The 72,089-nt window shown below is 37.4% G+C and overlaps 2 protein-coding genes, 1 long non-coding RNA gene and 1 other non-coding gene across 4 annotated transcripts; 3 read left to right on the top strand and 1 right to left on the bottom strand.

Annotated features, from left to right (window-relative positions):
- Positions 1-36,836: 36,836 nt before the first annotated feature.
- Positions 36,837-41,887, bottom strand: LOC131658960 (uncharacterized). Its single transcript, XM_058928208.1, has 2 exons — positions 41,752-41,887; positions 36,837-37,603 (listed from the first exon to the last, which is right to left on the bottom strand). The coding sequence occupies exons 1-2, from the start codon at positions 41,885-41,887 to the stop codon at positions 36,837-36,839; spliced, it is 903 nt and encodes a 300-aa protein (XP_058784191.1).
- On the top strand, positions 38,358-38,464 carry LOC131593803 (small nucleolar RNA R71). Its single transcript, XR_009281183.1, has one exon. It is a non-coding gene; the product is annotated as a small nucleolar RNA R71 (small nucleolar RNA).
- A 13,487-nt stretch (positions 41,888-55,374) lies between the features above and the next one.
- On the top strand, positions 55,375-56,054 carry LOC131656650 (uncharacterized). Its single transcript, XR_009300226.1, has 2 exons — positions 55,375-55,738; positions 55,838-56,054. It is a non-coding gene; the product is annotated as an uncharacterized LOC131656650 (long non-coding RNA).
- Positions 56,055-61,282: 5,228 nt separating this feature from the next.
- LOC131658959 (uncharacterized) lies at positions 61,283-63,970 on the top strand. Its single transcript, XM_058928207.1, has 2 exons — positions 61,283-62,900; positions 63,738-63,970. Exons 1-2 carry the CDS (start codon positions 61,283-61,285, stop codon positions 63,968-63,970), a joined length of 1,851 nt encoding a protein of 616 aa, XP_058784190.1.
- Positions 63,971-72,089: the final 8,119 nt, after the last annotated feature.

Raw genomic sequence — 72,089 nt, 5'->3', positions numbered from 1 at the left:
AGGCTAGAGCAAATAAAAGCTACAAGAAAGAAAGAGTACCATATATTAAAGCCGAAGATGTCGAAATTGAAACTTTTGATGACTCAAATGGCGTTGATGAAGTCGAAATAGATTTGGCTGAATTAAAAGAGGCACCCCAACATTCTTGTAAACTACTCACTCCTTCGAATGGAAAAAACTCTATCGAAGTAGACAAGAATGACAAATTCTCTAAGAAAACATATACGTTTGACGTCACCAAGTGTGATGAAATTTTTGATCTATTAGTAAAAGATGGCCAGATGATAGTACCTCCTAATTCTAAGATTCCTCTGTTAGAACAACGAAAGAAAAGAGGTTTATGTAAATATCATGGTTTTTTGGGCCATAAAAACTCACAATGTTTTCTTTTCAGGGATCTAATTCAAAATGCTATCAAGGAAGGTCGTTTAAAGTTTGCTGACAAGGGAAGAAACAACATGAAAATCCATGTTGATCCTCTCAATGTCGCTGACACCAACTATGCTCAACCGGTTGATATCAACATGGTGGACGTGATTGAGGTTGAATCCAAGGAGTGGGAGAAAGTTTCGACAGGAAAACAGGTTACTTAAAGCCTAAGTAACAATGTGATCTTCAATACTGAAGTTGAAGGTTAGTTCGAATCAAAGACTACTGAAGGTCTTTCGGAGAAAACATGTGAGGCTACTAAGGACCTTAGGGAGAAGCTCCAAAAAATAAGGATTTCAGAAACTTCAATAAATCAAAAAAATATTATGATAAAAACTTAATACATACAAAAATTGAGATATAGATCAAAATTCAAAATAATTATAATTAAATATATTATTGATTAATATATAATTTTATTTTTTATGTATATTTTTAAATAATCATAATTGTATTTATATTTTATATTTGGACCCATTTTTAAAATTAGAACGGGGCCTATACTTTGATTGGGTCGTCCCTGAGTCCAAATAGCTTTTAATTGCATTTTTTAAAACAATATATTATATATTATGGAGAACTAAAGGTTCTCCAACCTGTTTATACCGAGATAAAGTGAAAGTCCGGCAAAAAAATTACAAACGGTTACAACTACGATAAATTAAACAAATGCTCTTTGCTAAAATCGTAAAAGGAATAATTAGGATGAATAATAATGTCTCCACAAAAAGTCCACTTCCACACCATAATTTTGATATTCCAAACCACATCATCAAGATTTCAATCTTCCTCCCGAAAACAAGCTCCACTCCTAACCAACAAAATGCACCATACCGACAGGGCCGGTCCCGACCTTTTAGAAGCCTTGGACAAATAAAAAAAATGGGCTCTATCTTCCTCGCTTCTAACTTCTTCGCTTCCACCTATTTAGATATATAAAATGAGTGTCAATCTATAAAACTCGACAAATATTCATCCTCCTCTATTTCCAATTTACCTATCCAAAACCCAATCTCGCTCATAATTGCATATATTTACATTTTTGTCAAATATCTTGAAAAAACACATTTAATATGTTGTTTAAAAATTTTTGCTGTCAAAGGTTCTGCAATAAACCTCTCGGATGTAGAAACTACTCCCTCCGGTCTCAATTATAAGCAAACATTTAATTTTTAGATTCATTCAGTAATCAATGTATTTAGTCTAATAATAGACTAAATACATTGATTGTTGAATAAATCTAAAAATTAAATTTTTGCTTATAAATGAGACCAGAGGGAGTACAATGAAATTGTATCCAAAGAAGGCTGTATCTAAAGAAAATGTAAAAAACGGTATGCTTTCTATGAACTATATTTTATGCACTTCTCCATTATTATTTAATGTTTCGAAATTCCTAAACTTTTAAAAGTATGCATGTTTATTTTGAAAATCTAATTGAATGCATTTACTTTTTATATTATATATGTAGTTATTTTACAATTTTATTTTCTTTTAAAACAACTTTTAGTTGGTTGTAGGATCAGTTACAATTAGTTGTAACCACTTGTTTAAGTTCCAGCTAAGGTAAAGTCTAGTCTATTTTTCAAAATTTATTTTTTCTTAGATTTTTTGAGAATTTTGATTAGTGAAAATAACAAAGTTAGATCTTGGTTTATCTAATGACACTCAATCTTACTTAATAAAGACATGACAATATTGCAGAGGAAGATGGTGATTGCAATATAAATATGGATTTATGCTACACTGTTGAAGAAATTGAACGCCAATACAAAATACGACCTTCTCTTTATCATACTTATATCCACAATCTAAAGTTTGTTAGATATAAGTTTGTTTTCACAACTCGATCATTAAGTTCTTTTTTTCTTAATTAATTAGCACATTTAGAGAAAATAAAGGATATTAAGAAGAAGCACGTATTTGGTGGTCGACTCTTGGAAGAATTAATAAAAAGCCCTACAGATTCATACATAGGTGTGTTTACGGTGATTTCCGGTAAACAACCACTAGTCTTCCAAACTATAATAAATATGATTTGGTTATTCGCAGGATCGACTAGATTGATCCTAGGACATAGTCAAACGAATGGCTTATTGATGTGATTTGGTTCATACCTGTTTGTTTTGATTTTAAGAAATTGGTGTTTAATATATTCAAATGACTGATCATTCGAGATGATGTTGGTTATATATGTTAGTGTAATCTTCGATACATAAATCGTAACAAGAAAATATGTAAATTGCGAAAATGTAAATTGCAAGAAATGTAACATGCGAGAATGTAAGTTACAGGAATATAAATTACAGGAAAGTAAAGTGCAGGAAAGTAAATGACTTCGAAAGTAAAAGTTTAAACAAAGAAAGTAAAGAAATCGAAAAGATGCTTAGTAAAGTAAATACACATGTATTCAAATTGGTTGTGTCATACGTACATTTCTCAGCGAACTCTTTCTCTTAACACTTGATACTTGAGCAATATGTGAGTGATTTGTACAAAATGAACACACGGAATCCTATCATTAAGACCCCTATTTATACTAAATTCGACCCTAACGGTCATACAATAATCTAATGCCACGTTATCTACGAGAACTCTGGGGACGCCATCTGTCTGTGTGCAGTTATATAAACCGTTTCGCAATTCAAACCTTCCCGCTCAAATCCTTTTTCGACATGTGGCCATATAGTTACATTCGAAAAAGTTACGAAAATACACTAAGCTTCAGTACTCTATGTATTTTTCGCGGAATGCCTAAGTCTTGGCAAAGGTGTCTTTCGTATCAGCTTCAATATTCTCTTCCTTCGTTTCAACTTAAACACATTTTCGAAGCACGGCCATCAGTAGCCATTTAAATCTTCAAAGATGGACATCAGTAACCATCATTCTTCGAATTTAAGACTTTCGAAGATCAAAATTCTAAACGAAATTCCCAGCTAACAGGGTGATGGGGTTGATTCCAGATATGACATAGAATTTGATAACAAAATGGTAGATGAGTCACGAAAAGCAAAGTTTATCGAGGATGCACGAGAAGAAGGTAAATAATAATAAGTACAAAAAACTTAATGAAGATATGATACGATTATAATGTAAGGAATTAAATAATTATTATTTGTTAATTTGTAGGCGATGCCTCAATGCAAGAGATAAAAGAATATAAAATATTGAAACATTTGTTACTTGAAGTAACGAAGACTAATGAAAAAAATCCTTAGATAAGGAAAGTGATGTAAAGAATACAGCATTTTTGATTGCAACAAAATATGGAATAGTTGAGATGATGTCACTACTTGAATCAAAGATAAAAAGCGTGATCATTGAGACTAACACTAACAATGACAATGATATGAAGCTGAAGAGGTCCAATAGAATTAAAAGGCAATCTGTTTGGTTGAAAGATTTTATGCTAGAATAAATAAATATTAGTAGTATTATTTAGTTATTATGTTATTATATTATGGTTAGTAAGTCCAATAGTAGTGGCCCATGGCCCAATATAGGAGGAAACCCTACTATATAAGTGTATGTTGCCTCTTTATGAAATCAAGAAGAAAAGTTGTTTTATTTTATTGTCTTTTAATGTACTCTTAGATCTAGGGTTTCCTACATTTATCTATCATTGGTGCTTTCATTGATCCTTCTCAATCCTCTCATGGCACCACCTAAACCCCCAAACCCTTCTTCCAAAGAGATTTTGGAGGAAGCTATCCAAATTTCTACCTTAAACCTAAACAATGCTATGGCTGAAAATCAAGAACACTTAGATGTGAGATTTGCTAACTTTTCAGCATTTATAGCACATCAAATAGAGGAGATCCATACAAGGATGAATGCTGAAAGGGAAGATGAAGATTTAAAATATGAAGCTCTAATGGCTGCCATTCAAAAGGCTGGATTGCAAAAGGAGAAACAACCTAGTGTACCTACTGCTGCTGCACAATCTTCACCTCTTTCAGGTACTGCACAAAATTCCTCCACCATTGTATTTGGTACTCCCCCTTTTACACAAACCCTCACACCAGCACACTCACCCCTTAGACCACCTACCAGCCACGTCAGCCCTACCCACACCCCTGCTGTCGTAGTGACGTCATCCCCCCAAATCATGACGTCAGCACCCTACATCATGACGTCAGCAATCCCATCACACTCTCTTCACACATATACACCATATATTAACGCACAGACTACCTACATACCACCCCATACACTCCCCCAACCTTTCCCACACCCAGAATTTTACCCACAACACAACCACATTCCCAATTTACCCCCTCTTCGATCCCCTAAATTAGAATTGCCTCTATTTGATGGAACCAATCCGTTAGAATGGCTGTTCCAAGCGGATCAGTATTTTGGGTTTTATAATTTGCCACCAGAAAATCGTTTGTCTCTTGTTTCATTTTATATGAAAGGGGATGCATTAGGTTGGTTTAAGTGGATGCATCAGAATCACTTGCTAACTACTTGGGGAGCTTTCACAAGGGATTTGGAACTAAGGTTTGGCCCATCTACCTTTGAAAACCATCAGGCAGAATTATTTAAATTAAAACAAATTGGTTCGGTTATGGATTACCAAACTAAATTTGAACAGTTGGGTAACAAGGTGGTGGGACTGCCACCAGAAGCTATATTAAATTGTTTTATTTCTGGACTACAGCAAGATATCCAGAATGAGTTAGCCATTCATAAACCCACTTCAATTTCCCAAGCCATTGGACTTGCTAAGCTAATCGAATCCAAGTTAAAAGAATCCAAACCCAAGTTTTCCAAACCATTTCAAACTACCTACCAAAAACAACAGTTTTTAACATCCAACCCACAAACTCCGAAAATCCCTAATCCTACCCCACCAACTACCCTTAACCCACCAAAACAGCCCCTAGCCCATCAACCCAAGATACCCATCCTCAAGTTAACTCAAGCCCAACTCCAAGAGCGACGTGCTCAAGGTCATGGTTTTAATTGCGATGAAAATTTTTTCACCGGCCACAAATGCACAACTAGCAGATTTTTTATTTTAGTGGCTGATGATGAAATTCAACCTGAATTTCAAAAGGTGGCAGAACAATCTGAAGAACATAGTGAAACTGACTTAGTGGACACTTACTTTCAACTCTCTACCCAGGCAGCAACAAGCCAATTTTCCCCACAAACACTCAAATTCAAAGGTTCCATAGCAGGTCTGCCGGTAATGGTACTTGTGGATACAGGCAGCACCCACAACATCATGCAGCCCAGAATCGCTCGCCACTTAAATCTCAACACAACTCCTATCAACCAATTTTCAGTCATGGTGGGAAATGGATCTCATTTGCAATGTGAAGGTGTTTGTGATAATGTGGAAATCATGCTCCAAAATAAACCTTTCCACCTTCCATTTTACTTACTACCTATTGAAGGGGCAGATATTGTGCTAGGTATGGCTTGGCTTAGAACTCTAGGCCCAATTCAAGCTGACTTTTCTATTCCTTCCTTGACCTTTCAACATCTCACAAAACCTATCACCTTGACCGGTGACCCTAATACCTACCCTACCCATACATCTTTTCATCAATTAAAACAACTCATTCACACTGACGCAGTTGCTTCTTTCCACCTTTTACTTATGGAACCAACACATACCAAACCACATTTTCAAAAACCAGACCCCAATAAACTTGAGATACTTCCCCCACAAATTACCCAACTTTTAACAACTTTCCAAACCATTTTCCAACAACCGAAAGGCTTACCCCCTCAACGAACCCATGACCACCACATTAACCTCTTACCAAACATTTCCCCCATCAATGTGAAACCATACCGTTATCCCCATTCCAAAAAAGATGCTATGACCACCTTAATCCAACAAATGCTTGAGGAAGGAACTATTATTCCTAGTACTAGCCCTTTCTCATCCCCCGTGTTACTTGTAAAAAAAAAAGACGGGTCGTGGCGCTTTTGCGTAGATTACCGTGCCTTAAACGCAGTTACAATTAAAGACAGATTTCCCATTCCCACTATTGATGAACTTCTAGACGAGTTAGGATCAGCCACTATTTTCACTAAGATAGATTTATGTTCAGGTTACCATCAGATCAGAGTTGCATCAAAAGACACATATAAAACAGCTTTTCGTACCTTTGACGGACACTATAAATTCCTAGTTATGCCCTTTGGGTTGACTAATGGACCTTCTACTTTCCAATCAGCAATGAATGATTTATTAAGGCCTTACCTAAGGCGTTTTGTTGTAGTTTTTTTTTGATGATATTTTAATTTACAGTTCCAATTTTAGTGAGCATATTGAACATTTGCAGGTCGTGTTCCAGTTACTGAAGGACCACCAGTTTTTTGTGAAATTATCTAAGTGTGTTTTTGCGGCTAAACAAGTTAATTTCCTAGGGCATATAATTTCAGCGAGTGGTGTTGAACCTGATTTGGAGAAAGTCAAAGCTATTCTAGACTGGCCAGTGCCACGTTCTCTCTCGACACTACGTGGATTCCTCGGTCTCACCGGATTTTATCGTCGTTTCATTCAAAATTACGCCACTCTCGCCGCTCCTCTCACCGACTTGTTGCGTTCCACTAAATTTTCATGGAGTACAGAGGCTGAAGTAGCCTTTACAAATCTGAAACGAAAAATGACCGACATGCCGGTCTTAGCTCTGCCTAACTTTACAAAACAATTCAACATTGATACAGATGCCTCTGGGGTTGCTATTGGCGCGGTGTTGTCGCAGGAGGGTCACCCCATTGCTTTCTTCAGTAAAAAAATGTGTCCTCGAATGCAAGCGGCGTCTGTGTATGTTCGCGAGATGTTTGCCATCATAGAATCTGTAAAGAAATGGCGTCAGTACCTCATAGGCCATAAATTCCACATCTATACAGATCAGAAAAGTCTAAAGGATTTACTATTACAGAGAATCCAAACACCAGAACAAGAGAGATGGACAGCAAAGTTACAAGGTTTTGATTTTGAGATATCGTACAAACCTGGTCGAACAAATATGGTGGCAGATGCACTCAGCAGAAAGTACGAAAAGGAAGGCTCAGTGTTGCTTGCTTTCTCTTCCCCGTTTCCAGATCTCTTCACAACTCTCAAAAGGTTCTACAAGTATGACATAGGGGGTCAGAATCTCCTCAAACTTGCATCTCAGACCAACACAAATTATTCAATATCACAAGAACTGCTATATTACAAGAACAGGGTGTACATACCAGATTTGGAGGACCTGCGTTTGAGTATCTTGAAGGAATATCACACTACACCGGAAGGAGGACACTCTGGGGTCAAAGCCACATTAGCACGCATTGGATCGTCTTTCTGTTGGCCAGGGATGTACCTCGCAGTCAAGAATTTGGTTAAGCACTGCTCAAACTGTCAACACAACAAATATGATACACAGAAAAAAAAGGGACTCCTACAGCCACTACCGGTTCCAGAAAGAGTGTGGGAAGACATAACTATGGATTTCATAACAAACTTACCATGTTCTGCTGGTCATACAGTGATCTGGGTCCTTTGTGATCGTCTCAGTAAATTTGTCCACTTTATTCCACTTCCTACACATTTTGCTGCTAAGGATCTGGCCGCTCGATTTTCAGTAGAAGTTTTTCGCCTTCATGGAATACCCAGATCCATCGTGTCTGATCGAGATCCAATCTTCCTGAGCAAGTTTTGGAAGCATTTCTTTAAACTCCAAGGCACACACCTGAAATATAGCACTTCTTATCACCCAGAAACGGATGGTCAAATGGAAGTGGTAAATCGGTCCTTAGAAACATACCTTTGTTGTCTAGCTGGTGATCATCCTCACAAGTGGCACAAGTTTTTGCATCTTGCTGAATACTGGTACAATACTTCATTTCATACGGCGATTCAGATGTCTCCTTTCAAAGCACTGTATGGCCGCGACCCCCCAAAGCTTTTGGACTATGTGACTGGAGCAACTCCCGACACAACTGTGAACCAAACCTTGCAGCAACAACAGACAGTTCTCATGGAGTTAAAAAAACACCTTAAAAGAAGTAGAATCAGTATGGAAAAACAGGCAAACAAAAAACGACGACCATTTACCTTCCAAGAAGGAGATCTGGTTCTGTTAAAACTCCAACCATACCGTCAAACTACAGTTGCACAGCGCCTCAGTCAGAAATTATCAAAAAAGTATTATGGTCCTTACAAAGTAGTCAAACGAGTGGGAACTGTAGACTACCTCTTAGATCTGCCTTCTTCGTCTCGCATCCACCCTGTTGTCCACGTCTCGTTGTTGAAACCTTATCATGGCGAAGACATGAAGCCGGACTTCAAACAGAGCCGTCCGAACGAAACTAGTGTTATCGCTCCTTCCGTTTCTGAGACCGCCTTTGTACCTGTTGAACAAATCCATGCGGTCAGATTACAAGATCCAAAACAGAGTAAACAGAGCACAACAAACGTCACAAAAAGGAATCGCTTACCGCTTATCGATGGAGGGTCTGTGCAACCAACAGCCACCGGCGGCGCCACGGCATGGAAGAAAGGCCGGTTGGCATCGGAGAAGTACAGTAGCGAAGAGAGAGTGGTTTGTGAGAAAGAAAGAAATGTGGAGAATCTAAGTGCAGCATCTAACTTATGTTCACCTCAAGTGGTAGTTAAATCTAAGTTTATGGATGCAAGTACAACTCCACTTAAGTGTTTGGACAAAGTTGCCCTTCAGCCAGCTAACGTTCAAATCTCGGTTTCCAAAGTTCCAAAGCGTGTTGGCAGAGATAACAATTGGAGTACAGCTGTGCACACGGCTCGAGACAAAACCACATCCCCCATTACCCAATCAGAAGCTTCCGTGGAGATTCCACCTTATCTTCCAGCGAATTCTCCACCGCCCAAGCTGACTTTTCACGTGGACTCACCAGAACCACACACGACTATCGGGCCAGACCAAGATGCAAGCAATTCGTTCACCATCCCAACAACCAAATGGCCCAACACCATGACATTCCCTTTGAACCTTGTGGACAAGGTTCCTTACGGGCCCCGGAGTAATGATATGAAGCTGAAGAGGTCCAATAGAATTAAAAGGCAATCTGTTTGGTTGAAAGATTTTATGCTAGAATAAATAAATATTAGTAGTATTATTTAGTTATTATGTTATTATATTATGGTTAGTAAGTCCAATAGTAGTGGCCCATGGCCCAATATAGGAGGAAACCCTACTATATAAGTGTATGTTGCCTCTTTATGAAATCAAGAAGAAAAGTTGTTTTATTTTATTGTCTTTTAATGTACTCTTAGATCTAGGGTTTCCTACATTTATCTATCAGACAATGCATTGCTTTTGGCAATAAAGTACAGGAGACCGCAGGTTGTTCAATGGTTGCTTGGAATTGGGAAAATAAAAGTCGAAGGAAACCTAAATTTACAAGTTAATAATAATGGGAATACCATGTTACACTTGGCAGCATATACATCCGTCGAGAGAAAAAATACTTGGGAGATATCTGGTCCTGCCCTACAATTAACGTGGGAGATCAAGTGGTATGAGGTATATTTACATTTTAATTAAGATTGCCTTTGAGCGTGTGTAATGTGAGATACAATAGAGAGCTCCAAATTAGCCAAAGTTAAACTATGGCTAAATAAGTTCATGAAATTTATCATAGTTAAACCATGGTTAAATAGGGTCTCTCGTTGTTTTGTCACGACTAAGTCATGGCTAACCTACACAGAGCTTGCAAAACTTTAAGATAGTCATAAATTTAATTCTTACATATCACTATATCTTTAAATATCATATTTTTTAAGTAGCCTTAACATATATTTTCTTGTACAGTTCATAAAAGAACTAGTACCAGAACATTTCAATAATAGATGCAACAAAGAAGGAAAACTCCCGATTAAAATCTTTGAGGAACAACACGAAAAACTTTTAGGAAAAAGTGTTGACTGGTTGAAAAACACAACAGAGTCATACTCAGTTGTAGCAGCTCTCATTGCTGGCGTCGCCTTTGCGACATCAGGTAGTGTACCTGGTGGCAATCAGCCATCAGGAGAACCCGCATTAAAAGGACAACCAGCATTTGAAGTATTTGCTATATCTTCATTAATTGGACTTTACTTCTCTATCAGTGCACTCATCATGTTTCTTTCTATAATCACTTCTGGAAAAGAATACAAAGAGTTTCGTCTAAAATTGCCAATGAAGCTTCTTTTCGGCTTGACTTCTCTCTTCGTATCCATTGTTGCTATGTTTGTTTCTTTCTGTGCTGGACATTTCTTCGTGCTCACAGATAAATATACAAAAGGAGGTATCTTGTTCTATTTATATATTTCCATCTGCTTGCCAATCACAATCTTTGCAGCTGTGCAGTTTCATTTAATCGTTGATCTTGTTAAAGTTGTTTGGAAAAAGGTTCCACCACCATGTGTTCAAGGTGTTATTCTGTAGAGGTGTTTGTTTTGTTGTATTTCTATGTGAATTAAAACTAATGAGTTTGCTTTGAACTTGATTAATGTATTTTTTAAAATTTTGGGGTATTAGTATGAATGTAGCGTGATTTGATTCTTTTGTACTACTATAAGACGAGATAAAGATGATATGAATTTTCAATTTCTTTCCATCTAACGTCCCATACATTGTACATATTATTAAAATGTTCGTGCATTTTTATGATTCTTCTAATTAGTTGTTACTGTAAAAGTATTAAATTATTTGTCATATAATAATATTGATAATTTCACTACTACAAATAATATATTTTATGACAAAGCTTTTACCTTAGCTGATTAAAAACCGATGTAAAATAATCTGAAAAGCGTCGTTTTAATTATTTAAAAAAAAAAAATCATATCCCTTGGTTTTTAACTAAATTGACAAATAATGTAGCTCTGGGTTTGAGCTTCGATTTTTAACTCTTGCAATTTTGTGTTTTTAAAACCAAAATGACACCATTATTTTATTTAATTTTTTAGTTATAATATAAATAATATATTCTCTCAGTTTTGAATCAACCGACATGAAAGGTTGCCCATTATTTTATATGATTATATTAGAACTTATGTTTTACCTCGGTGTTTGCTTCCAACCAAGATAATTAAATAATTTTGATGGGTATTAAGATTTATGAGAGAAAGCTTGGAGCAAGAGGTGAGCGGTGGTACCCCGTCTCTTCTCTCAACCTTTTTTGTTTTTTTTTCTTTCTTAGGGTTTTGTTGGGCTTAGGTTGAGTTTGTAGTTTAAGCCCATAGTCCTTTTTAATTAGCATATCTTCCTCTATCTTTGATTTGTTTTTATTTTACTTTTGTTAAAATTAATCAATTAGTGTCGCTACCGCGAAAAATGGAATCAGAGTCGCCACTAATATATTTATCCCATAAGGGAAAGGAATACTAGAAAACCTAACTCGGAATAAGAACAAGGTCTTTCGACCAGAGAATAGGGTACGGGAGTCGGTTACGCAAGGGGAAGGTGCTAGCACCCCTCACGCCCATCGTACTCGATGGTATCCACCTATGTTTGTTTCTATTTAAATGGTGTCTAATGTCTAAATCCTAAATGCCAATGAATGCAAAAGAAACACGGGGAAAAGAAGGAATTATTTACAAGTGTGCTCGCTTAGGCCCCGCGACCCAATGCCTACGTATCTTTTTCAGGAATCAGAGCGACCGTAGTTCGGCTCACATGTTCTGTTTGTTTTTGTGTTTTTTTAGTTGGGCGGAGTTAACTTTCGCGCTCTTGCATAAGGGACAGCCTACGATGCGTACGAGCGGAAATAACATTGCCCTTAAGAAAAGAGATGAGAGAGAGATTTTGAGTGTTTCGAGGAAATCCCTAAAGCAAGGGAAACTCGAGTTACTCTTTGGTTTGTGTCTTTTAGAATTTGGGAACTTATGCCCGAATGGTTCCCTAAAGCAAGGGAGATCCAAGCACTCGAATGATTCCCTAAAGCAAGGGAGATTCAAGCTTCCATTCCCTTTTTGATGATTTTCACTTTGTTATTAATGTTTTTTAAGTGTTTTCTTGGTGTTTTTTAATGGGAGTTTAGTCAAGTATTTATTAGATGTTTTATGTTGTAAAAGAAGAATGAAAAGGGGGAGACTAGCCTATTTTCTAAACCTAGAGTTATTCTAAGGGGAAATTCTAAGTCTAAACTATGCTTTTCAAGTCTAAAAATATACACAAACAATATCAATTAAAAGAGATTAAAGTCTAATTAGAAGTCAAGGATTAAAATCTAAACTAAACATGGAAATATTCACAAGCAATTTTTGTATTATGTTTAGGACTATTTTTTGAATTAAAAGCTAAAGGAACTAGTTATTATTTATGAACCAATTAAAACTCAAGGAAAACCCCAATTAAAATTCTAATTAAACAATTATTTCTAAAATCTAATTAGCCAAAAAACTGTTTTTATCCTTTTTATTTAAGCAAAAATTGAATTAATATGCAAAAAAGAATAAAAGAAAGAAAACTATTTTTATTTGTTTCTCTTAGTTAGAAGGGGTGTATTAGCAATTATCAAGTGAACTGAAGTATAGTTAAGGGCGTGCTGGGCCTACAATTACAGAGGTGCAGATAAGAAAAGTGGCGCAAAGCCCACAGCGAACACAAGGCCCAGTCTATTTCTCTTGATTCTATTTTTTCACTTCAGCATATTTCTTTTATTCAGCATGTGGCTTTTGGTTAAAAATCAGGATAAAACGTGAGTGAGGCATGACATAGTTATCAATTGGTCACATTGAAATTTAAGTTAGAGAAAGACAAAGTTCATGCTTCAGCCAAGGACCATGCACCACGTTGCCACTAATCATCACAATAAAACAAAAACTACCAAAGTAATGGGAACGGCAGCCACTCACCAAATGCCACGTAAACAAACGGAAATATAGCCATGCAAATGCATCAGACGCCGGAACTCAGTTATTCCGGTCACCTTCTCCGGTTGCTCCACCACTGGAGTTTATGAAAATTTCCAGAAATCAAACTTACCACCACTACTCCGCTCGAATTTTCACGTAGATTACGAATCTGGCCTCGGTTTTCCACGATTCTTCCTATAACTCCCTAACCGAACACGTTTCTAAAAACTCTAACTTGCAAAATCTTCATAAAAGTGCATGTTAATGGCATCAATCAACTCGAATTCATACACACAATCCAAATTTCACATCCACATCAGTTAACCTGAACATAACGTAAATGACAAACGCATTCGAATACACCACACACAAGATGCACATACAAATCCAATACAAGTGCCTAATCCTAACTCACAAACCTACAAGCTACTACCATGCGAGGGGAAAAAGGAAACTTACCTGAACCGGATCTCGAGAACACGGAAAACTCCACTCTCTCTTCTTGATTCTTGGCTCTTTGAATTCTTTGGAATCATGCATATTTGATGCTTGAATCTTGATTGTAACCACAAGATGATAGTGATGTTGTGCACTAATTGGCGGTGCTCCACATTTGAATATGACAGTGGAAGCACGAGCTGAACCTTAACAGAGCCTAACGCGGGAACCGGAACGATAGTTCACGTTTGCAGAAGGTTGATAGTGAGTATGAAAGTGACGATCGAAGGTTGATGAAGATGGTGAAGAAGAAGATGATCACGGTTTGATTGAGAGAGGATGAAGGTTGAGTTTGTTGGTGAGGGTGGTTGTTGAATATTGGAGTGTGGAGGTTGAAGCTTGATGAAGGTAGTGATGGTTGATGGTGGTTAGAGAGTGATGAATAATGGAGTGTGGAGGTTGAAGCTTGATGAAGGTAGTGATGGTTGATGGTGGAGGTTGAGGCGGTTATGGAGTTTGTTCAAAGTTTGTTGAGTTTGTTACAATGATGAAGATGAGAGAAAAGAGAGAGTGATGAAAAGAGAGAAAGAAGAGTTTGAAACTGGGAAAAAGAAAAGTGAAAGCGTGTAACTGGATTTGTGAGATTATATAGGTGAGTGCATGGAGTATATTGTGTTATGGTGGGTTGGACATGGTGGAACTTTTCTAGCACTTAATAAGCAAGTTTCATGCATATGGAGTAAGCTTTCTCACCACCTTTTTTTGCTCAGCATGCCACACGAGTTTATTAAAGGAATGTAACAGCATTTTACGTGTGCATGCCTAACCTTGGACTGGCTATTTGAGTACTCCCCATATCAACTTGGTGCATTCATAACTCTAGCCCTAGGTCATCCCTTGACTTGAACTTGGGATTAATGTGAAAAGAGTACTTGGTAGAGAAAGTTTCCTGTTAGTGACATCTTGAATCATGGCTTGGATGTACACCCAAAATGACCTTGAATGTGCCATGTTAATGCTACATTCCTTACGCGCGTGACCTGCCTAGCCTTAGCGAAAACGTAACTTGGTCGATGCATGACTTTGAGGCCTCATATGTTACTCATTACATGTTCAAAAATTACCATCCGTATCCCATTGGAAAGAGGACATGGCAAGGAATAGTTTGATACCTATCTTGATCCCATTGGAGATTCGTACATCTCTACAATTGATGTTTAAAATGGCACGCTAGGTGTTTGATCAAATGCATGCGCGTGACTTGGATTTCTGGCCCTCATCTTGGGCTGCGCATGACTTAGCGAGGAGATGACTTTAAGGCTTTGTATTTTCCTCACCATCAAACCAAAATACATGGATTTTAGCTCATTAGATAGATATCATGGGATACAAGAGCTTGATGTTTGATTTGGATTTAAAATGCACCTGTAGCTCTTAAAAATCAAACCTGAAAATGGTCCACCACATGTTTGAGCGAATGCTTGCGCTGGCGAGAAAACCTGCCTGGGAGCTTGACTTGATTTAGTGAGAATCTTCATACTTTGCATCTCTTTAACTCTCTAACCATACTTCAAATGGAAAAACATTCAACTACAAAGTTGTTCATCTCCATGAGATTAACAATATTGATGTTGAACATTTTCTGAAATAATGCATAGATCCACGTAAAATTAGGCTGCGAAGTGAGCTGGCAAACCATTCTCAAAATTCCAGAAATTTCACTAAGTGTAGAAGTTTCCATTTTAGAATTTTCTCATTTTAACTAACTTTCCCAAAATGGTATATTTTAGTTAAAACTTGATTTTATTCATTTCTTTGACTTTTCTTTGACCGATTTCCCACCAAAAGTCAACATTTGAATATTGACCTTGATTTTGACTAAAAAGTCAACTGTTCTAATTTTCTCCGATTCCAGATGAATTTCCCGATTAATCTGTTTCCGATCTAATTCTCAATCAATTTTCAACCAAAGAAGCTCCAATAAATATTTCTTCAGGGCAACCATATTTCATACTCAAAATCATCTCCTGATTAAATCTTGACAAAAAGGTCAACAAGGTTGACTTTGGTCAAAACCCTTATTTGAAAACCCTGATGAACCTGAGATTTGTATCTTTTAACCAGAGCTTTGAATTGGAGAGGATGAAACCCTGATTTTAGGAGAATTTCAATGGAAATGGGGCCGAACAATCAGACTTCAAATCTTCCCTTATTTTTTATCAGGAATTTCTTCTGCAGAAGCTCTTTTCTTATCAATTCTGAACACTAACCATGATATGGATGAATGTAATGGATGAATGGCCTAAATGAGGTATGCACATGAATGTAATGTGAATGCCAATTGGGGAATAAATAAGTGGGCAAATTTTGGGGTGCAACAATTAGTATATAAAGTTTTTTCTCAAGCCAAATAAAAATTAATTTTTTCTAAACTAAAAAACCTTGATCAACATCAAGGATTTTTCATTTTAGTGAACTTAGAATAATGAATCAATTTCAAATTTTATTTGTCCTCATTTTCTTGTGAGTGCTTATTCATGCATGTGTATATTGGTTGTCATTATTTGTTTAGTTGTTTAATTGACCATCACTAACGCTAACAAGATGATAATAATATATGTGCAATAAAATCAATCTTTCATACCAAAGTTCAAAAGGCTTGATTAACCTCAAGTCTCTTTTTAAACTCATTCAAATCAATTCCTACAAACGCTAGTCAAATGCTTAATCAACATCAAACTCTTTTCAAAAACATTTCACGCTCAAATCATTTTTTAATGCGAATAAAACCCTTGGTCAATACCAAGTTTCTTTTCCAGCGTCATCAATCGTTTTCAAACCTATTTTTCAACAAAAGTGGATAGAGAAGGGTTAGTTGGACATAGTTTCCATCCTAGTTTTTAACATTTTGGTACTAGCCGTCAGAGCTTACCATTTGAGTATTCGTAATCCTTTTAAAACACATTAATTAAATCGAGTTTAGCTCACTCCTCTTTGGATGTAAAGGGGTAGTTGGGCGTAATAATCATATTAATATCTAAGTATTTGGGTGCTAGCAATAATAGCTTACTATTTGAATGCTTTGTTTTTTTTATAGAGCATGGTTTTATTCGTCACAAAAATTTCATTAATAACTTGGAAAAAAAGGTCAGTTGGGCATAATGGATGGGGGCGGATGCCCCATGAAGAGGGGTGGGCGTCCCACCTTGTTGTTTCCTTTTTGCTACAGTACGTGTGAAATTTTGCTAATAAATATAAATATATAATAGAAGGGGTGGGCGCCCCTTAGGATGGGGATGGGCGCCCCACTTCAATTGTTTGTTTTCCTGTGCCGTGTAACTTTGGTTTGTCACCTTACTTACTGTGCCATGTGATTTACTTATTTTATTTAACATACATATATATATATATATATATATATATATATAATTAGTGCTCTAGATTAAGAACTTAAGTATAGTAGATTTGTATACATATAATTAATTAATCCAACGGAACTACAAGCCTAATATGCCTAGTATAGTCAAAGACCGAATTTAATTAATTGGTAGAATTCTAATAGCTGTGCTGGTATAAGGTTGCAGAGATTGCTTAGTAATAATAATAGCAGAGAAGCATATGTTAGTGATAAGTGCCAAAATGAACTTATTTTGTGTATGTAAATAGTGGCACTTATCGATACTTTTGTTAACACCGTTTGAGTAATTCCCCGTTTTGTGTATAAATACGTATACTTTGTGAATAGTTGTATTTTCATATACTTTTATACCATTTGATAGTTTTTCCTTTGTTTTTATAGGTATTCATGCTTATTGGAGCCTTGAGGAATAAAGTGTCAAAGGCACGGCTTCGATTTCGCAATTTTGGTGAAAGCCCGCTTAGCCACCGTCAAGCGGACTTCCAAAGACTCAAAATAAGGATGACCAAAATCATCATTTTGGGTTCCATTCATTCATTATTGGATAGAGCATTGAATGAGCTTTCGAACGCTTCGAACCGGGCGCAATTCGGAGTTACGGTTCTCGAGTTATGGCGAAAACAAAATCTGATTTTTAGCAGACTCCGCTAAGCGGAGGGGGTCCGCTGAGCGGAGCTCCAGCGGAGCAAATCAGCGTCAGGATGCAATTTTGAGTCCGCTGAGCGGAGGGGGTCCGCTAAGCGGACCTGCTAAGACAGCAGCTCGTTAAAAGGGGCCAAAATCACATTCTTAGGTCATGGTTTGGGTAATTTTGAGTCCCAACACCATCAACTTCATTCTTAGAGTAGAATTGGCTTAGAAAACAACTTCGGAGGTTGCATACGGATGATCGGGGGTGGATTGAGCATCGAACGGAGCTGACAAACCGAGAGATCTTTGGTTCATTTTCTCTTATTCTTTATGTATTTCTCCTTGGTTGGGTTTTGTTTGTAGATTTACTTGAATCTTATGTATATTTACCGATTATAATGTTATATTTAACTTGCTTTACGAATCTCTGTTGATGTTATCTTGGATTTTTGCTCTATGCTGGGGATTTGGGGTGCTTTAGAGATAAACTTCTTGAATCCTTATCTAGGATGATTATCTGTTGGCTCTGAACTCTAGAGATAGATTTAGAGCTAGCATTCACTGTTTGTATCTGCTCTTAATACTTTCGTGTTTGAGCGGCGCGCGAGAGATCGCCGACGCGAGAATACGGATGTTCTCGCGACTTCGCGTTAGAGATAACCTTAGTTGTGAGATGATCTCGTTTGTGTTCCAGAGATGGACGCTTATGTGAGAGATACGTGATGACATAGATGAGTATCGTAGGTTGAGTATAACGGGTTGGTAAGTGTATGTTTGTGAAGAGTGAATATATTTACATTCCTGATAAGTTATTTCTCTTCTAAGAATGTGTTTATTCTTACCTGTCTATATCTTTGTTTACTTTTTGCTCATTCAATCCCGTGCTCGAAACCGTAGAAGCTGTTGAATGGCATCTCTCCATCTTTGAGGACGATAATTCCCGGATCAATATTTCCAAATCTTTCTTTTGTTGCTTGCCCTATACTGCATTCAACAAAATGGCGCCGTTGCCGGGGATGGTTGTGGATTGCATCGCAATAGTTTTCGTGGTTTTGAGCTTTGTATATAACGTATATATTGTATAGTTTCAAGTGTATATACTTACTTGTACATGTTTACTTGTTTATGTTCACCATATAATTACTTGTATATGTTACATATAAGTATACTTTTATTGGTGAATGTTGGTGAAACATGTTGATATCGGATGAGCTCTTTAATAACAAATCTTCACTTTTCAACTTGTGAATTCAACATTCACCAATTTTCTATTTTTGTATGATAATAATTGTATTTGTTCCATACTTGTGCATATGTGTTTGATTGTGTATATAGTTGTATATTTTTGTTTTTATGTTCGTATAATCGTTGTATATATTTGTACTCGTAACGTTTGTTGAGTGTTTTGGTTAGGACACTTTCTTTAGGCTTGTGTGGTGAGACATCACCATGGCATGACGGAAGGAAGCTACTTTCCAAACACCGATCTAATAAAGGCGTCGAGCTAACAACGTAAAACAAGCGCTTGTTGGGAGGCACCCCAACGGTTGTTAAATTTTGTTTATTTTTATGTTTAAGAGGTATTTAGGTGAAGTGGAGAAAATTGGAACAGCTGTTTCTGTTCTGATTTTTCAGGTTTTTCTGTCATCCGCTAAGCGAGCCTAGCTCCGCTTAGCGATGACAGTAAAATTTTGTTTTCTTGCTTAGTATCAGTGGGATTCCTATTCCACTTGGTTCACTCCTTTTTCCCACTCTCACCAAGGCTAATTAGTAGTATATATTGGTTTTGTTTTTCTAATTCTTTTATTGGTTGTTTGTACTCGAATTTTGTTCGGTGATTCGAAGATTTTTGAGGTGATTTTCCAAAGCTTGAGTGTTTCAACTTGCGGATGTTTGGTAGGATATTGTTTTTGAAGTTGTATCATTCAAGGTACTCATTTATCGCTTTCTATAGCATAACATGTTTAGGAAACTTTTCATTTGTACAATTACCATACAATTCATTCTTTTGCATTACTTGCTTATTGATCGAATCACTTTAGTTCCCAAACCAAAAATGTGAAGAAGCTTTCCATTGTTCATATATGCTGGAGGCCATAATCCTTGTTTTAACTAGATTTTATTATGCTTAATCTTTTTTTTATGTTGATTTAATGAAAGCATGAAAATGATCAAGGCATTTTGTTTCATTTTGAGCACAACCACCATAACTAAATAGTCAATTCACCTTGTGAGTGTGTGATCATTTGTTAACCCTTTTGGGCCTTTTTGTCAATGTCCATGTTGTTTTTGCTAAATGCTTATCTTTGAGTGTTTAGTTGTCATTTTTGCATGGATGATTGATTCTTTGTTTTCTTGACCCTCAACCATGATTTTTGGTATGAATTTTTACCTTGTCTTAGAAAGTAGGGAGTATTCACATGATGGTGTGGTTGAATTCAAGTTGGGAAGAGAAATGGTTGCTACTTATTTGGTTGTTGCTATGAGGTTGAAAAGAAAGAAAAAAAAAGTGAAAAGAAAGAAAAGAAAAGAAAAAAAAGAGAAAAAGTTTTGAAAAAGAAAAAGAAAAGAGAAGTGAATAAATGTGCTCATAAGTATTGTGATTGGTTTGAGAAACTTGTGGTTATGGAAGAAGTTTGATCGAGATTTTGTTGTTTGAATCTTTGGTGGATTGATCACTCCCTTAGGTTTAGGCAAGTTTTTGTTTCGATTAGCCTTAGGACTTATCCCTTGTTTGTTAACCAAGCCACCTTACAACCTTGAAAAGCCCTTGTGATTCTTGCTTTTATATCTTCAATGTGATTTTTGGATGAATGCATAATTTAATCTTTTGTTTGCAAGATTGTTGGATGAGTGTTAAAAGTCCTTCACCTTTGTGTGTTCTTCATCCATTGATGAAATTTTGCTAGGTGTGATTCATGATGTAAGCTTGTATTGTTTAGAATCTTTTGCATGATTTTTGTGCTTAGGATTCGTTTTGTTTACATGTTGTCGTTGTAGGATAGTGGTAAGTATTTACTTTGTTTATACGTTTTTGTATTGAGCCATACATTTATTTTTGGTTTTCAAAATTGTTGATTCACAATTCTTTGGTTTATTACTTTTGATTCTTTGATTTATTTGACATTGTTTGAGGACAAACAAAGTTTCAAGTTGGGGAGAGTTTGATAAGTGCCAAAATGTACTTATTTTGTGTATGTAAATAGTGGCACTTATCGATACTTTTGTTAACACCGTTTGAGTAATTCCCCGTTTTGTGTATAAATACGTATACTTTGTGAATAGTTGTATTTTCATATACTTTTATACCATTTGATAGTTTTTCCTTTGTTTTTATAGGTATTCATGCTTATTGGAGCCTTGAGGAATAAAGTGTCAAAGGCACGACTTCGATTTCGCAATTTTGGTGAAAGCCCGCTTAGCCACCGTCAAGCGGACTTCCAAAGACTCAAAATAAGGATGACCAAAATCATCATTTTGGATTCCATTCATTCATTATTGGATAGAGCATTGAATAAGTTTTCCAACGCTTCGAACCGGGCGCAATTCGGAGTTACGGTTCTTGAGTTATGGCGAAAACAAAATCTGATTTTTAGCAGACTCCGCTAAGCGGAGGGGGTCCGCTGAGCAGAGCTCCAGCGGAGCAAATCAGCGTCTGGATGCAATTTTGAGTCCGCTGAGCGGAGGGGGTCCGCTAAGCGGACCTGCTAAGACAGCAGCTCGTTAAAAGGGGCCAAAATCACATTCTTAGGTCATGGTTTGGGTATTTTTGAGTCCCAACACCATCAACTTCATTCTTAGAGTAGAATTGGCTTAGAAAACAACTTCGGAGGTTGCATACGGATGATCGGGGGAGGATTGAGCATCGAACGGAGCTGACAAACCGAGAGATCTTTGGTTCATTTTCTCTTCTTCTTTATGTATTTCTCCTTTGTTGGGTTTTGTTTGTATATTTACTTGAATCTTATGTATATTTACCGATTATAATGTTATATTTAACTTGCTTTACGAATCTCTGTTGATGTTATCTTGGATTTTTGCTCTATGCTTGGGATTTGGGGTGCTTTAGAGATAAACTTCTTGAATCCTTATCTAGGATGATTATCTGTTGGTTCTGAACTCTAGAGATAGATTTAGAGCTAGCATTCACTGTTTGTATCTGCTCTTAATGCTTTCGTGTTTGAGCGGCGCGCGAGAGATCGCCGACGCGAGAATACGGATGTTCTTGCGACTTCGCATTAGAGATAACCTTAGTTATGAGATGATCTCGTTTGTGCTCCAGAGATGGACGCTTATGTGAGAGATACGTGATGACATAGATGAGTATCGTAGGTTGAGTATAACGGGTTGGTAAGTGTATGTTTGTGAAGAGTGAATATATTTACATTCCTGATAAGTTATTTCTCTTCTAAGAATGTGTTTATTCTTACCTGTCTATATCTTTGTTTACTTTTTGCTCATTCAATCCCGTGCTCGAAACCGTAGAAACTGTTGAATGGCATCTCTCCATCTCTGAGGACGATAATTCCCGGATCAATATTTCCAAATATTTCTTTTGTTGCTTGCCCTATACTGCATTCAACAAAATGGCGCTGTTGCCGGGGATGGTTGTGGATTGCATCTCAATAGTTTTCGTGGTTTTGAGCTTTGTATATAACGTATATATTGTATAGTTTCAAGTGTATATACTTACTTGTACATGTTTACTTGTTTATGTTCACCATATAGTTACTTGTATATGTTACATATAAGTATACTTTTATTGGTGAATGTTGGTGAAACATGTTGATATCGGATGAGCTCTTTAATAACAAATCTTCACTTTTCAACTTGTGAATTCAACATTCACCAATTCTCTATTTTTGTATGATAATAATTGTATTTGTTCCATACTTGTGCATATGTGTTTGATTGTGTATATAGTTGTATATTTTTGTTTTTATGTTCGTATAATCGTTGTATATATTTGTACTCGTAACGTTTGTTGAGTGTTTTGGTCAGGACACTTTCTTTAGGCTTGTGCGGTGAGACCTCACCATGGCATGACGGAAGGAAGCTACTTTCCAAACACCGATCTAATAAAGGCGTCGAGCTAACGACGTAAAACAAGCGCTTGTTGGGAGGCACCCCAACGGTTGTTAAATTTTGTTTATTTTTATGTTTAAGAGGTATTTAGGTGAAGTGGAGAAAATTGGAACAGCTGTTTCTGTTCTGATTTTTCAGGTTTTTCTGTCATCCGCTAAGCGAGCCTAGCTCCGCTTAGCGATGACAGTAAAATTTTGTTTTCATGCTTAGTATCAGTGGGATTCCTATTCCACTTGGTTCACTCCTTTTTCCCACTCTCACCAAGGCTAATTAGTAGTATATATTGGTTTTGTTTTTCTAATTCTTTTATTGGTTGTTTGTACTCGAATTTTGTTCGGTGATTCGAAGATTTTTGAGGTGATTTTCCAAAGCTTGAGTGTTTCAACTTGCGGATGTATGGTAGGATATTGTTTTTGAAGTTGTATCATTCAAGGTACTCATTTATCGCTATCTATAGCATAACATGTTTAGGAAACTTTTCATTTGTACAATTACCATACAATTCATTCTTTTGCATTACTTGCTTATTGATTGAATCACTTTAGTTCCCAAACCATAAATGTGAAGAAGCTTTCCATTGTTCATATATGCTGGAGGCCATAATCCTTGTTTTAACTAGATTTTATTATGCTTAATCTTTTTTTTATGTTGATTTAATGAAAGCATGAAAAGGATCAAGGCATTTTGTTTCATTTTGAGCACAACCACCATAACTAAATAGTCAATTCACCTTGTGAGTGTGTGATCATTTGTTAACCCTTTTGGGCCTTTTTGTCAATGTCCATGTTGTTTTTGCTAAATGCTTATCTTTGAGTGTTTAGTTGTCATTTTTGCATGGATGATTGATTCTTTGTTTTCTTGACCCTCAACCATGATTTTTGGTATGAATTTTTTCCTTGCCTTAGAAAGTAGGGAGTATTCACATGATGGTGTGGTTGAATTCAAGTTGGGAAGAGAAATGGTTGCTACTTATTTGGTTGTTGCTATGAGGTTGAAAAGAAAGAAAAAAAAAGCGAAAAGAAAGAAAAGAAAAGAAAAAAAAAAGAGAAAAAGTTTTGAAAAAGAAAAAGAAAAGAGAAGTGAATAAATGTGCTCATAAGTATTGTGATTGGTTTGAGAAACTTGTGGTTATGGAAGAAGTTTGATCGAGATTTTGTTGTTTGAATCTTTGGTGGATTGATCACTCCCTTAGGTTTAGGCAAGTTTTTGTTTCGATTAGCCTTAGGACTTATCCCTTGTTTGTTAACCAAGCCACCTTACAACCTTGAAAAGCCCTTGTGATTCTTGCTTTTATATCTTCAATGTGATTTTTGGATGAATGCATAATTTAATCTTTTGTTTGCAAGATTGTTGGATGAGTGTTAAAAGTCCTTCACCTTTGTGTGTTCTTCATCCATTGATGAAATTTTGCTAGGTGTGATTCATGATGTAAGCTTGTATTGTTTAGAATCTTTTGCATGATTTTTGTGCTTAGGATTCGTTTCGTTTACATGTTGTCGTTGTAGGATAGTGGTAAGTATTTACTTTGTTTATACGTTTTTGTATTGAGCCATACATTTATTTTTGGTTTTCAAAACTTGTTGATTCACAATTCTTTGGTTTATTACTTTTGATTCTTTGATTTATTTGACATTTTTTGAGGACAAACAAAGTTTCAAGTTGGGGAGAGTTTGATAAGTGCCAAAATGTACTTATTTTGTGTATGTAAATAGTGGCACTTATCGATACTTTTGTTAACACCGTTTGAGTAATTCTCCTTTTTGTGTATAAATACGTATACTTTGTGAATAGTTGTATTTTCATATACTTTTATACCATTTGATAGTTTTTCCTTTGTTTTTATAGGTATTCATGCTTATTGGAGCCTTGAGGAATAAAGTGTCAAAGGCACGGCTTCGATTTTGCAATTTTGGTGAAAGCCCGCTTAGCCACCGTCAAGCGGACTTCCAAAGACTCAAAATAAGGATGACCAAAATCATCATTTTGGGTTCCATTCATTCATTATTGGATAGAGCATTGAATAAGCTTTCCAACGCTTCGAACCGGGCGCAATTCGGAGTTACGGTTCTCGAGTTATGGCGAAAACAAAATCTGATTTTTAGCAGACTCCGCTAAGCGGAGGGGGTCCGCTGAGCGGAGCTCCAGTGGAGCAAATCAGCGTCTGGATGCAATTTTGAGTCCGCTGAGCGGAGGGGGTCCGCTAAGCGGACCTGCTAAGACAGCAGCTCGTTAAAAGGGGCCAAAATCACATTCTTAGGTCATGGTTTGGGTATTTTTGAGTCCCAACACCATCAACTTCATTCTTAGAGTAGAATTGGCTTAGAAAACAACTTCGGAGGTTGCATACGGATGATCGGGGGTGGATTGAGCATCGAACGGAGCTGACAAACCGAGAGATCTTTGGTTCATTTTCTCTTCTTCTTTATGTATTTCTCCTTTGTTGGGTTTTATTTGTATATTTACTTGAATCTTATGTATATTTACCGATTATAATGTTATATTTAACTTGCTTTACGAATCTCTGTTGATGTTATCTTGGATTTTTGCTCTATGCTGGGGATTTGGGGTGCTTTAGAGATAAACTTCTTGAATCCTTATCTAGGATGATTATCTGTTGGTTCTGAACTCTAGAGATAGATTTAGAGCTAGCATTCACTGTTTGTATCTGCTCTTAATGCTTTCGTGTTTGAGCGGCGCGCGAGAGATCGCCGACGCGAGAATACGGATGTTCTTGCGACTTCGCGTTAGAGATAACCTTAGTTGTGAGATGATCTCGTTTGTGCTTCAGAGATGGACGCTTATGTGAGAGATACGTGATGACATAGATGAGTATCGTAGGTTGAGTATAACGGGTTGGTAAGTGTATGGTTGTGAAGAGTGAATATATTTACATTCCTGATAAGTTATTTCTCTTCTAAGAATGTGTTTATTCTTACCTGTCTATATCTTTGTTTACTTTTTGCTTATTCAATCCCGAGCTCGAAACCGTAGAAATTGTTGAATGACATCTCTCCATCTCTGAGGACGATAATTCCCGGATCAATATTTCCAAATCTTTCTTTTGTTGCTTGCCCTATACTGCATTCAACAGTTAGCAGAGTCACTGTATGAAAAAAAGAAGAAATAATAGAGTTTAGAAGAGATAATATTTTAGTAGAGTAGTGTTAACAGGGAACTTGGCATGAAAACAATGTAGACTGGCAGTAAATGGATAGAACAAAAAGAATAGAAACATTATCGAAAGTGACAGTTGGTAGTTTTAAGCGGTAAAATTAATCAACCGGAATTAAATGAAATTTGTCGGGACGGTTCGTATGCTCTAGTAGGTAATTGTGACGTGTTTTTTTTGTTGAACTTGTATTGAATATGTGGAATTGGAGGTACAGTTGAATAAGTTGATTTTGTCCCACCTTATGGACAAGTTTTAGTTGGAGGCTTGATAGCCAACGTTGAAAGTGGATATGTTGTTCTGAGTTGCTTGTTGTGGATGTTGTTGTTGTTGTATGTCTTTCATAACATCGCATACCTTGCATGATTAAGTTGGCCTAAATGGAAAATTTTTAAGTTGGCCTAAATGGCAAATGTTTAAGTTGGGAGTTCTGCTCCAAATGGTACCACATGTATTTGCACAGTTGATTCGCATTTGAGTTGCATATTGAAGTTGTAGTTGTTATTATGTTGTTTGTTGATTGTTGGTTTGTCGTCGCCATAAAGTAGTGAATTTGTATGATGTTTATCTAATATATTAATTATCATGCACCTGTTTATACTTTCGATATCTCACCCTTCTGTTTGAATGCTACCCTCTGTTGGCAACGTGCAGGTAATCAAGGAGAGTATCTGTTATGGTTATTAGTTCGAGTTGGTGTCATTTGCTTTGATACGTAACACTCGGGGAAATGAACGCTTATTTGATTTTATGTTGTTTCTAGTTGAACTAAAGTCGTTATTTTGAAAAGTTCTTGTTTGATTAAGTTCTTTGAAAGATGCTATGTTTCTTTTGAAGTATAAACATTGTGAATCCGCTGCAGTTTTTTTTATTAAAGTTGACTTATTTGAAGAATAACTAATTTTTAAAAGTTCTCCTAATTATTATGTGCTATGTATCCGTTATAATTGAGTTACTTTGCCGTTGGTTTTCAAGTTGAAATGTAATACCTCAAGTTTAAGTTGAAATTCTGGCCCTTACCTTTTGATTCAATCCACCATCTTGATGAAATCTACAATCCTCTCCTCTTTGTTCTTATCTTAGCCTTTTTTCTCCTCTTTATATCTTTCTCTCTTTTCTTCTAATTAGGTTAGTACATCAGAAACTCTCAACTAGCTCTAATTGATATTGGGCTTAACTCACCCAACTATTCTTTCTAACCTAGTTAGGCCTATTTAACTAATTCACTATTATTCTACAAATTCCTCAAATAGCTAAATTAACATAATATCACATAATTAATTAATTATCACCCCAAACAATAATTAAATAAAACAAATAATTACCACCACACCAAATAATGCTAATTAAATAAATACCTAATAAAAATTGGGATGCTACACCAAGAGTGTCACACATGAAGGCTGCAAGAAGGATTCTAAGATATGATGGGTCTGTAACGTATAGCCTAAATATAGTACTGCAAGTGCACAGCCTATCGAAGTAATATATAAGATTATCGAACCACAGAGACCAATCGTCAATCTATCAACTCTATTGCTAAGGTGCTTATCTAAGGTGAACAGGAATATTGTTGTGAGTGCAGTGCAACAAGGTAAGTGAGTGGAGTGAATAACAGTTTAAAGCGATAGGTTGGAATGTAAATCATGAAATCGGACTATGTTCTAGACATGCATCAGTGAAACGACTCATGGGGCAGCATTCTCTATTCGTAGCAAAGAACCAATTTAACGGGAAATTGTAGCTTTTGGCTACTAAGAACCGAATTTAATCTTTAATTTAACTTCCTTTATTGTCACATATAAAGGGTGCCTTCCGCGTTAAAGCAGTAAATCTATTTTTAAGAAATTGATAGTTTTGACTTAGCAGAAAAGTGATTTTACTTGGAAAGATTAACTTAAAGAGACTCTTGGCTTTTGACCAAGATTCAGATTTCAAACCTACAAATGTGTCCGAAAATAGTTTCAAAATCGTTTTCTAAAAAGAGTTAATGATTCCTATTTATCCAACCAAATCGCTTTCGCTTCTTTTGCTTGGTTAAATAATAATCAAGTCTATCTTTGAAATGGACGGCTTTCAATCTTACCCAATAAACATTTTAAAGCATAATTTGACTCAAGTTAAAAGTAAAACATCCCCAGAGTACTTTCACTAACGCGACAATTAGAACACAGACATGATCACAATCATTACATTCAAACCTTTATGATTTAGCCAAACATAGTAATTGCGAGTCTATAACACATGTAGACTATGGTAAGTGCGAATAATAAAAGGGTATGATAAACTTCGATCGGAGATTGAATCTTGATACAAAGTGAAGGCTGGTATGATAAACTTCAACCAGAGTGCTCCAAAACTCGATTACAACTCAATCTACACCGTAGTAACTCCCCGATGTGAAGAGGTTACTACTTTACAGATACAGATGGTATATGGCTTAAGTTTGTACTAAGCTTGGATAAAAAAATGAAAAACTAAACTATATATAGTGGATTCTGGATCAGCTTAAAGACAGGAGTGCCCCTCAACTCCTTTTGGGCGGGAGTCTTTTTGTGAAGGCTGCGGCGCGGCAGCTTTACCGCGGGCACGGTGAGGAGTAACGGACATGATCGTGTGATCGTGGCTGTTGACTCCATCATGAAGTGGGCCACGTCATTGCGTCCCCTATAGCCGGCGCGGTGCAGAACGCCATAAGTACAATTCTTCTTGAAAAACCGTATTTTCTTGGAGTTTTGGCTCGTTTCTTCACTAGAGGCTCCGAAAGGTCAAGAATCCTGAAAACAAAGGAAATACAAGCATAATACGAGAGAAAGATAATAAAAACTAAGGAAAACATGTGATATTCTAGCCAGAAATATACTGCGATTCAGATTTGATCAAATCCTCCCACACTTAGACTCTTGCTTGTCCTCAAGCAACAACTCTCAAAAGTAGAATAAAGGGAAATTCTCGTGTTTACAGGTTTTGGGCAAAGAGGGCTTCTAAGTTCGAGTAGAGGTGTGTTGCTAGGCACTAGTTATCTGAACTAAGGGTATCATGGTAACACTAACCGTGAAAACGCGAACATAAGCCTCACGAGTATGTAGATCGACCCCTAAAATCCTACTATGCTAAAACTCTTTTTGGTACGAGGTCCTTTTTCATTCAGGTGCAATCACATTAAGCCCGTTATCCGTACGTACTCATGGTATAGTGACCGGTTAGTGACTCTGATCTCAAGTAACGGGGCTCTGGTTCAAGAGTTGGTGTAACCCCTTTTATTTCACCCACTTGAAGTTGCGGGGGATCGGACCGTAGTCCTCCCTACCAAGTCCAGCACCAGATACCTCTGGACCAACTACAACGGGTGTGCCTTTTATAATTTTTTTCTTTGTTTTTATCGGTGCTTACAACAATCTCGAGTTAAATAATCTTGTGAGGATCACCCAACTCATAGTTGCACACGTATATATTTTTAGGCAAAAATAGAGATCATTCACTTATATTCATCGATCCTATACTCAGAGCATGCTTAGGCCGGAGCCGACTGCTAAGATAAACTACTTAAGAACCTATATGTACATATTTTCAAGTGATAGAACAATGGGAAGAAAAAGGGTCTAATCTAACTATTTCTTAAAGCTTAAGGTGCTAAAACAATAACAATTTTTCGAAAAAACGAGTGCCTAAGATAAAACAAACATATCTCGAACCTGTCTCATAGCCCAAATCCTTAAAAACAACCATAATTTCCTTTGAAAAATAAAATTTTGTAAGTCTAAAGGTGGGGGAAAGGGTTTACACTACGCATAAGGACTCGTCTATCACATGCATTTTATTATTAACTAAGAAAGCAAAAACATACTGAAGGGAAATGAAAGCAGGAAATGAAAGCGATAAATGTTCCTCCCACACTTAAATCGGACATTGTCCCCAATGTTCCAAGATAAGGCAGGTAGGAGGTACTTGAAATGCTAGTGGGGGCCACTAGCTCCCTCACCATCCTGGTTGGTACGGTCGGAACGGCGGCTACGGCTACGACGGAGACACTCTCTACCCAATGCTAGCTTCTCCATCCTCTCTGACAAAACGGCAGTTGCCGCTTGTAGCTCTTGTGTCCTACCAAGGAGGGTACCTTGGGTAGCTTCCATCAGACGGAAGTGACTAGCATAAGTGGTCTGGTGACGGTGCTGCTCATTTTGGAAAGCCACCTGAATTTCCATAATGGTTTGCAGAGAGCGGGAATTCTACACTTGGGATGCTTGCATGAAGGCCATGTTATCGGCCACCTGTTGCTGCATGGTAGCCAGGAGGGTATCCCTCTGGGCCTCTCGGGCCATGTGCTCACGTAACATGTCCTCGGTGACATGGAAAGTGGGAGCAGTACCCGCATGAGGGTCAGAAGAAGAGGGTGTAGTGTGTGATGGTGAGAAGTGGGGTGCTTCCTGTGTCCGGTAGTCGAACTCATCATCAGTGTTGTTACCCTCATATGTAGGTAGATTTGGGGGCAACGGACCAATAAAGGCTGGGGTGTTTATATCATAGGTCCAGTTGCGCTCAAATCTGACATCAGTGCGATGGGTACAAGGCATAACAACACTCGGTACAACGGCACCACCAACCATAAGGTAATAACCACCTTCCCGCCTTGTCTTGCACAAACGCATATCTTTTAAAAACTTGAGGTTTGCAATACGAGGGGGAAGTGGGTCGAGAGTGGCAAGCTCGGTGTCCAAGCCAATGACACGAGCGATAGTGGTAACCAGGCCACCAAAAGAAATCGGTCCACCTTTCCTCACAACATGGTGCATATGGGCAATCATAAACGGGACCGGATTCACTTTGGTGTCCGCTAGGCAACTCTGCATGATAATCAATTCCTTAGCATTCACCTTGTTCGGGTTTTCCCGAGCGAAAATGGTGGATGCTAGAAGGAAACGGAAGACGCGAAGGGCAGGATTGTGGATATGGGAAGCAAGTAGGCCATCAAAAGAGTTTGCATTTTGAGTATTGATTCTGGCCCAAAATGCTTCGAATGCCCAATCCGTGTCCAGGGGTGCTTCACAAATAGCACCTTCCCCATAAGGCAAACCTAACATGGTTGCCAGACCGTCGGTGGAGTAGTCATATTCAACATTAAACATTCTAAATTTGACTCCACCTACAGTGCTAGCAGTGTTAGGCGAGACGTTATGTATTAAGGAACTCAGAAATTCGAACGTCAGCCTAGGGTAGGTGGGTGCTTGTGTGGAAAAGATATCATGCATGCCTAGTTTATCTAAAAGGAAGTAAACACTATGGTACATCCCTAAAGAGTAGAGAGAGTTTTCATCGATATATCTTGTAGAGTGGATGGGTGTAGTTGTCAACCTTTCGAGTAGTTGACGTTGCTTGTCGCCCGACTTGCATTCTCGCAAAAGGTAGCTTTGGTATTCCATGGGATCGTTTTGAAAATGGATGCAAAGAGAGTAGGGAGGTTATGGAGTGTAGAGGTAGAAAAGGTGTGAAAAAGAAAGTAGAGGGGGGGGGGGGTATTTATAGGTGGTGGAAGAAATTGGTTGTTGATGAGTATTTATGGAGGTTATTAATGTAGTGGAGTGGTTATGGATTATAATGGGAGTTATGGGGGGTTAGGAATGGTAGAGAATGGGTTTGGAAATGGAAAAAGGTGAAGAATGGTGTGGTTTTCGAGCAACTAGCCGTTAGGTGACCGTTGCGTCACCGCGGGCGCGGCAGGTTGAAAACTGGCTGGGCCGGTTTCGTCTCCTTTGGCCTTTAGGCCTCTTCTCTTGAATCATCTCTCAGATCTTGAGGGTGTACTTAGCATATGTATTTTTTTGTAGAATATATATATATATATATATATATATATATATATATATATATAAGTACGATCGACGGGTCATCACAATATAGATAATGCATAAAATATAAAATGCAACAAGTGTACCAATAAAACTGAAAGGGAAAAACAACATAAGGGAAATCACACACACACACACACACACACACACACATATATATAAACAAAAGATCTCGTGAACATCATAGATCTATCACCAACCAGGAGGGCGCCCTGCAGGAAGGTCTGGACCACGTAACTCGGTCAACTGGCGTCGCATCTCTGCCACCTCGTGAGCTAGGTCATCTAACTCACCAGCAAAGGAGGCATCATTCAGCTCCAACTGAAGATGAAGATCGGCCACCTCATTGCAGAGCGTGGCTATCTCGGTGCGCATGGCAATCAATAGAGTGCGGATGTAAGGTTCCTGCAAGTTGAGGTTGTTAGTGAAAACAGTAGTGTGTACAACCTCGAGTCCGGGTGTGTACTCTGGGACGGAATCCTCAGGTCCAGGGGTATACTCAGGAACAGGGTCCTCAAGACCAGGGGTGTACTCAGGAGTCGGATCCTCTGGTGTGTACTCTGGAACCGGGTCCTCAGGGCCAGGGGTGTACTCGGAGATGGTGTCCTCAGGTGTAGAATAAGATGTCTCGCCCCAACCCTCCACAGAATAGTTCCAGTTGGCAGGGTTGGAAACACACGTCATCAGGGGGTCAGGCAGGGTAAAGGTGTAAACTGTCTGACCGTCTATGAGCAACCTGTACTGATAAGGATGGAAGGAGGCTCTCCTCATGAGCCCACGGTCCATACAGAAGTCTAGATCCAGAAAGGTGCACCCACAGTAAGGAGTCAGCTGAAATAACATCCTGTCCAAGCCCAGAGCAGAAGCTATCTGTGTCACATTCCCTCCGGAATGTATGAAACCTGCGGTGGATCTGGCGGTCTAGTCTAAGCTCTCTATCAGAAAACCTCCACTAGCGATGGGTCTGGACTGGCTAGCACAATATAGGAACAAGACCTCCTCAGTAGTGACTAGGTGGTCACCATAGCTCCTCCCAAAGAAAGTGTGGCAAAGGATCATCTTAAAGTACTGGAAAGCTGGGTTATGGATCTTCCTCGACAGCTGGGCAGAAGGGTCAAGGCTAGCTCCATCAGTAATATCCTGCCAAAACTTATCAATATCTCTGCTCAGAAAGTAATTCAGTGGTATCTCAGTAATGGCAGTCGGTCCAGTTTGGAAACCAAGTAAATCCCCAAACTCCTTGATGGTTAGGGTGTACTCGGTGCCAAACATCCAGAAGTTAATCCATCCTCGGTCATCTCCTTCACCCACCCATGGTTTATAGTCTAAGGAGCTAAGGAACTCTAAAGTAAGGTTCCTGTAGGTCTTGTAGACATCGTCAGCATAATCATTCTAGCCAAGTTGGTTGCACAGATACCTGATACTTGTCTCAATCCCGAATGCTCCCATGCAGCTCTGATCGGGGTACCTAGTGGGTACCATAGTTCTAGCAGCTAAAGTAGTAAATCGGGCTCTCTGCGCCTCATCCCTGAAAATCACAACCATACCATCGAGGTAATTCATCCTGAAAATAAAAAAACACAAGAAATTAGTTCAGATAATATATATATATATATATATATATATATATATATATATATATATGTACTAAAAACAAAATAAAATTGAAAATAAACCATGGGTTGCCTCCCACGTAGCGCTCGTTTAACGTCATTAGCTTGACGGTTAGATCTTACTTCATGTAGGTATCTGAGGGTCTATCAGAATATGACTAGAGTAACCAACGGGCAGATCGCCCCCTTTGTACAACTTCAGTCTTTGTCCATTTACCACAAACGGGGCACATGAATCGTTCTTAATTTCTACTGCTCCTGACCGTATAACTTTCGAAACTTCAAATGGACCCGTCCATCGTGAGCGAAGCTTACCAGGGAAGAGACGTAGTCTTGAATTGAATAGGAGGACTGGGTTGCCAATGTTTAAATCTTTCTTTATGATCTTCTTGTCATGCCATATCTTGGTTCTTTCCTTGTAAATGATGGCATTCTCGTACGCATTTAAGTGGAGTTCTTCCAACTTATGAATATCTAGAATACGTTTCTCTCCGACCTTCAAGTAATCTAAGTTCAAGGTTTTAATTGCCCAATAGGCCTTATGTTCCAATTCAAAAGGTAAATGACAGGACTTTCCATAGACCAATTGATAAGGGGTTGTTCTAATAGGGGTTTTATAGGCCGTTCGGTAGGCCCATAGAGCATCTCTAAGTTTTGCAGACCAATCTTTTCTAGACATCGATACAGTTTTCTCTAAGATCTGCTTAATTTCCCTATTCGACACTTCCACTTGGCCACTGGTTTGCGGGTGATATGGTGTTGCTACTCTATGATTGACTCCGTACTTACTTAGAAGCTTGTCAAATATCCTAGATATAAAGTGTGATCCTCCATCACTTATGACTAACCTCGGAGTTCCAAACCTCGGGAAAATGATATTCTTGAACAGTTTGACAACTACCTTGGTATCATTTGTGGGCGATGCAATAGCTTCGATCCACTTTGAGACATAGTCAACGGCTACTAGGATGTACTTGTTACCCATCGAGGAAGGGAAAGGCCCCCTGAAGTCAATACCCCAAACATCAAATAATTCTACTTCTTGGATGTTACTCAAAGGCATTTCGTCACGTCTTGAGATGTTCCTAGTGCGTTGGCATCGGTCACATTTTGAAATATATGTGTGGACATTGCGCCAAACGGTAGGCCAATAAAGACCAGCTTGGAAAATCTCAGCGCATGTCTTAGACGTGCTTGCATGTCCACCATAAGGTGCAGCATGGCAGTGTTCAATGAAGTTGCATACTTCTTCTTCTGGCACACATCGTCTGAAGATATTATATATTCCCCTTTTAAATAGGAGGGGTTCGTCCCTGAAGAAGTGTTTAACGTCGCTGAAAAACTTCTTCTTCTGTTGGTAACTTAGGTCAGGGGGTATGATATCAGCGGCCAGATAGTTTAAAATATCTGCATACCATGGCACGCTACTCAAGGTTGAGATCTCCTCAAAAGTTTATTTTCCAAGGGTATGTAGGGTGTCCTTCTCAACAACATTCATCCCAGCTACTAGCCTTTCGTAGGTGGAGTGATCATCTATAGGTATCAGTTCAGGTTTAAGATGTTCTAACCTAGAGAGGTGGTCAGCTACTAAGTTCTCTGTCCCCTTATTATCTTTAATATCAAGGTCAAGTTCTTGGAGTAGGAGAACCCATCTGAGCAATCTAGGCTTAGCATCCTTCTTACTTAACAGGTATCGGATTGCAGCGTGGTCAGTGTATACTATTATCTTGGCTCCTACTAAATAGGATCGGAACTTATCGATAGCAAACACAACGGCTAGCAATTCCTTTTCTGTGGTTGTATAATTAAGCTGGGCAGCGTCTAGGGTCCTACTAGCATAGTAGATGACATGTAGTTTCTTATCTTTTCTTTGCCCTAATACAGCTCCTACAGCGAAATCGCTTGCATCACACATGATTTCAAAGGGTTGCGTCCAATCAGGGGGTTGTATGATGGGGGCTGAAATTAGTGCTTGCTTTAAAACTTCAAAGGCCTCAAGACATTTTTGATCAAATTCAAACTCGACATCTTTCATCAACAGGTTTGTTAAGGATTTAGTTATTCCAGAAAAGTTCTTGATGAAGCGTCAGTAGAATCCAGCGTGACCTAGAAAACTTCTTACTTCCCTAACGGTCTTAGGTGGGTTTAGGTTTTCTATAACTTCTATCTTGGCCTTGTCAACTTCTATGTCTCTCTCGGAGATGATGTGTCCTAAAACTATCCCTTCGTTCACCATGAAATGACACTTCTCCCAATTCAGCACAAGGTTTACTTCCACACATCTTTCTAAGATTTTCTCTAAATTTGACAAGCAGTTATTAAAGTCAAATCCAAACACCGAAAAATTGTCCATAAATACCTCCATAATTCCATCGAGATAGTCTGCGAAAATCGACATCATACAACGTTGGAAAGTGGCGGGCGCATTACAGAGCCTAAAGGGCATTCGTCTGTAATCGAATGTTCCATAAGGGCAAGTAAATGTATTTTTCTCTTGATCCTCCGGGTGAATAGGGATTTGCAAAAAACCAGAGTATCCATCAAGATAACAGAAATATGAGTGTCTAGCTAGACGCTCAAGCATCTGATCTATAAATGGAAGAGAGAAATGGTCTTTCCTAGTCGCCTTGTTCAGTTTTCTGTAATCTATACACATGCGCCATCCTCCTTCGGTCCGCTTTGCTACACGCTCACCTTTCTTATTTTCCACGACAGTGATACCTCTTTTCTTTGGTACCACATGGACAGGGCTTACCCACTCACTATCCGAAATCTGGTAAATGATGCCAGCTTCTAATAACTTAAGGACCTCTTTCTTTACTACATCGCTCATGATAGGGTTTATTCTTCTCTGATGCTCTCTCGAGGGTTTCAAATTTTCCTCAAGCAGAATCCGATGCATGCATACGGGCAAACTTATTCCTTTTAAATCAGAGACTTTGTATCCTAAAGCTGAGGGATATCTTCGTAAGGTATCTAAGAGTTGGTTTGTTTCGATTTGGTTCAAAGTAGCGCTTATTATGACAGGTCGATTCATCTCCTCATCTAAAAACTCATATCTTAGATTCTTGAGTAGTTCCTTAGGTTCTATGGTAGGTTTCTTGGTGCACGGCATAGGGTCAGGGGTAAGTGCTAAGCATTCAAAAAGGTTGTCGTCAATGTAAGGTTCCATACTCTTGAATTCGTCATCCTCTAAAATGGGGGTAGAAAGTAATCTGATTAAGGAATCGTTGAGCTCATTTACACACTCATCGATGACGTCGATGGCATAACACGCATCTCCGATCACCGGTGCCATTAGGAATTTTGATAGAATAAACTTGATCTTTTCATCTCCTACCTCAAAAGTCAGCTTCCCTTTCTTAACATCTATTATAGCTCAAGTGGTCGATAAGAATGGTCTACCTAGAAGAATTAGGATGTCATCATCTTCTTTGATATCCATAACCACGAAATCAGTCGGAATGTATAACTGACCAATCTTAACAGGTATGTCTTCAAGAATACCCATGGGGTATTTAACGGATCTATCAGCTAGTTGTAACGACATCTTAGTAGGTTGAAGCTCTCCTAGTTTTAACCTCTTACAGACAGCCAAGGGCATCAGACTTACGCTCGTTCCTAGGTCCAGAAATGCTTTGTCTATCATATGGTTTCCCAGGACGCAAGGGATAGAAAAAATTCCAGGATCTTTATCTTTCTTGGCAAGTTTATTCTCGGATATGGAATGACATTCTAAAGGTTTGGAATCGTCGAGTCGTCGTTTGTTGGACAAAATATCCTTCAAGAACTTAGCATATGATGGTATTTGGGTTATTGCTTCGGTAAAAGGGATTTCTACGTGGAGTTTCTCTATTACCTTAATGAACTTTTGGAATTGGTTTTCTGTTTTGGTGTTTTTCAATCTTTGTGGAAATGGAATGGGTGGCTTGTAAGGTTGCGGTGTGCGATTCTCTACCTCCGGTTCTGATTGCTTTTCGGATTTCTCTGGTTCCTCTACCTGGCCTTTTGGTTCAGCATCTTCCTTAGATTTTTCCAACGAGCTTAGGTTAGGATTTTTCGGTCCTTCATAAGCGGTTCCACTTCTTAGGGTGATGGAATTTGCTGTCCCTTTGGTATTAGGTTGGGTTTGTCCAGGGAATTGTCCTTCAGGTACAACTTATGCAGAGGTAGTTTGAGCTACTTGCGAAATCTGGGTTCAAGCATTTTGGTGTGGGTCATCATCTGGTCAAACTTGGTTGCCAGTTGAGTAACTAACTCGTTTGTGTGAATGTGTTGGTTCATAACCTCCTTATTTTGCTGAGTTTGACTCTGGATAAAGGTGTCTATGGTTTCTTTAAGGTTCGGTCTTGGTGGCACAACTTGCATATGTTGGTTTTGTTTTTGTGTTTGGAATCCTTGGAGTCTCGAAGATCCGGAATTTTGGATGGAATTGTTGTTCTTGTAGGAGAAATTCGGGTGATTCCTCCATCCAGGATTGTATGTGTTCGAGAAAGGATTTCCTTGGGTATAGTTAACTTGGTCTGAGCCAGAATCGTTCAAAAGGTTACAATCAACGGTTTGATGTCCTTGAATTCCACAGAGCTCGCACTCCGATTGGATTGCTGCCACTATGGTAGGGTTTGGAGACATGTTTTCGACTTTCCAGGCCAGAGCGTCCATCTTAGCATTCATCATGTCCATGCAACTTATCTCATGCTTTCCTCCATGGCTCTCCTTTTTCTCTACCGTTGCTCATTCTATTCCCTATTGGGCGTGGTTTTGGGCCATGTCCTCTATCAGGGCACAAGCGTTGGGATAAGGTTTGTTCATTAACGCTCCGCCAGCGGCAGCGTCAATAGACATTTTCGTGTTGTAATGGAGTCCATTATAAAAGGTGTGTATGATTAACCATTGCTCTAGGCCATGGTGCGGACAGGCTCTCAAAAGTTCTTTATATCTATCCCAGGCATCAAAAAGTGATTCGCCCTGGTTTTGAGTGAAACTGGTGATCAGGTTCCTAAGGACAACGGTCTTACTAGGTGGGAAATATCTGGCAAGAAAGGCTCTCCTAAGGTTTTCCCAAGTTGTTATTGAGTTGGCTGGAAACCAGTCATGGGCTATACCTCAAAGGGAAAAAGGAAACAATCTTAAACGAATGGCTTCAGGTGTGGCTCCATTTGCCTTAAGGGTGTCGGCTAACTGGATAAATACTTTTAGGTGTTGATTCGGGTTCTCTGTAGCGAGACCAGTGAATTGGTTTTGTTGAACCAGTTGAATTAATGAGGGCTTAAGTTCGAAATTGTTGGTTGTTATAGCGGGGTTTACGATACTCGAACTGGGCTCCTCATTAGATGGTTGAGAAAACTGTTTAAGCGGTCTTTGGTTACGGTCTTCAGCCATAGCTTTCCTTAATTTAAGGATAAACAGACGTGCTCGGGCGTAATGTTCAGGTTCCACTAAAGGGTTTAATAGGTTACCGATGTTACGATTTCTACGCATCTATCGGCTATAATAGCCTTAGTCTAAACGAGATAACAATAGGGTACGAAATTTGACGAAGTTGGTCCCCGGCAACGGCGCCAAAAACTTGATGGGTCTGTAACGTATAGCCTAAATATAGTACTGCAAGTGTACAGCCTATCGAAGTAATATATAAGATTATCAAACCACAGAGACCAATCGTCAATCTATCAACTCTATTGTTAAGGTGCTTATCTAAGGTGAACATGAATATTAATGTGAGTGCAGTGCAACAAGGTAAGTGAGTGGAGTGAATAAAAATTTAAAGCAATAGGTTGAAATGTAAATCATGAAACTAGACTATGTTCTAGACATGCATCAGTGAAACGACTCATGGGGAAGTATTCTCTATTCGTAGCAAAAAACCAATTTAACGGGAACTTGTAGCTTTTGGCTACTAAGAACCGAATTTACTATTTAATTTAACTTCCTTTATTGTCACATATAAAGGGTGCCTTCCGCATTAAAGCAGTAAATCTATTTTAAAAAAATTGATAGTTTTGACTTAACAAAAAAGTGATTTTACTTGGAAAGATTAACTTAAAGAGACTCTTGGCTTTTGAACAAGAGTCAGATTTCAAACCTACAAACGCGTCCGAAAATAGTTTCAAAAATCGTTTTCTAAAAAGAGTTTATGATTCCTATTTAACCAACCAAATCGCTTTCGCTTCTTTTGCTTGGTTAAATAATAATCAAGTCTATCTTTGATATGGACGGCTTTTGATCTTACCCAATAAACATTTTAAAGCATAATTTGACTCAAGTTAAAAGTAAAACATCCCTAGAGTACTTTCACTAACGCGACAATTAGAACACAGACATGATCACAAACATTACATTCAAACCTTTATGATTTAGTGTAATACGGTGAACTGACTTTATCGAAATGTTGCAGATAGCATGAGTCGCCACCGACTTTTATTTTATCCAATTTTTAGGAAAGGCTAAAAGAACAGGAAAAGACCTTTTGAAAAGATTTTGAGTTCAGGGGGTAATTATGCAAAGGGAAGGTGTAAGGCACCCTTTGCATCCATGGTTATCCATGGACTCATAATTGCTTAGCTCACTTTTGTTTTCAAAATATTTGAATTGTTTGAAAAGTAGGGTGTGAATAGGAATCCTTTGAAGAAGAACTTTAGCTTGTAAATAAGCGTAGTCTTTTGAAAAGTATTTGAAAATTAGTGGGAAAAAGAGTTTGAATTTGAATTTGAATTTGAAATAGAGCAAGAAATTAATAGCAACTACCCTAAGTTTGAAAAAACGTTCTTTTAGCTTTTCAGGTGAAAGGATCTATCCATACCATAGGAGGGTAGGAAGTCTTTCAATTGGATGTTGAAAGGGTCATCGAGATATCGTTCGCCATAAGACAGTCCCTTGCCATAAAGAGGTTGGGTAGTCTAGGGGAAGGATATAATAGTCATTTGATTTTCTTAGGCATCATGCGAGGATACCTTAGCAAATAGGGACAATCAACTCTTTATAAGGCAACCTCGAGGGAGTTTCAATAACTTTGAAGGCAACAAGCAACATTGCTTTAGGTATCCTCGGAATCGAGGGACTTGACTATTTTTAGGCAACAAAATTAAGGCAACAAGCAACAAAGGCAACAAGAGGAATTACCCTAAAGGTGTGTGGGTGCAATAAACACGTGGTTAACTTCGATTACATTTATCTTGTAAAATTAGTGATTTTAAGTTATTCGGCAGGCTTGCACTCCCTAGATTACTAACCACGCAGTTAATATAAACAAAAGTAAAGGCAGAAATTAAAAGTTCCTACGCTATTACAATAAACACATGTGGGCAGAAAAATAAAGGCGGAATTTAAAAGGCAGAAAATAAAAGGCCCTAATTACTATTACATCAAAATTAAATAGGCAACCTATACAGCTTCTAATATTTAAATAACAGAAATTAAATAAATAAAATAAATTGAAAAAAACAATAGCATAAAATAAAGGAAGAAATAAAAGAAGAAATTAAATAACGGAGATTAAATAAAGGCAAAAATTGACTAAAAGCTAAATAAAGGCAAAAAATTAAATAAAGGCATTCGACAATCATTGGAGCATGAGGTGAGAAGAGAATCGTGGAAGAAATTCAATGTTTGATTACAAAGGCGAACCTAAACCTTGAAGGTTAATGGCTAAAAACTTAAGGGTAAAATCCTAGTTGACGGACAACACCTACCTAACGTGTCACTTTTAAAGGTTAAGGTTAGTGATAAAACCTAAAATTAATAATCATTATTAAACTTAAAATAATTAGCCTAAAATTAATTAATTAAAATTATTAAACCTAAAGATATTAGCCTAAAATTAATTAAAACCTAATTTCTAAATTAAAATTAACTAATTAAAAAAATTAACTCTAATTACTAATTAAATTAACCTAATTAACTAATTAATTAATTATTAAATGAAAATTAATCAGCATTTAGTTAATCGTTCTAAAAAACTAAATAAAAAAAAGTTTAAATATTTGAGTTTCTTTTAAAAAGAAAAGAGATAAGAAAGATAAAAAAAGAACATAATGAAAAATTTAAAAGGAACCTGGGCATGAGATTCAGTGTGAGTAGCCTTTGGATGTCTATGATGGAGTAGCGCGTTCTGGTCCTTTAGATCTGGAATTAGCGAGACCCAGTGGAGGAGATTGAGGATGAACTTGCGAATATCCACGATGATAGATAAATAGCTCAAATGTACCGAAGGTCGACGGCAGAATAAAGGGCATCGAATCTAATAGCGTGAAAAGCGTGTCCGACGGTGTTAGATCGGAACGGAGGTGAAGTACCTTGCCGATATTGTTGCGACGTGGTTACGCAGATATGTCCGGTGGGGTTGTCGGCTGCGACATTTGTTGGTCGATGAAACTCGCGATCGACGGTTATCCTCACGGCGGTGGTGGTGCTGCTTCCGAGAAACCGCATGTGGCTGCATCTGAGAAAAGGCGATTGCTGTGGTGAAGGATGTCGTCCGTGGGAGTGAGTTGTTCCGGATCAGACAGTGAACTCTGCTGCATTGGCGATGAACGTCGGGTCGAAGTCGTGTTCTCCGATCTTGGTTCTTCCTCTGCGTTTTTTGATTGTGGACTTAAACTGTTCTGTTCCTTCTTTTCTTCTACGATTATCGTCGATTCCATTATGAGTATCTCCGTTGATGTTGGTTTGTGATGTTTACTGCCTTTGTTGTTCAGTGATGATAGCGTGGTGGATTTGCTTTTGCATTTGGTTTTGTTTGGATGAAATTGATGGAATGAGATTTTTGCAGGTAGATTGTGAATGGTGATGTGGTTTTGATATTGGTTTTGATTATGTTACGGCAAGAGGTTGAGAATGGTGGAAACAATCTAAAGGGGTGTTGTTAGAGTGGAAGTGGAACTGTGGACTATGGGATTTGTACGTGAAAGTGAGGTTGTTCAGGTTTATAAAATAAGGGTTCTGTAGAATGGAATTGTTGACTTCTACGTGAGACTCTATAGGTTAGGGTTAGAAAGGTTTATATAGGAAAAATATTAGGTTAGATAAAATAGGAAAAAATCAATGATTCAATATAATCAAAATTCTAAATCAAATATAATATTTGATTTTGATTCTTGACATAATCAATCAATTACATTAATTTTCTCTAAGAATGAAAATACTATCCTAAAAATGCATTATTTATAAAAATGTAAACAAATAATCTCAAATCTTTTTATTTTGGTTATTTTTTTATGAATAAGATGAAAAAATGAAAAATTAATACTTTTGAAAAATGCTTAAATAATGAATACGAAAATTAAGAATAAAAATGATAAAAAAAACTATTTTTTGTGATTTTTTAATGAAAATGAAGTTAGTATTAAAGTTAGAAAATAAAAAAGTAAAAATGTCAGAAGTGGGATTCGAACTCGGGACTTCTCGCTCTTGTACCTCTTACTCTCAAAGCCTTACCAATTGTGTCATGTCACTTAATCGATATAAAATGATATTTGTAATTATATGAAGGCAAATTTTGGGGTATTACATTTAGCCATACATAGTAATTGCGAGTCTATAACACATGTAGACTATGGTAAGTGCGAGTAATAAAAGGGTGCGAGTCTATAACACTTGTAGACTATGGTAAGAGCATTTAGAGTCTATAACACATGTAGACTATGGTAAGAGTATTTAGACTCTATAAAACTTGTAGTAAGAGCAAGAAAAATAAATAATGCAAGTAAATTGAACCTTACTCCGATCGGAGATTGAATCTTGATACAAAGTGAAGGCTGGTATGATAAACTTCAACCAAAGTGCTCCAAAACTCGATTACAACTTAATCTACACCGTAGTAACTCCCCGATGTGAAGAGGTTACTACTTTACAGATATTGATGGTATATGGCTTAAGTTTGTACTAAGCTTGGATAAAAAAACGAAAATGAAAACTAAACTATATATAGTGGATTCTGGATCAGCGTAAAGACAGGAGTGCCCCTCAACTCCTTTTGGGCGGGAGTCTTTTAATGAAGGTCGCGGGCGCGGCAGCTCCACCGCGGGCGCGGTGAGGAGTAACGGACATGATCGTGTGATCGTGGCAGTTGGCTCCATCATGAAGTGGGCCACGTCATCGCGTCCCATATAGCCGGCGCGGTGCAGAACGCCATAAGTACAATTCTTCTTGAAGAACCCTATCTTCTTGGCGTTTTGGCTCGTTTCTTCACTAGAGGCTCCGAAAGGTCAAGAATCCTGAAAACCAAGGAAATACAAGCATAATACGAGACAAAGATAATAAAAACTAAGGAAAACATGTGATATTCGAGCCAGAAACATAGTGTGATTCAGATTTGATCAAGATACCTAAAAGGATCGATAGACGATGGAATTCTATTTCGACAAGACCCCGAAGGCGAAGAAGCGACACTTACTTGCTTTTCAGATGCTGATTGGTGTGGAGATTAGGAAGATCGAAGAAGCAAAACTGGATATTTCTTTCAAGTATTTGGTGCCCCAATTTTATGGTGTTCGAAGAAACAACCTGTGGTGGAATTATCATCGTGTGAAGCTGAATATATAGCAGGATCCTATTCTGCATGTCAAGAAATTTGGTCATATCAGTACTTGAAGAAATAGAGGTCGAAGTGAAGAAATCTCATGTGTTCCAAATCGACAACAAGTTAGCCATAAATCTGGCGAAGAATCAAGTTCTGCATGGAAGAAGTAAGCATATACAACCTAGATTTCACTTCCTGAGGAAAAAGGTAAATCGAGGTGAACTTGGAGTAAGGCATTGCTCAAGTTATGCATAGTTGGCTGACATTTTCACCAAAGGATTGAAGATCGACAGATTTCTAAATTTGAGAACGAAATTAAGTTCAGATTGACTATTTTTAGAGTTGTTTGACAACTTGAATTATAGGAGATATGTTGAGATATTATTGGAATTAATATTATTAATATAATATCAAATCAAATCTAATATAATAATATCAAATATAATCCAAGTTGTGTAAGCTCAAACTCAATCCAGTTTGTATATAAATAGTCATAGTTTGTATCATTATTTATACAATTCAATTTAATAATATAATCCTTATTTTCTTTATTCTCTCTATTCTCTCCTCACTAAAAATTTCTCACGCACTAACAGGTTGAAGACCCATTTCACTTCTTGAACTATTTTGTCATCAAGTCATATTTGATCAATTTATGAAGCCATGAGTTAATTGTGGGGACCATTTGCTACATACAAAGTCAAGGTTTTGCATCAGTAAGAAGTACATCACCCATTTCATGTTTTCAGCAATATTTTCCCAAATTAAAACCAAATTTCCATTCAAATTCATTACACAAATTTCATTACACATTCACAAATAAAACAATAACAGAATTCCATCTTAGATACATCCTCACCTCTCATTCACTTTAATTAGTGGCTTCAAGTCAACCTCACTACTTCACACAGATTGATATACTTTGCTCCCTCCATTCCAAATTTCACGATAAAACTTTCCCTCTCTATTTGAGCTGAAAAATTCCAATCTCAATCACTATAAGTACATATGTAATCTAACTGAAAAAAGAGGGAAGTATGATAGTGTTATTCTCCCAAAATTATTCAAGAACTTCTTCCATATCATTTCTAAAATATTGTCGAATTTAATTTGACTCTTTTGAACAAGTGGAGGTGAAGGATAGTGCAAGGTAATAAGTATTTATTGTTAGACATGTTAAAGGCCCGATATGGTGATTTGTGTATGCAAATTATTTGTGATGGAGATTCTTTCAAGTTTGCATCTTCTTCTCTTTGGTGGAGAGATATATTAAAGGTTAGTATTGTGTCTTCTAATCCTTTAAATATTGATCCCATTGTTTCGGATTTGTAAATTCAAAGTGGGAAATGGTTTTAATACCCCTTTTGGGGAATCTTGTTGGTGGAATAATTGTATTTTAAAGGAGGTTTTTCCGGAACTTTTTTTGGCTTCTTCTTTAAAAAAGGTTTCGGTAGCGGTTATGGGAAGGTGGTGTGATGGGAATTGGAAGTGGGGGGATCTTGGTATTTCGGTAGTTGGAAGAGATGCGGATTTTTTAAATTCTTTTTCGGTGTTGAAGGATATTTTGGATAATTTCGGTAGCTTGAACGATACGAAGGATTATGCGGTTTGGTTGTTGGATTTGGAGAAAGGTTATACGGTTTCTTCTTGTTATTGTTTTTATGCTTCTAGGCGTATTCCTTATGGTCCTCCGTGTGAAGAGACTTTCAATTTGATTTGGAAAGCGGAAGTTCCTTTCAAGATAAAAGCGTTTGGTTGGAGGCTTTTTGTGAATAGGTTACTCACTAAAGATTTATTGGTGTATAGAGGTATTACTTTAACTCATGCTAATTTAAATTGTGTTTTTTGTGATTCTCATGTGGAAGAGGCGGATCATATGTTTTATAAATGCGTAGTGATAAAGTTGGTTTGGAAAGAAATTGCTTCATGGGTGGGTTTTTCGGGTTGGACGGAGGAAGAGTGTATCCCGTTTTTTGTGGAATGACATTCGTTGAGCCGTGATAAAAAGATTAAAAGCGGCAAATTGGGGGTGTTTTGGTTAGCCACAACTTGGATAATATGGTTGACAAGGAATGATTTTTGTTTTAGGAATGAAGTGTGGAATATAAATAATATGGTTTGGAGCATTAAGCTTTTGGTTTGGAGGTGGTCTTCATATGGCAATATTACTCATTCCAATTGTTGTTTTTACGATTTTAACAAAGACCCATTGTCTTTTATGTCGTAATTGTAATTGGTTGTAATATTGTTTTTTGTCGGCTTAGTGTCGCTTGTTGTGTATCCGGGTTGGAGAACCCTTAGTTCTCCCTTCAATATATCTCTTGCTTAAAAAAAAAAAACATCATTTCTAAAATCTGTTTCACCTTCCCCAAATTTTCATCAATAAAACCATTTCAGATCCATCAATTCAACTCTGCAACATCTACAACAAATCAATCCTTCCAATTGCATCAACTACCACCGCAATACAATGTGTTTCAGGAAGAAAAAAGAGTGGTATTCAATGTTAATTTAAAATTGCCCCATGAACTTAAAATTGATTTAAACAAGTTTGCAGAAGAAGATGATGAAGGATCCGACATAAAGAAGCATCCAAAGGCAGATAGATCATTGCTTTAAATTTGGCACTCTCATTTTTTATAAAAAAAAAATATGCTTGAATTATTCAATGTTGGTTTGATTCCAGTTAAGTTTTTCTTCTATGCTTTTTCATTATGTTAGTTAGATTTCAGTTATGTTTTTCTTAGGTATTGCTGGCATGTGGCTTTAGCATTATCCTATGGTTTCTTATTAAAAGTTTGTTACTCCTTGTAAGAAGAGGTTTATTGTTAAAACTTTGTTACTGCAAGTCGGTTTCACTAATAATTCAAAAGTTGGTTTTACTAATATTTAAAGTACAAAAATGTGTTCAATAGAATATAGAAACCACCAAACTTATATAAACTCAAAGTGGATACAATATTATTTCAAGCAATTTTTTTTTCGTATTTAGCATATTATAGGCAAAATATATTTTATTTAAAAACAAAATACAACTTAAATAATCTATAATTTCTTGCACAAACATACAATCACAATTTGATTAGAGAGATGTCCATCTTTTTCTAGCATGACCTTGTTCATGTGTAGAATCTTATATTTTTATGAGCCTATAGCTTTCATAGTTTCCGTCATACACGATTGTAGTGTCAAAAATACATGATTTGACTTAACTGACGAAAAGTTATAAAATGACTTCACATCAACATTAATAAGCTTTTCAATTATTCTTCGTGCCTCCTAATGTTGTAAGGGTTGAATAGCATTAAAAATCCAAGATCTAAAACATTTAAATTTAAAAAATTTAAAAGTTGACACATCAAACGGATGTCGAATCCATCTAGTATAGTTATCCCACGAAACTCTTCATCATTATCTTTGACATGAACTCTTGCATTGTCTTGTTGGATAAAAAAAATAAGATGTCAATTATAACTTTCATTCTACATTAACAAATTAAAAATTTTTAATAATCAGAATAAAAAATATAAATTTTTTTAAGGATATTTTTGTCTACATATTATTTTACTATTAAAATTAACATAATTAATAATTATCTTAAAAAGTGTGGAAGAATAAAAACGATCTCTATTGTAAAATTAAGAGTTAAGTTATAAGCATTGGCGAAAGGAGAGTAGATTGAGGGGTTTCAATTGACCCACCTGGTTTCTTAAATTAAAAACATTCCAAATTCGTATAGGATTAGCTCTTTGAACCCCTTCAGACAACAATTTTGCATCATTAACTCAATTTTGCATCTTAACATAGCGGGTCGAGGGTGCTTTTAACTCCATGTTAAATACCATTCCAATCTATTCTCTATCTTTTTACAAAGCGTCTTCCAAGATCCTAAACGAGATTCAAGCGATTCAAAGTAATTTTCTTTGGAACGAGAGTGATATCAAAAGGTCCATCCATTGAGTGTGTTGGGATACAGTGTGTAAAGCTCGCGAAGAAGGTGGTTTAGGTGTTAAGAATGTGGAAGTGATAAATGTCGCGGTACTTAGTAAATGAAAGTGGAGGATTTTACCGTATGAAGAGATGGTTTGGCGTGGTATCCTTACTTCTAGATACAACAATGTGAAGAGGAAGGTTCTCATTGGCGATATATCCGTTGTTGAGAAAAATGACTCAATATGGTAGAGGAACATCCTTTTATCTAATAATTATGTTTTTCTGTTGAATCAGAGTTTTCAGGGGTTGTGTCATGTAATGTTGGGAATGGTTTAGATGTTCCATTTTGGTACAGCATGCGGGCCGGTAATCAACCGTTGATTCAGGAATTCCCCGAGCTCTTCTCCATGTCACGCGACGACTCTGTTTCGGTAGCAGCTGCTGGTTTTTTTACCGCTATTGGTTGGGAATGGAATGCTGCTGAGCTTTTCCATGACAACAATGCCAGTTCTGGGTTTTTTTGGCAAGAGCTTCGTGATATTATCCAACACGGGGTTTCGACGGAGAATGCAAAGGACGTTTTTGTGTGGAGCACCAATTCGGACGTAGTATTCACCGTTAGATCTTGTTACGATAGGTTCAAAGTTAAGCTTTCTGGACCTCCTCTCAACCCAATTATTGTTAAAGCTAATACTCATCTTTGGAAGGTAAAAGATCCTCCTAAAATTCTTTTATTTGGTTGGAGGATTATTCACAATAGATTAGCTACTATGGATCAATTGCAAAAGAGAGGCATTTTGTTGGATAGTAGTGATTGCTTTGTGTGTTTAGTTCGATTGAGGAGGAATGTTTATCGAATCTTTTAGGGGGTTGTGTTGTTGTGGCGAGTATTTGGAGGAAGGTTTTTGAGTGGATTGGTCCGATTGAGGACGTATCCTTGGAGGAGTTTGAGGGGTTCTTTTGTGTCTATGAGAAGGTTAAGAATAAAGTCAAAATATCTATTGTTGGGGTAATTTGGTTAGCTACGGTTTGGTGCATTTGGAATAGGCGTAATGCGATCATTTCTAAGAATGAGTGGTTTAGCTTTCTCGAATGTATGACGGAGGTCGTCTTTAATTCTTTGAAGTGTCTTTATATTTATTATAAACTAGTTGATAATATTTTATAATAAGCAACGATATAAGATATCGCATTAGGGGTGCAACTCTTACAACAAGAACTCTAAATAAAGTTGAAACAGTTTAAAGGTAACTTGTACCAATCATAAAAAATAGTCCAAGAAGTAGAGTCACTATTACACAACCATCTCCAAGAAAAGAACATGATATTGGAGATAACCACTTCGAAGCTAAAAGAAGCATTATCAAAAATATTGGTATTTCTCATTACCCAAATGCACCAAATTAGAGCTAACCAAATTGAGTTTAGTTTAACTCTAGTATTGGATTTCCTCGCCTTTTCTTGAATGTAACCAAAACTTTTGAACTCCTCCAAAGTAAACTCCAAGTCATTTCCCAACCAAGTGTAGATATTTTCCCAAACCGCTTTTGAAACTTGACATTGAAAGAAGAGGTGTTCCGAAGATTCCGGATGATTGGAGCAAAATAAAAATCAAGAGAGTTGAAGTTAGATACACCTCTATAGGCCAAAAGGTCTTTTAGAGGAAGTCTATCTATGAAAAATCTCCAACAAATTTTTTTGACCTTTTTCGGAATCTTAGCCTTCCAAATAGCTTCCAACAAATTGATGGTATTGATTAACCATGCCATGTCTTTGGCATTAGATACCAAGTTAGACACACTTGCAATCGAGAACACACCGTTTGAATTTAGTTTCCAATGGAAGTCGTCGTGGTCCGTATTGTTTGGAACAATGCCTTCCAACAACACTTTTAGCTCCCTTACTTGAACAACAAAATGCGTAGGAGTACCATTTATGGCGTCGTGAATGAAATCTGGGCTCAAATGATCGGAACCGTCAATTTCAAAGAGACCGTTAACATTCCAAAAAAAGGCACCATTGTTCCAAGAAAAGACATCACTAACCTTGCATAGTTTATTGGTTGAGAGATCGAACAACTGCAGAAAGGAATCGCGAAGAGTTTGGTGACCCAACCAACAATTATGCCAAAAAAGAATGTTGTTACCTTTTTTAAGATCACATTTGACCCAATCGTTGAAGTCTTCAACGGAATCCTCCTCTTTAAAATCATTAAGAATGATGTCTCTCCACCAACTAGAATCTTCCCGATTTAAAACTTCCCCGCAAGAGGCTAACACTTTGAATTTCAGATTTTTATATCTCAAGAGAAGAAATCTACTCCAAATGACTTTATCCTCCTTCAAAATTTTCCACGTCCATTTGAGAAGAAGGGATTTATTCATATCACCAACATCTTTAATATCTAGCGCGCCTTTCTCCTTAGGTTTGCAAACATTCTCCCACTTCACCCAATGAATACTTCTTTTCTTCACATCCCCATTCCACAAGAAATTACTAAGGAGACCTCTAGTCTCTTGAACAACTTTGTTCGGAGCTTTAAAGAATGAAAGAGTGAAGATTGGGATAGCATTAAGCACCGAACCAATAAGAGTTACCCTTCCGCCTATAGAAATATTTCTCCCCTTCCACATCTTACTTTGATGTTAGTGACCACATCCTTCCACATTCTCCTATTGTTAGCGCCTTCGCCAACCCACACACCAAGAAATATAAATGGAAAAGACCCATTTTTGCAAGATAGGAAAGAAGTTGCCGAGATAGAAAGCCACTCTCCAATATGAAACTAGTGGATAATTGTAATTCTTATGTTTAGAATATTCTACTTCTCAGTTGTTTTGAGTAGTAGAAGCTTTTCGTTTTGTATTCGGGCGGAGTAACCCTTAAACTCCTTTTTTTAATCCCTTTGCCTTTTTTTTTTAAAAAACTCAGAAAGTTTAAGTAAATTATTTTGAATTATTTTTAGATTTTAATATAATCGATAGTCTTAAGTCTTAAACTCTTTAAAAAAATTGTGATATTTTCTTATTCTATCAAGAAATTTAAATTTAGAGATGTATTATTATTCATGATTATTTAATTTAGTAAATAATATATAATTGTTCATGGTAATTAAAGTTTGTTCTATTTTTTAATAGACTTAAAATTTGTTCTATTTAAGAGCGTTGAGATTCTATTTACCGATAAATAATAAAAATTAACAATGAAAAATATTTTCTTTTTTTTTTTCTTCTAGAATTCGCTTTATAAAAGGAGTATCAACTGAATTTTAAAATATGCTTATATTTTATAGTAGTGAGGAACTTAAATATTGATTTTTTAAGCAAGTTTCATTAAAAAGAGAACAAAGGTTCTCGAACCCGATTACAAAAGCATCGAAGAACTACTTGGAAAAGACAATATTATACACCAAATGAAACTTAAAAGAGATAAAACAAAGGGTTTTTATAAAACTCATAAAAATTACAATTGGTTTGTGTAATATTCCCGATAAAGGACCATCTCCATAACAAAGCTTTGATGTTCCAAACAACCTCCAAAATGCTCAAATCCTCCTCTCTAAAAACAATCTTATTCCTAAGGATCCATAAACACCAAATTGTTGCTAACCAAACACATCTTTCTTTTCCTTTTTTAACTCTCTTGTATTTACAAAAACGTCTCCACCTCAAAAAATTATCCAAAAGATCAACTGTTTCATGGTCTACAAAATCAATCCAACTGGCCACTTCCTTCCAAAATAAAACAACGAAATGAAAACCAAACAACGAATGGTACGAAGATTTGGGTGCAACTCCACAAAAAATAAAAGAAATATCACTATAATTAGAAAGAATGCCTTGACAAACAAGCGAATCTTTAGTAGGAAGCTTCTCAAGAAATCACCGCCATCCAAAAACTTTTATTTTGAGAGGAACATGCATCTTCCAAATAAGACCAGATGCCTTATCATAAATATTAGCTGGACCAAAAGGAACAAAAGAAGAAGAGAGAAATTCATAGCAACCCTTTACCGTAAAAGAAAGATCCTCGCCATCCTTCCAAACTACCTTATCTTTTTCTTCCATACTCGGAGAAAAAAGATTCAAATTAGCATGTAAAAGAATCAAATCTTCGGGTATACCGGGGCTGTTCGCAGATAAAATTATGAAATATCCCCACTCCAAAACCTCTCTCACCCAACCCCCCATACTCCCCACCGATGCATCTTTTAAAAGGGAGGTCGAAAATAAAGAAGGGAAAAGATCCTGCAAGAAACCACAAGGCAACCAAGAAGAATGCCAAAAAAACAGAAAAACCATTACTTACAATGAAAGATGTAACACCCTTCTAAACCCCCACAGAATATATTGAATAATTTAGAGTAACATGTAAAAAGGATGCTACAACTCGCAAAAAATCATTTTTAAAACACATGTCATGCTTATCACGAGGAACTCAATACGTAACATTCATCGAAACATGTTAACAGAGCGAAAGTAAAGTTTATAAGTTGAACAATATTAAACCATCATTTATCATCTCCAAAACTTAACAAAATTATTAAACAAAATAAAATTAAGAGTTATCAAACAACTCTAAAACAAATGTTCCCCATTGTTACAAATCAGAGCATGACACCGACGCTACGACTAAACAGACTAGCCCATAAGCTTTCCTCGCCAAGCTCAAAAGCAGCTACTCCTCTATCTGAAATATGTCAACAGTAAGGGTGAGACATTTTCACAATTAACAGATATTATTAACTCATAAACAATAACATATCATAAGCACCTTATTCACCCAACTACAATATATTCATATTTTCATAGATTCATTCATCAACAACATCATATACAATCAACCACATCACCGTGAAATAACACTGGGAACCTTCCAATCATGTTATAATAATGTATATATGCAATGCACTAACACTATGCATGTGGTATCAATTCATCATGGGATTAACCCATCCGACCGATCTAAACATCACCGAGATACGGCCCTGCCAGCACTAATTCCACACAATAGGAATTATGCCATCCACTGATCCAAAATATCATTGAGATTCAACCACCAAAAGATGATTATGAATGCATGCAACATATAACATACTTACCATCATCACCGATTCGATGAACAATATCATCTCAACATAACTCACTGTTATCATCACCAACTTAGTATGTACATGTCTCAGCATCATTCAATACTCAATCATACATCATCACAACATTCACAACACAATCATATCATGACTACATTATCACATTGTTACATTTAACCATATATGCCTACAATGTATAACTTCGCCAAAATAACTAAATTGGAGTTTTAAAATAAAATCGAGCTACTGCCCAAATTCCATTTAATTATATAGAATTTTTAATTACTGGCACAACACTCAAAATGGTGCTTAAAACAGATACAGGGTTTGAAATTATGAATTTTAGAAAATATTTTTCAAAATGCATCAGGTGTAACCGACTACACTATGGGCGCTACCCGGTTACGCGTTTACGTCAATGTATTCGCTATTTTCTAAACTCAGTTGTAATTGGTTACAGCAGGGACAGTAATCGGTTACAGCAGCAAAAAATTCCCAGTTTCCTTATTTTTCCACGTGGTAACCGGTTACAGCATTGCTGCTACCCGGTTACAGCGTGCACAGTATCAAAAAAATCTGTTTTGACAGCACCTCAGCCCCTCTACTCATCACCATTTCATACCAATACGAATACCACACCAAAACAGAGCCAATTCCAGCAATTCAACATGATTCTATCACATCACAATTCTATCTAACATCTATATACATTCATAACCATACCATTGCATCAAAATTACATAATTGAACCTAAACCTCAAAACCCCAAAACCTAGAACACATGCAATTGAAAGAACTAACCCACCTAATCAATCCTATCATTCATGAATGCATAATAGATGATAATCGGAAGAGTCCCCCTACCTTAGCAAAAGTTCTTGGTTCTTCCTCTTCCTCTTCCAAAGCTCTTTCACGTTCTTCTCTTCTCCTTCTCTTTTTCTCTTTTTTCTTTTTATTTTCCATTTTTCTTCTTTTCCTTCTTTTATGAAAAATAGAATATAAATTTAGTAAAGACCTAACAATTAACACCCCCCTTTACTAAACATAACACTGACCCAATAACATTATTTCTCAATTTCTCCAGTTTAATCCAATTAAAATACCGAATAATCCAAATAATTAATTTATATTCTAATCAAATTACTGAATGGAAAATATGGGGTGTTACAACTCTCCCCCACTAAAAGAATTTTCGTCCTCGAAAACATACCTTAAGTGAAGAGTTTAGGATAGGAGTCCCTCATCTGACTCTCTAGTTCCCAGGTAACATTACCACCTGCTGGTCCTCCCCAAGCTACTCTGACTAAAGCTATCTCTTTACCACGCAGTTGTTTCAACTTCCAATCTTCAATCCTCATAGGTAATGCTTCAACCATCAAGTTGTCCTTCACCTGTACATCATCCACTTGTATCACATGAGAAGGATCCGCAATGTATTTCCTCAACTGAGATACATGAAATATATCATGCAAATTCGCAAGCATCGGCGAAAAAGCAATACGATACGCTACTTCCCCTACTCTTTCCCCTACACGGCGTCGCTTCCTTGACTTCAGTGCTCGACCAACACCAGTCATAGGAGTAACTCTCAGAAATACATGATCTCCCTCTTGAAACTCAAGCGCCCTCCTGCTCTTGTCATGGTAACTCTTCTGACGACTCTAAGAAGCTTCCATCTTCTCCTGAATCATCTTAATCGTTTCTCTAGTTTGTTGGACAATTTCCGGTCCAATCACCGCACTCTCACCATATTCATACCAGCATAATAGCGCCCTACACCTCCTACCATACAAAGCCTTAAATGGAGTCATACCAATACTCGAATGAAAACTATTGTTGTAGGTAAATTCAATCAAATGTAAGTAATTTTCCCAAGCATCACCTTTCTCTAGCACACATGCCCGCAACAAATCTTCCAACGACTGAATTGTCCTCTCTGTCTGACCATCAATCTGCGAATGATAAGCAGAACTCGATCTTAACTTAGTACCCAAAGCTTTCTGCAAACCTTCCTAGAATTTAGATGTAAACCTCGGATCTCTATCAGACACAATACTCGAAGGAATACCATGTAGACTCACTATCTTCTCAATATACAATTGAGCTACTTTCCCCATCGGATAATCCATTCTCATTGGTATAAAATGAAAAGACTTCGTCGATCTGTCCCCGGGAGCAATACAAAACATTGATGTATTTGAAAAAATTAATGATTATTTTATTTTTCTTACAACATTAATTATCTTTTGTATTTAACTCTTTCATATAGTTAAAGGTTTAAATTAAAAAAAAATTTAGTTAGCATTTTTTTCTTAAATTCTTAATAAATGTGCTAGAGGGGAACAGTACAAAACGTTGGTGTATTTGTAAAAAAAAATAAAAAATAATAATATTTTTACAACATTAATTATCATTTGTATATAACGTTTTCATATCATTAAAGGTTTGGAAAATTTAATAAAATTTATTTTATCATTACTAAATGTGCTTGAAGGAACAAATCATAACATTGACGTATTTGAAAAATAAATTAATTTATTCTAATTTTAAGAAGGAGGTTTTTCAACTACATGAAGAAAAATAATGTTTAATTTACGTAATGAGAGTTCAAACTTTTAAAGATATAAATTGAGAAAACGATTTCCTAAATTCATGAGAAGAAATATGGTTAGAATTATCAAGTTTGTTTATGTTATAATTATCTCTTTTTTTATATTTTTGGTGCCACCCAACCATGGAAGTAATTCATTTTTTAATATTTAGAAAATTTTCTTTGTTATTTTATACACAATGATTTATCAAATATTATCTAAATTTTTATTCTCTTTTATTAATACAGAAGTTGCAAGATGTAAAAGAGACGCTGATTGTCCAAACCACGCATGCTACCCACCAAGGATAGTTAAGTGTGACAATAAACAATGTAGATGTATAAATGTGCTCTCTTTTATTAATTATGTTCCCATATGATTATGCATGCATTTAGTGCGGTATCGAAGACATTATACAAATGTCCACCTATAATACTTTATCAACCACGATTTATATTTCTTTTAGACTGTAGTTTTTCAATTGGCCTATGAGATATCGTTCCATTTTATATGATTTTAAAATTTTAAAATTCACTACAAAAATCTCAAAATCTACAACAATAATTGGACATGTAGTAGATTTGTCTTTGTTTCTATGAATCAAGTAAAATATGATTAATATATTAATATAATTCAATATTTTTTTTACATAATTAAATTGAATATGTGAAAAAAAATCCAAATAACCATGTTTAAAAAAAAATTTACCCAAAAAATCATGTTTTGGGGAAAATTACTTGTATGACCAGGTTTGAGAGGTGGCCTACACATAGGAGCCACCTCCCGTGGCGCCATTTCACAATTTCCCCTTCATATGCGCCACCCCATTTTGAAGTTTCAAGCCAATTGGGGTGGCGCATAAGTGAAGCCCTTTTTTTTGTTGCTTTTTTTAACATTTTTTTGTTTTGTTTAAATTGTTTTAACATAATTTAAAAATATTATTAAATAAATAATTAGACAGGTAGTGTTTAATGATATAAATAGGGAAGAAACATTACAAATACGGAAAATACAGGAAAAATATTACAAATACGAGAAATACGGGACAAAGATTACAAATACGGGAAAAACAAGAATATTTCTAAAAGACATTAAAATTATTCTAATCTTGACCCTTATGACCGTCAGTACCGCACCCTGGCATTGTTCGAATCCGTTGGGAAGGTTCTCGACGACCCCCCTAGCCCGACCCCCCTATTCCTTGGTTGTTTTTGTTGTGTTTGGGTAGGTGGGCCTCAGATTAGCCCCTCCATGCGCTCGTTTGACATGAAGTCTTGTATCCTGCTGTCAAATAGTCGGGTCCCCACGCCCTCAAAGATTTGTCTTGGCTGTGGAGTTGCGTCATATGGCCGATAAAACCTAGCGCTTGATTGGCCTTGGAAAAAAGGCATTGTTTGTTGGGGTGTGGTGTAGCTATATTGTTGGTGTTGTGATTGTTGGGGTGTGGTGTAGCCATATTGTTGGTGTTGTGATTGTTGGGGTGTGGTGTAGCCATATTGTTGGTGTTGTGATTGTTGGGATGTATGGTAAAGTGACGATTGAGTGATCATTTGCTCGTTTGGGTCGTATTCGTCATCTGGACCCAAGTCAGGGCTGGGTTGCCTATTGGAGGGGCCGACGTCGTGGTGTTGTTGGGTGAAGCCCCATGATTGTTGTTGGATGGGTTGCGTAGTGGAGGTGGAGGGGCCGGCGTCGTGGTGTTGTTGAGTGAAGCCCCATGATTGTTGTTGGATGGGTTGCCTAGTGGAGGGGTCAGCGTCATGGAGTTGTTGAGTGAAGCCCCATGATTGTTGTTGGATGGGTTGATTTTGGTAGGGCGTTGGCGTTGTTTGATATTCTTCATGGTAAGATTGTTCGGAGGTTTAACGTTGTTGGCGTTGTTGGCGTTGTTGACGTTGTTGGGGTGGTTGTTGGTTGTATTGCTGTTGGTGGGGGTCGTGTAGGTAGTAGGGGTCGGACACATACATATCGGGGGTTGTGACTGTTCTATACCAATTCACGCTGTCTACGGTTAGATACATCGGGAGTTGGGCAACGGGGAATTGTAGTAGACGGCGGCGACGCTGCTTCCACATCTCACAAAGTTCAGGTGCGAATGAATGATAGTCTGTGTGATCCCATTGGTGATTGACTCTTCTCAGATGCCAACAACCCAGATCAGTGGGGGGATCCGGGATTGGTTGATGCATGCCAAACTGGAGTCTCACACGGTCATATTGGTGCATCTCCATGATGTTGAACCTTATTATAGGTGTCACCGCAGTCCAAACTTCTTGGTCACTCTCGTTGGGCTCATGGTCTAGCATCAAGTATGGTCTCCAATTAAACTGCGTAAGAGAAAAGAATAATATATTATTAAAAAAGAAGATGGAATGTAATACATCTATATGATCATATAAAAGTTTAGTGGTAATACATCTTCAGCTCGGAGGTGATCCAATAGTTGCTGATACAAAATAGTATTCCCCCTCGGATTCTTGTTGTAATTCAATTTAGGACCATAGAACCTAAAATGAAAAGAGCAAACATGTATTTCAGATTTTTATGTAAAAGAGAGTTAGCATTCAAGGGATAACGTTGAAAAAGACCTACCTTGCTGCATAAGGGAACGTGTAGTTGTTCCTGCCTGTAGGGGATAGCGTAGGCATTCTCCACCAACCCCATACTTGTAGGAGGAACATACATCCATAGAAGGTGCACTTGTCGGCAACTGCGTTCTTACAAAGCGATTGGTATAACATCGCCAAAACGGTAGACCCCCAACTATATTTCCTAATCTTGCTAATACTATATAATTTACTTAAATAAAAAAAGTTGACAGTGTTACCTGTCGACTCTGGGAATAAAAGGTTACCAAACATTAGCATGATATAGACCTTAGTCTTTAACCAAACATCATCCTCGGTAGAGTTGTCATTCAATCTGAGTTCATCATAATAAGATTTAAGGGAAGCCAGACTGATACCCTGGCCTCTTGAACCTTGATTAGGCACAATTAGATCTCTCCCTAACATTCTCTCACATAGTGAGTTAGCATGTTGAACAGGTCCATTAACAGCCTTCCCATCAATGGGCAGACTGTTAAGTGTGAATTAGTAGTATTTTCGTGTGTTAAATTAACTACCTTTTGATCTAAAGTTAAACATATCTTATGATTTTTAAGGATTTTATTGTTAGAATTGAACTCTAGAGGTTTGATGCTAATTGTAGAGCGACTTGTATCACTTTGGGTGTTATTTATGCAGATTTTAATGACGAAAAGTAAAGACGAAGAAACACAAAGGCGTAGAGATTCCGGAGAAGATAAATCACAAAGAAGAAGGATGAAGTAGAGGCCGAGCCGCGGTGATAAGGGGCGAAACGCGCCATCACTTCTAACTTTGGCTCGCGCCTCGCCAATCCGTGCCGCGCCGCGGGAGCTGCATGAAAAGAAATAAAGTTATAAATAGAAGCCCTAATCCTCATAAGAGATAGATCTTTAGTGAGCGAAATTCTGAGAGCAATCCTATTCCAGAATAGAAAACAATTTCTTAAGGAGAAATCAACATCAATTGAAGACATTCCCTTGATGAAGATGAATCCCTCTATGGAGCTTTGTGTGTTCTTCATATCTATGGAGAGCTAAACCCCATTGTGTTGAGTTTAAGGTAGTAGTTAACCTGAAGATGCAATTACTTTGATTAATTTCTGTGAACAATTGTTTAAGTTTTATTATCAATAAAGAACCTTGCTTTTATTTTATATCATTGTTGAACTATCAATCGAGAGATAGGGTTTATACTTTTGCCCTAGGTTCTTATATTGATTTGTTGATTAATACTCAGAGATGAGATTTTGAAGAAGTTTTCATAAATCATCGTGGTGAATTCCCTTTATCTTTATAGTTATTATGAGAGATCGAATATCATACTGGTAGAGGTGGCTCTAGATTGATCACTAGACATAATATCAATTTTGAGGATGAATGAAGATAATAACTTAGATAATGTTCACTTGTGGATTAATTTATTATTGCATATGAATAGGTTGATGAACCCTAAAACTAAACATATTTATTCACCATTGTTATTCGTCTTTAAGCTTTTAGTCATTCAATTACTATTCTGTTACTTGCAACTTGGAAATTAAAACAATCGAAACTCATATTTTTCACTACTCCTTATAAATTAACCATAGAACGGCAGTAATATTAACTCAGTCTCTGTGGATACGATATTAGAAAATATTTACCCAAAATACTTTCAACAAATTGGCGCCGTTGCCGGGGACTGTGTCAATATTGCACGCATTGCAATAGTTTTTATTTTGAGTTTACTTTCATTAATTTGGTTGTTTCACGTGTTTGTTAGTTTGTGCAGAATTAGTGTATGCGTAGCAAAGTTTCCAGCGATCAACTTCTTTTTGATCCCGAGATTGAAAGAACCGCTAGGAGATTGAATAGAAAAACACGAAGGAGAGCAAACATAGCAAAGGCAAGAGACAATGCAACTGCGACTTCGTCACAATCCTTAGAAACAATTGACGAGTCATCTGACGGACTTTACCTTCACGAACTATTTGAAGAAGAGCAATAAGCCATTATACAACACACTGTTGTAAACATGGCCGCCACAACTCCATGTGCAAATAGTCCTCGTCTCAATCCACAATTCGCGAGGACTGCCGCTAACGGGCGGACATCTGAATTGAAGACCGGTATTCTACAGCTCATTTGTGCAATTCCTTTCGCCAGATGGGACCATGAAGACCCATACAGTCATCTGACTCGATTCTATGAGTTAGCAGGTACTACAGGTGTAGCCCAAGCGGATGAAGAGACTTTATTCAAAAGTTTGTTCCCACATTCTTTGCTATCAAAGGCTAAAGATTGGTATCTAGATCAACTCGAAACAGTTGTGACTGATTGGAATACTCTGGAAGAAAATTTCTTGGAACGGTTTTACTCTCAAAACCGATTCTTTGATGCTAAAACAACAATTGCGGTATTCTCTCAAGGTAGTAATGAATCACTGAACAAAGCTTGGGAAAGATACAAAGCTATGCTGAGGAAATGCAAGGGACACGGATTCGCAGAAGTTGATCAAATTCACATGTTCCGCAACGGTCTTACACCTACAAATAAGACACTCTTGGGCGCCACAACTGGTGGCTCACTAATATCCAAAACAACTGCTGAAGCAATTCAGATAATTGAGAGAATGGCTCTAAATGAAGGACATGGTAATCATGATCGAACTGTCAGAGATAATAAACCAGGAATGTTAGAACTAACTAATAGTGATGCTCTGCTGGCTCAAAATAAATTACTAACTTCACAAGTGGAGCTTTTGACACAACAAATGTCCAAACTTCCACAATAAATCAAAGAGCTAAATGGAGTCTCAAATTCCTACCAAGTTGCTAAGTGTGAGTTATGCAAAGGAGATCATCAAACCGGATTTTGCCCACCAGTCTTAGCCGAAGAAGTAAACTACAGGAACAACAACCAAGGACAAAGGCAAAATCAGTACCCAAATCTTCCACCGTATCAACAAAGTTATCCTCCAAGGAATAACAATCAAGGTTATCAACAAGGACCTAACAATCAAGGGTATCAACAACAAACATTTCAACTTTACACTCAACTGCCACCACAACAACAAGAAGGACCGTCGAAGTTGGAAGAAACTATGACGCAATTCATGCATATGTAAATGACAAACCAGAAAAACCAAGATGTGGCAATCAAGAATTTGGAAACTCAAGTGGGGCAAATGGAAAAACAAATTGCAGCTAATCAGTCGAATTTGACATTCTCCGCCAACACTCAAGAGAATCCGAAAGAACATTGCAAAGCAGTGGTAACTAGAACTGGTCAAAAAGGTGGTAATGAGGAAATTGAAGCCAATGGTACTGAGAAGGAAGATGATAATCGTGCTGCGGAAGATGAGGAAAATGAAATTGTTGTTAGTGAGATGAGCAAAGAAGAGGAAAATAACAAGGCATCGCGGTGCGTAGATAAACAGGCGAGGCGCGCCAGTGGTAAAACGACCAGCAATGTGATCCCCAGCCAACATCTCCCATATCCACATGCACCATCAAAGAATGATCATGCTAGGAAGGATGCAAGGTTTATGGAAATTTTCAAGCAATTACAAATCAACATTCCATTCTCCGAAGCCATTGCCCAAATGCCAAAGTATGCAAAATTCATGAAGGATATTTTGACAAAGAAGAAGAGACCAGAAGAGGAAGAAGTTGTTGTTCTTGATGCCCAGTGTAGTGCTATAGTATCCCGTCTCCCTCAAAAAGCAAGAGATCCAGGACGAGTTACACTACTAGTCACCATGGGTAATCAGCACATTGGGAATGGATTGATAGATCTAGGTTCAAGCATCAATCTAATCCCTCTATCAATAGTGAAGCGATTGGGAAACATTGAGACGAAGTCAACCAGAATGACCTTACAACTAGCAGATAAGTCCACCACTCTTCCCTACGGTGTTGCACAAGATATGTTAGTAAAGGTAGACAAATTCCAGTTTCCGGTAGACTTTGTTGTGATTGATATGGAAGAGGATAAAGAGTCCCCAATTATTCTTGGAAGGCCATTCATGAAAACAGCCCGGATGATGATAGATATCGACGATAGTATTATGAAGCTAAGAGTCCAAGACGACGAGGTATGCTTTAATCTCTTCGACGCCATGAAACAACTTAAGGATAAAAGCGATTGTTTCCGCCTAGATGTCACCGAAGAAGTAGCAATAGAGGTGGCAAGTGAAATCCATCTTTCTAATTCATTAGAAAGATCCCTTGTCGATTCATTTAATGTGCTGACTCAAGAGGAAGAAAAGGAAATCGAAGTATTTGTGAAGGAACTAGAAAAGGGAGGAAACATGAATGATAAGGATGGGAAAGTGGAAACATTAGACCCGCCAATAGAAGTGAAGGAAACAAAGATGGAACTAAAGCTACTCCCAACTCATCTGAAATATGTTTTTTTAGATAAGGAGGGAAAGAAACCAGTAGTTATTAGTTCAAAGCTGACTACACAAGAAGAAGAAAGACTACTTCAAATCCTACAAAAGAATAAAGCTGCAATCGGATGGGTCTTGGCCGATTTAAAAGTTATAAGTCCAGCATATTGTATGCACAAAATCATGTTGGAAGAAGAATTCAAACCGGTAGCTCAACCGCAAAGAAGGTTAAATCCAACTATGGAAGAAGTAGTAAGAAAAGAAGTAGTCAAACTCTTGGAAGCAAGAATGATTTACCCAATTTTAGATAGCGCATGGGTGAGCCCAGTACAAGTAGAACCGAAGAAAGGAGGTATGTCAGTCATCAGTAATGAGAAGAATGAACTAATACCAACAAGAACTGTCACTGGGTGGAGAATGTGCATTGACTATCGTAGACTTAATAAAGCCACGAGAAAAGATCATTTCCCTTTGCCCTTCATGGATCAAATGCTTGAAAGATTATCCGGACAAAACTATTACTGTTTCCTAGATGGATACTCCGGATACAACCAGATTGTGGTCAACCCAGAAGACCATGAGAAGACAGCTTTCACATGTCCCTTTGGAATTTTCGCAAATAGAAGAATCCCATTTGTAACACTCCATATTTTTATAATTTAATTTAAAATAAATTTAATTGAATTATGGGGAATTATTGGAATTTTGAGAATTATTGAGGAATTAAGCAGTTGGGCTTGAGTTGGGATTAGTAAAGAGGGGGTGCATTGGTAGGCCCTATTACTAATTAAAATAGTTTTATTTTATTTTTTCACAAAATAGAGGGATTGTGAGAAAAGAAGAATAGAACCAAGGAGAAGAGAAAAGTTGAACGTGAAAGAGAAGAGAAGCAGAGAAGTGCGACACGGGAAGAGCGAAGAATCAACCTTATGGTAAGGGGGGACTCTTCTATTTATCTTCTATTATGGGGTTATAGGTAGTAGGATAGAATTGAACATGTTGTTCGTGTCAATTGAGTTATGCTTAGGTTGTAGAGATGTTAGGTTTTGAGAGAATTGATTAATAATGTTGTATTGATCATGTATGGTGTGAATTGGATGATTAAAATGTGTTATAAATGTGTTAATTGGTGTTTGTGGTTGCTTTTTGGTGTTATAATACATTTGGGTGCGGATTGGTATGGATTCAGGTTTATACGATGTTGGGAAAAATGGTAATTTTCTGTCACAGCAGCGTAGGAACCGGTTCCCAAGTGGGAGGAACCAAGTTCCAGTAGTAGAAACCAGAAGCGAAGGAATTTTGTACAGAAGGAACCGGTTCCCATGTAGGTACAATCCGGTTCTTAGTAGTAAAATCAGAGAGGAGTTTCTGAAGGATTTCAGGAACCGGTTCACACGTAGGGAGGAACCGGGTTCTGCGTAACTTTTTTCTAAATTTTCTTTACTTTGAAAAATCCTAACTTTTAAACCGTAAATCGGATTTTGGTGCCGTTTTTAGCATAGTAAAGCTAATCAAATGATTTACATAATAAAATAGTATTTTGAGTCGTGACTCAAAATTATTTTGAAACACATGATTTTGTTTGGTTGTGGTGGTTTATGCGTACATGTATATTAACGAATATTTTACCCGTTATTATGTTGTGGTTGTAATTGGTGTTTGTTATGCATATATTGTTGGTATAAAATATGTGTTTTATTATGGTTGAGAAATAGCATGATTTTATGTGGCTATTTATCATTGTTGGTTGATGATTATGACATTTGGTTGGTGTATGTGGATGATGAGCTTGTTATGGTTGATACATGCATTTCATAATTATTATGTGGATGATCCTTGACGATTGTGGATCAGTGGTAGCTAATTCCCATTGTGTGGAATTAGTGAGTGGGTGTTGCCGTATCCTTGACGATGGTGGATCGGTGAGATGGGTTATCCCAGATTTTGGTACCATATGCATATAGTTGCATTGCATTAGGCTACTTGTGTTATTATAACATGAATGGAAGATTGTCCAATGTTATAATACGTGTGATTGTGTATTGGTTGTGGCTAATTGTGGGGTTTTGAATCTGATCGTAACTGTAATTGGATGAATAATGTGTGATTGATATTTTATTATCTATATCCTATAACATTGGTTAAATGTGAATGAGACTCACCCTTACTGTTGTTATTTTTAACATTGAGGAGTAGCTCTTGTACTTGGTGAGGATTAGCTTGTCAAGTAGTTCGTTAGAGTCAGTTGGGTCCGTTTCATGCTCTGGTCTTGTAACACTGGGGACGTTGTTTGGAGTTAGTTGTTAAACTCTTTTATTTGGGTGGATTGTTTATGTTATTTTTTAAGTACATGACTTGGTTGTTTTATTATTCGGATGTTAAAGATAATTCCGCTGTGTTAATATGACGATTTGAATAATTTGGTTTGACGTTCCTTTTCATGGAATGACATGAGTATTGTTTAATTATATGGACGTTGTAATGCCCTTTTCATGTTTTACTCTGATTATTGTTTAATAATTATATGGGGTATTAGAAGGGTGTTACAATAGTGGTATCAGAGCAAAGTCGGTCGTTTGAGTCAGAGTCTTAGTGTCGGTTAGTTCCCCGTATGCGATTAGTGTAAGGTTGACACTATTGACACTTCTTGTTCTAATAAATATTGTTTTATATTTAGCAAAATAATGGCCTGAAAGAGGAGGAAGAAACGACGACGCGATTGCTGAGGCTCTAGGCATGATTGCTGGTGTGTTTGGAGGGAATGCCAATGGGGCTGGTATTGGTGCTGACAGGCAGCTGAACAGTTTTCAGAGGAACAACCCTCCGTTGTTCAAAGGTACTCATGATCCCGAAGGCGCTCAGAGGTGGATGAAGGAAATTGAAAGGATCTTCCGGGTGATTGATTGCGATGAAAATCTGAAGGTGAGATATGGTACTCACATGCTGTCTGAAGAAGCCGATGATTGGTGGATGGCTAGTAGGGACGAACTGCAAGTTGCCAGTGTTACAATTACTTGGGTTGTGTTCAAGAGGGAATTCTTGCGGAGGTACTTTCCCGAGGATGTTAGAGGCAGGAAAGAGGTTGAATTTTTGGAGCTGACACAAGGTAACATGACTGTGCCGGAGTATGCGTCCAAGTTTGTTGAACTGGAAAAGTATTATGTCCACTACAACAATGATGAGGCTAGCGAGTTCTCGAAGTGTGTTAAGTTTGAGAATGGTCTCCGTGATGAGATTAAACAGGGTATCAGATACCAGAGGATTCGCAGGTTTGTTGATTTGGTTGACTGCAGCCGAATCTTTGAGGAGGACAATATTAAGCTGAAGTCGTCACACTCTCGCGAGTTAGTCGACAGAAAAGGGAAGAAGCATATGGGTCGTGGTAAGCCATATGGTAAAGGTAACCAGAAATCTGGAGGCTGGAAGAAGCATAGTGGGGGAGACTCTAGTGCCCCTATTAAGTGCTTAAAGTGTGGAGAACCTGGACATCGCATTCACGAGTGCAAAAGTGAAGAAAAGAAGTGCTATAAGTGTGGAAAGGCAGGTCACATTGCTAATGAGTGCAAAGGGAACACAGTAACTTGTGTCAATTGCGGAGAAGAGGGCCATATTAGTCCTAAGTGACCTAAGCCGAGGAAGAATCAAGCTGGTGGTAAGGTGTTCCCCTTATCTGGTTCCGAGACTACTCTAGAGGATCGGTTGATTAAAGGTACGTGTTTTATTCATGGCACTCCTTTAATTGCGATTATAGACACTAGCGCGACACACTCTTTTATTTCTATGGATTGTGCTAAAAGGCTGAATTTAGAAATATCTGATATAAATGGAAGTATGGTTATTGACACTCTTGCGTCGGGTTCAGTGACTAATTCGTTTGCTTGTTTGAACGGTCCAATTGATATTTTTGGTAGAGAGTTCGGAATGGATTTAGTGTGCCTTCCATTGGAACAACTCGATGTTATTCTGGGAATGAACTGGTTGCAATTCAATCGGGTTAATATCAATTGTTTCTCGAAGACGGTTAGTTTTCCTGAAGATGTGAGTGTAGAAGGTTTGGCGATGACTGCTAGGCAAATAAATGAAGCAGTTAAGGACGGGGCTGCCGTGTTTATGTTAATTGAATCTATGGCAGTGAAGAAGAAAGTGGTGAGTGGTGAATTACCGGTAGTATGCGATTTTCCCGAAGTCTTTCCAAAAGATGTTAGAGAGTTGCCACCTGAGAGAGAAGTGGAATTTGCTATTGAGTTAATTTCGGGAACTAGTCCTGTGTCGATGGCACCTTATCGCATGTCGGCATCAGAATTGGCTGAATTGAAGAGTCAATTGGAAGAGTTACTTGAGAAGGAATTTATTCGTCCTAGTGTTTCATCGTGGGGTGCACCGGTGTTACTAGTAAAGAAGAAAGAAGGCTCGATGAGGCTGTGTGTAGATTATAGATAGCTGAATAAAGTTACTATCAAGAATCGGTATCCGTTTCCGAGGATTGATGATCTAATGGATCAATTGGTTGGGGCGTGCGTGTTCAGTAAGATTGACTTGAGGTCGGGATATCATCAGATTCAGGTGAAGACGGACAATATTCAGAAGATTGCATTTAGAACGAGGTATGGTCATTACGAATATACTGTGATGCCATTTGGAGTTACTAATGTACCTGGTGTTTTTATGGAATATATGAATAGGATCTTTCATCCCTATCTCGACCAGTTCGTAGTGGTGTTTATAGATGATATTTTGATTTATTCTAAGAATGAAGAAGAGCATGCAAATCATCTTAGAGTGGTATTGGAATTGCTGAAAGAGAAGAAGCTGTATGTTAAACTGTCGAAGTGTGATTTCTGGTTAAGCGAAGTAAGTTTCCTTGGACATGTGATTTCCAAGAATGGTATCACCGTGGATCCAACAAAGGTAGAAGTTGTGTCTCAGTGGGAAGCTCTGAAGTCAGTTTTCGAAATCCGTAGTTTTCTTGGTCTGGCGCGTTATTATAGAAAATTCATTGAAGGCTTTTCAAAATTGGCGTTGCCATTAACTAAGTTGACTAGGAAGGGTCAAGTGTTCATCGGGGATTCAAAATGTGAAGAAGGATTTCAAGAGTTGAAGAGGAGGTTGACTAGTGCGCCGATCTTGATTTTGCCGAATCCGGCGAAATCTTTTGTTGTGTATTGTGATGCTTCATTGATGGGATTAGGAGGTGTGCTAATGCAGAATCAACAGGTAGTCGCTTATGCGTCGAGACAACTCAAAGTGCATGAGAAGAATTATCCGACTCATGACTGAGAGTTGGCAGCAGTTGTATTTGTGTTGAAACTGTGGAGGCATTATCTGTATGGTTCAAGGTTTGAAGTATTTAGTGATCACAAGAGTCTGAAGTACCTCTTTGATCAAAAAGAGCTAAATATGAGACAAAGAAGATGGTTAGAATTTATCAAGGATTATGATTTTGGGCTGAATTACCATCCGGATAAAGCAAACATTGTCGCCGATGCTTTGAGTAGGAAGTCCTTGCATATGTCTATGTTGATGGTGAAGGAATTGGACTTAATTGAACAATTCAGAGATTTGAGTTTAGTATGCGAAGACACTCCTAATAGTGTTAAATTGGGTATGCTGAAGCTGACTAGTGGTATTCTTGAGGAAATTCGAGGGGGTCAGAAGACTGATGTAGAGTTGGTTGATAAGTTGACTCTGATTAACCAAGGTAAGGGAGGTGAATTCAGAATCGACGAGAATGGTATAATGAGATTTGGCAATCGTGTTTGTGTTCCTGATGTTGCCGAATTGAGAAGAAGTATTCTTGAGGAAGGACATCGTAGTGGGTTGAGTATTCATCCTGATGCTACCAAGATATATCATGACTTAAAGAAGCTGTTTTGGTGGTCTGGAATGAAAAAGGAAATAGCTGAATTTGTTTATGCTTGTTTGACTTGCCAGAAGTCGAAGATTGAGCATCAGAAGCTGTATGGAGCTATGCAACCGTTATTTATTCCTAAATGGAAGTGGGATAGTATATCTATGGAATTTGTTTCTGGGTTGCCGAGAAAGGTGAATAATTATGAAGCTATTTGGGTTATTGTGGACAGATTGACGAAGTCTTCTCACTTTATACCGATGAGAATGGATTATCCGATGGAGAGGTTAGCTCAATTGTATATTGAGAAGATAGTAAGTCTGCATGGTATTCCTTCGAGTATCGTGTCAGATAGAGATCCAAGATTTACATCTCGATTCTGGGAAGGTTTGCAGAAGGCTTTGGGTACTAAATTAAGGTTGAGTTCTGCTTATCATCTGCAGCCTGATGGTCAGACTGAGAGGACAATTCAGTCATTGGAAGATTTATTATGTGCATGTGTATTGGAAAAAGGTGGTGCATGGGATAGCTATTTGCCGTTGATCGAATTTACCTACAACAATAGTTTTCATTCGAGCATTGGTATTGCTCCATTTGAAGCTTTGTATGGTAGGAGATGTAGGACACCTTTGTGTTGGTATGAATCTGGTGAGAGTACGGTGATTGGACCAGAAATTGTACAAGAGACCACGGAGAAGATTAAATTCATTCAGGAGAAGATGAAGGCTTCTCAGAGTCTCCAGAAAAGTTACCATGATAAAATACGAAGGACACTTGAATTTCAAGAAGAAGATCATGTGTTCTTGAGGGTGACTCCTACGACTGGTGTTGGTAGAGCACTGAAATCACGGAAGTTGACTCCGCATTTCATTGGTCCTTATCAAATTACAGTGAGGATTGGGGAGGTGGCTTACCGTATTGCGTTGCCACCAACGCTTGCGAATTTGCACGATGTATTCCACGTATCACAGTTGAGGAAATACATTGCAGATCCATCTCATGTGATCCAAGTAGATGATGTACAGGTAAGGGATAATAGACAGTTGAATCTTTACCTATGAGAATTGAAGATCGGAAGCTGAAACAATTGCGTGGCAAAGAGATAGCACTGGTCAGAGTAGCTTGGGGAGGACCAGCAGGTGGGAATGTGACTTGGGAGCTGGAAAGCCAGATGAAGGATTCCTATCCAGAGTTATTTTCCTAAGGAATGTTTTTTAGGACGAAAACTATTTAGTGGGGGAGAGTTGTAACACTCCATATTTTTATAATTTAATTTAAAATAAATTTAATTGAATTATGGGGAATTATTGGAATTATTGAGAATTATTGAGGAATTAAGCAGTTGGGCTTGAGTTGGGATTAGTAAAGAGGGGGTGCATTGGTAGGCCCTATTACTAATTAAAATAGTTTTATTTTATTTTTTCACAAAATAGAGGGATTGTGAGAAAAGAAGAATAGAACCAAGGAGAAGAGAAAAGCTGAACGTGAAAGAGAGAAGCAGAGAAGTGCGACAGGGGAAGAGCGAAAAATCAACCTTCAAGTAATGAGGGACTCTTCCATTTATCTTCTATTATGGGGTTATAGGTAGTAGGATAGAATTGAACATGTTGTTCATGTCAATTGAGTTATGCTTAGGTTGTAGAGATGTTAGGTTTTGGGAGAATTGGTTAATAATGTTGTATTGATCAAGTATGGTGTGAATTGGATGATTAAAATGTGGTATAAATGTGTTAATTGGTGTTTGTGGTTGCTGTTTGGTGTTATCTTACATTTGGGTACGAATTGGTGTGGATTCGGGTTTATACGATGTTGGGAAAAATGGTAATTTTCTGTCACAGCAGCGTAGGAACCGGTTCCCAGGTGGGAGGAACCGAGTTCCAGTAGTAGAAACCAGAAGCGAATGAATTCTGTACAGCAGGAACCGGTTCCCATGTAGGTACAACATGGTTCCTAGTAGTAAAAATCAGAGAGGAGTTTCTGAAGTATTTCAGGAACCGGTTCCCACGTAGGGAAGAACCGGGTTCTGCGTAACTTTTTTCTAAATTTTCTAAATTTTGAAAACTCCTAACTTTTAAATCGTAAATCGGATTTTGGTGCCGTTTTGAGCATAGTAAAGCTAATCAAATGATTTACATAATAAAATAGTGTTTTGAGTCGTGACTCGAAACTATTTTGAAACACTTGATTTTGTTTGGTGGTGGTGGTTTATGCGTACTGGTATATTAACGAATATTTTACCTATTATTATATTGTGGTTGTAATTGGTGTTTGTTATGCATATATTGTTGGTATAAAATATGTGTTTTATTATGGTTGAGAAATAGCATGATTTTATGTGGCTATTGATCATTGTTGGTTGATGATTATGACATTTGGTTGGTGTATGTGGATGATGAGCATGTTAAGGTTGATACATGCATTTCATAATTATTATGTGGCTGATCCTTGACGATGGTGGATCAGTTGTAGCTAATTCCCATTGTGTGGAATTAGTGAGTGGGTGTTGCCGTATCCTTGATGACGGTGGATCAGTGAGATGGGTTATCCCAGATTTTGGTACCACATGCATATAGTTGCATTGCATTAGGCTACTTGTGTTATTATAACATGAATGGAAGATTTTACAATGTTATAATACGTGTGATTGTGTATTGGTTGTGGCTAATTGTGGGTTTTGAATCTGATCGTAACTGTAATTGGGTGAATAATTTGTGATTGATATTTTATTATCTATATCCTATAACATTGGTTAAATGTGAATGAGACTCACCCTTACTGTTGTTATTTTTCAGATTGAGGAGTAGCTCTTGTACTTGGTGAGGATTAGCTCGTCAAGTAGTTCGTTAGAGTCAGTTGGGTCCGTGTCATGCTCTGGTCTTGTAACACTAGGGACGTTGTTTGGAGTTACTTGTTAAACTCTTTTATTTGGGTGGATTGTTTATGTTATGTTTTAAGTACATGACTTGGTTGGTTTATTATTCGGATGTTAAAGATAATTCCGTTGTGTTAACATGATGATCTGAATAATTTGGTTTGACGTTCCTTTTTATGGCATGACATGAGTATTGTTTAATTATATGGAAGTTGTAATGCCCTTTTCATGTTTTACTCTGATTATCGTTTAATAATTATGTGGGATATTAGAAGGGTGTTACACCATTTGGATTATGTAATGCCCCAACCACCTTTCAATGGTGTATGCAAGCAATCTTCTCCGACCTCATTGAAAAGAGTATTGAAGTATTCATGGATGATTTTTTGGTGTTTGGAAAATCCTTTGACATTTGTCTGGCTAATCTAGATGAAGCGCTGGGAAGATGTATTGAGACCAACCTTATTCTTAATTGGGAGAAATGCCATTTCATGGTCACTTAAGGCATTGCACTAGGACACAAGGTTTCTTCAAGAGGGCTTGAAGTGGACAAAGCCAAGGTGGAGGTAATCTCAAAGCTCCCACCTCCAATAAACATAAAAGGGGTAAGAAGCTTTTTGGGTCATGCGGGATTCTATCGAAGGTTCGTAAAATATTTCTCGAAGATTGCCAAACCATTGAGTAACTTACTCAACAAAGGTACGTATTTTACTTTCGATGAATCATGTGTCCAAGCTTTTAATGAATTAAAGGAAAGGCTAGTTACCACACCTGTGATCGTGGCACCTGATTGGAAAAAACATTTTGAACTGATGTTTGAT

This window comes from Vicia villosa, linkage group LG3 (genome assembly GCF_029867415.1).
Source record: "Vicia villosa cultivar HV-30 ecotype Madison, WI linkage group LG3, Vvil1.0, whole genome shotgun sequence".
Classification (NCBI taxonomy): domain Eukaryota; kingdom Viridiplantae; phylum Streptophyta; class Magnoliopsida; order Fabales; family Fabaceae; genus Vicia; species Vicia villosa.
This window is presented reverse-complemented; position numbering and strand designations above follow the sequence as displayed.

Coding starts and splice junctions, on each gene's coding strand:
- LOC131658960 (XM_058928208.1), bottom strand. CDS start 41,887: ATGCGGTTTCTCGGAAGCAGCACCACCACCGCCGTGAGGATAACCGTC. Junction 37,604..41,751: donor GTCGCAACAATATCGGCAAG/GTACTTCACCTC, acceptor TTGTACCTGAAG/GACAATTCCCTGGACAAACC.
- LOC131658959 (XM_058928207.1), top strand. CDS start 61,283: ATGACAAACCAGAAAAACCAAGATGTGGCAATCAAGAATTTGGAAACT. Junction 62,901..63,737: donor AGTAGAACCGAAGAAAGGAG/GTATGTCAGTCA, acceptor GTATGGATTCAG/GTTTATACGATGTTGGGAAA.